Source organism: Manis javanica, chromosome 15 (assembly GCF_040802235.1).
Source record: "Manis javanica isolate MJ-LG chromosome 15, MJ_LKY, whole genome shotgun sequence".
Lineage (NCBI taxonomy): Eukaryota > Metazoa > Chordata > Mammalia > Pholidota > Manidae > Manis > Manis javanica.
In genome coordinates, this window is record NC_133170.1 from 53,999,461 (window position 1) to 54,071,549 (window position 72,089).

At 44.3% G+C, this 72,089-nt stretch overlaps 1 long non-coding RNA gene and 1 other non-coding gene across 2 annotated transcripts; one reads left to right on the plus strand and one right to left on the minus strand.

The window, feature by feature from the left end:
• Window positions 1-4,214: 4,214 nt before the first annotated feature.
• Window positions 4,215-45,487, minus strand: LOC140846607 (uncharacterized). The gene is made up of 3 exons (XR_012125899.1): window positions 45,386-45,487; window positions 7,538-7,658; window positions 4,215-4,541 (listed from the first exon to the last, which is right to left on the minus strand). It is a non-coding gene; the product is annotated as an uncharacterized lncRNA (long non-coding RNA).
• Window positions 21,971-22,073, plus strand: LOC118970590 (U6 spliceosomal RNA). The gene has a single exon (XR_005058646.1). It is a non-coding gene; the product is annotated as a U6 spliceosomal RNA (small nuclear RNA).
• Window positions 45,488-72,089: the final 26,602 nt, after the last annotated feature.

Here is a 72,089-nt window from a genome sequence, read left to right on the forward strand (position 1 = left end):
AACTTATCCCTCCCCGTGCCTTGAGAATATGTATTTCAAAGGGGTGCTCAAAGGGTTAAGTCAGACAGAGAAATATAAATACCATATGATTTCACTTAGATGTGGAATCTAAAAACAAAATAAAGTAACAAAAAAGAAACAGACTCATAAACACAGAGAACAGACTTGTGGTTGCCACAGGGGAGGGTGGTGAGGGAGTGGGTGAAATAAGCAAAGGGGACAAAGAGGAACAAACTTCCAATTATAAAATAAAGTCATGGGGAATAAAAGTACAGCATAGGGAATATAGTCAATAATATGGTAATATCTTTGTATAGTGACAGCTGGTAATTTAACATAGTGAGAATTTCATATAGTATAGAATTGTCAAATCACTATGGTGTACACTTGAAACCAGTATAGTAATATATGTCAGCTAGACTTTCATTTAAAAAATTAACTAGACAATAAGGCATCCTATGGTATGGGAGAATATATTTGTAAATGACATATCTGACAAGGGGTTAACATCCAAAATATATAAAGAACTCAGATGCCTTAACACACAAAAAGCAAATAACCCTATTAAAAAATGGGCAGAGGATATGAACAGACAGTTCTCCAAAGAAGAAATTCAGATGGCCAACAGACACATGAAAAGAAGCTCCACATCACTAATTATAATGGAAATGTAAATTAAAACCACAATGAGATATCACTTAACATCAGTTAGGATGGCCAACATAGAAAAGAATAGGAACAACAAATGTTGGCGAGGATGCGGAGAAAGGGGAACCCTCCTACACTGCTGGTGGGAATGTTAACTAGTTCAACCATTGTGGAAAGCAGTATGGAGGTTCTTCAAAAAACTCAAAATAGAAGTACCACTTGACCCAGGAATTCCACTCCCAGGAATTTACCCTAAGAATGTAGGATCCCAGTTTCAAAAAGACATATGCACTCCTATGTTTATCACAGCACTTTTTACAATAGTCAAGATAGAGAAGCAACCTAAGTGTCCATCAGTAGATGAATGGATAAAGAAGATGTGGTACATATGCACAATGGAATATTATTCAACCATAAGAAGAAAACAAATCCTACCATTTGCAACAACATGGATGAAGCTAGAGGGTATTATGCTCAGTGAAATAAGCCAGGTGGGAAAAGACAAGTACCAAATGATTTCACTCATCTGTAGAGTACAAGTAAGAACAAAGAAAAAACTGAAGGAACAAAACAGCAGCAGAATCACAGAACCCAAGAATGGACTAACAGTTACCAAAGGGAAAGGGACTGGGGAGGTTGGATGGGAAGTGAGGGATAAGGGGGGAAAAGAGGGCATTACGATTAGCACACATAATGTAGTGGTGGGGGAGAGACACGGGAAAGGCAGTATATACAGAGAAGACAAGTAATGATTCTATAGCATCTTACTATGCTAATGGACAGTGACTGTAATGGGTATGTGGGGGGGACTTGGTAATAGGGAGAGTCTAGTAACCATAATGTTGTTCAAGTAATTGTACATTAATTATATCAAAATAATAAATAAATGAATGAATGAATGAACAAACAAACGAATGAATGAATGACTAAAAAAAAAACTGGTCAGTCAAGAATCACCTGATCAGCACTGGTTAGGTAATCTGCTTGACAGACCCCAGCCACTATCTCCTAAAGGAAAGTGACCTTGAAATAACCAACCTGCTTTTTTGCCGAGTGTAACTTCTTTGTTCCTGCTTTGTGTATGTGGTGGGGACTTGATAATGCGGGGAATGTAGTAACCACAATGTTGCCTATGCGATTTTATATTAATAATATAAAATTTTTTTTAATTGTATAAAAAAAAATAACTAGAAACAAACAAATAAAAGTATACAGAGCAATGCCTGGCTCCGATTGACTACCTTGCAGGAAGTGCTGGCTGCACCAAGAATATGGGTGCTTTATGCAGAGATTCAACTGAACAAGCATGTGTTCAGTGTCCACCAAGGAGACAGAGACGGACCCGGGAAAATCCCTGCTCTTAGAGTCCACAGGCTGAGTAGGAGAGGCGGCAAGCTGCAAAATGAAAACAGGCAGAGGCACAGCAGAGTAGGCGCTGTGGGAACCCAGCAGAGAGGACTCCTGGCTGGGCGTGAAGGAGGGAAGAAAGCTTCTTGAATCCTCATAAAACACCTGCTGTATCATTCTAAGGCAGGCAAAGGCATCCCATTTCCTCCTGGCTGCTGCTGCTTCTGATTTCTTGCTTAAATTCCCCACAAAGCTCCGCATGCCTTGTAGAAGCTCAATAGCCAGGCTCCTCATTAGCATTTTTCCATTACAGAGCTATTCCATCTAGAAGCCACTCCCCTAGACACTGGCCTTCCACAACATCAGACCCTCTGGTAGGGGTCCACACAGTCCAGTACTCTGCCAGGACAAGCAGGGAGCCAGGCAGCATGCCAGTGCCATCCATTCTGCATGAGCCTGCTGCTGTCACCCAGCCTGCAGGGCGCAATGGGCACATTTCCTGCAGGACAGCCCAGCCACCAACACATGCATGCCCAGCATTAGGGGACTCCTAAACATTTTTGTCAGACCAAGACAAAATGTTTTGATGATGGCAGTATCTCCCATTTGCAGACTTGACTGTGCCAGGCACCACGCAGTGCCTCCCTCCTATACCAGTCTGTAACAAAACCGCCGTAACAAAACCACAGCTGGATGGCATGAGCCACAGGAATTTATTTTCTCACAGGTTCTCTCATGATGAATTTCTCATAAGGCCAGAAGTCCAAGATCAAGGTGTCGGCAGGGCTGCTGCCTTGGGAGGCCTCTCTCTGAGGCTTGGGGACAGCCGCCTTCTTGCCACACCCATGCATGGCCTTTCCTCTTTGTGCATTCTGTCCTAATTTATTCCTCCTTATAAGGACACCTGTCACACTGGATTAGCCCACCCCAATGACCTCACCTTAACTTAATCACTTCTTTAAAGATCTTTTCTCCAAATATGGTTCAGGCTGAGGCTCTCAGAGTTAGGATATATGAATTACAGGGCCACACAATTTAGCCCATAACACTGCCTATCCTACAGGGAGTTGCTGTGTATGAAAGACTGAGTAATTTGCCTATGGCCACACCACCAGGGGAGCAGATACTTGGAGCCAGGGCACTTGGAGTTCACAGCCGGCGCTTGGTCCACAGTACCAGCTCCTTCCTGGCGTGATCCCTGGACTCACCCCAGAATCAGATTCCTAGGCAAGGGAGCTTGAGATTCTGCATTTTTACAAACTCCCTGGATGCACCACAATATGAGAACCTCTTCATCACACCACACAGACTCCTACTACCCCTCCTTTCCTGTCCCTGTCCGTTTACCTACTGTCAAGGACTGCGGGAACCTGAAGTGCAGTGCCTATTCCTAGGGCCACATGTGATCCCCTAGAGGGGTACATCTGCAGAGGACATGACACTGATGTTTGCTGCCCAGGCAGGTTGTAGGGCCCCTGTCCCTCGACCTCCCCATGGTATCCCCTGCCTTCCTCCCAGCTGCAACCTCCCGCACTGCTCCAGAGGACCCTGATGGGCTTCACCAGCACATAAAAGCTTGAGTTGCTCCACCAGAGATCCAGGTCACGGACAGCAACTCAGATGGAAGCAGACTTAGAAGCAGAGCCCAGCTAACCTCCCTTCCCCTGCCCACTCCCCTCAGCCTTCAGGGCTCCCTCAAAACTCAGTCTGAAAACCACTGCTAGAGGCCATGCACATGGATTATCCTGGCCTAGTCTGTTTTGTTGTTTAACAACTTCACTGACGTATGAATGAATTACAACTACACATGAAGTGGACAACTTGATAAGCTTCGACTCATGCATGCACTCACAGAACTGCTGCCACCTCAAGGGACCAAGCACCTACATCACACCCTACATTTCTTCCTGGACACTTGTAACCCCTCTCTTATCCCTACCCATCCCCCTTGTCTCCCACCCCTTACCTCCATGCCAGGCAAAACCATTGTTTGCCTATTTCAATTTAAATTCATTATAATTAAATGCAATAAAAAATCAGGCCTGCGGTAGCACTTGCCATATTTCAAGTGTGCAATCGCCACATGCGGTGGCCACACTGGATACAGAGACAGAACATCTCTACTGTCACATGTCCTAAGGAACAGTGCCACCCTGGAGATTAGAGCCTCCTCCCTTTGATAGTGTTAGATAAAAGCAGCCCAAATTTCTTCCCAGGCGCCCATTTCTTTAAGTCACTTACTGCTATTGGGAGCTTTTCAGGGGCAAAACTTCTAAGCATTTAGTATTTATTTCACTAAATAAGCACAATGGCCCTGTGCAATAGGAACAATTTATGTCCTCTTTTAATAAATGAGAAAACGGAGGCCTAAGGGGGCCAAGTGGGTGAGAGAGCTGGTATGGCTTCCAAGCTGTGCCCTTAACTTTGCATTATTTCAGGGGCAGCAGGGCCAGGTGGTAGATGCTTTGACCCAGGTTACAGTCCCGGCTCCACGAGCTGTGTGAACTTTGGCAGGTCATCAGTTATCTATGCTTCTGTGTCCTTGTCTGTAAAGCAAGGATAATAATAACATGTACCCCATATGGCTGTTGTGAGGATTGAATAAGCTAAAATACACAACACATTTAGGATGGTGCCTGGCGCACCGGTAGGTCTATATTTTATAGACCCTATTTTCTTATTTTATACCCTTTCCCTCACTCCCATCCCAACCTCTTTTGTGCAACACACTGGTCTCTCGGAAATAGAAGCACATGTTCTGAGTAGTTAGATATTTACTCCTTCTACAGGCTCTGTCTCAACATCTCAAGAGTCCCTGCAAAGCACAAGGCTTTCTATGCTCTGCGCTGTTTCACACACAATGCCTGAGGACCCTGTGGTTTCTGACCTGATATTTCTGCTCAGACTTATCCCTAGTGATCTGTAAGTCACTTCTCTTCCTTTTTAAAAGACAGGATTCTTTGAGGAAACAGAAGCACAGAATCATTTTCCCACTCCACTGGCTTTTCAGAAGAGTTAAATGGTGCTGGATTCATAATTTGTTCCAATTCCTCCCTTCCCTTTTTTCGCTCACTGCCTTTGAATGCTTCATGTCCTAGTCAGAGCAAGGAAGCTGGTGCCTTCTCAAGGAAACTCGAATAGAATATCATCACTGTATGATATAATCTTATGACAGATTATCATTGCAAGAATCATTAAGTCTGAGTGTAAAAATCCACTAAGGAAAATTTAGTTTGGGAAGAACAGACTTACACAGAAATGCCGAGTTTGCCAGACTTCAGACTGCCCTTTCTAAGAGACAAGAGGGAAAGACACCTTTCTTGGGGCTCTTTTTGTCCCTGAGGGAACAATTTTTCCCTTCTCCCTTTTAATCTCTACTCCCAGGCCCCTGCTCATGCTCATTGGCTCACAAAGAAAGGCTTTTATTTATCTGATAAAGCTCTAGGAGGGAGGTCACCTCATGCCACTCTCTACCCACACATGTCCCCAGCACGAGCATCCACTAGCTGTAGAACTGGGCATGGAGGCTGGGTCCCAACCAGTATCACAATGGGTAAGACCACATTCCGAGGCCAGGAAAAGTTCTGCCAACACTCATATACATGCCCAAACACACATATGCACACACACTTCCACACGAACCCGTCTACTTAATTTCAAATTATGTCATTTCCATTCTAAAGTGACAGAATTTGTATCCAACCCAAAAGTGTTAAAAATGCCTTCCTGATTACCCAAGCCAAGACTTTGTAATGGTAGGATTAGTAAAACCATAGCCATTTGAAAAAGTTTTCCTTAGGTACATATTGATCCTTAGAAACAATGTTTTATTTTCTTGAACAATTAAAGAGAGATTATGCCACTGGGCCTAAGAAGGTGATATCACATCTTATCAGCTCGTGTTCAGCAGATTGCTATCTTAATTTAAAAGACCCTAAAGGTCAGTGCTTATTTAGTTCCTTGCAGTAATCTGTTTTGCCATAATTCCGTTTTTCTATTATTTAATTCCTTTATCTAGAGCAGCATTTTCCAATTTGTGTTTTGCAGAACAATAGTTCCATTAGGTGTTAATAAGTATCCCTGGGTGGTGAAGAATAAGTAGTTCTATAAGCAAGTAAGTTTGGGAAATTCTGGGCTGAAGAAAATTAAACAAGTTTCTTTAGTACAGGACTTCTCAGAGCCTTTAATGTGCTAATGGAAGCTACAAATCAGTGTGGTGAACAGGATTAAAGAGATAAGCTTGTGATGTGCATGGCACAGAGGCTGATACATAGTAAGAACCAATCAATGATAACTTTCATAATTCCTAGCGATCATCACCTGAGGCTTCCCCAAACTGACATGTTCAGAGTGCCTGCTTCCACAGAGCAGCTCCCTGGATTTAATGGTCCAGGGAACACGCTTTGGGAAAGGCTAACCTAGCTCACTCCCAGTTATCTTTAATAAGTGTTTTACTCATTTCTTTGAGCAAAGAAATAAGGTTAAATATAATGCCATGTGGATGTGCACAATATAAAAACAATCCACTCCTGATTTTGGAAGGATTTACAGTCTCAAAACAAAACTATCTCCCATTTGGACAGGATTTCATTTATTCTGCCTCCTTCACCAGAACTAATGGTCCTAATAGCTTTCAATGGCCCTAATTGATTTATAGCTGCCTGAAAGTGGGTACATCCATGAATAGGGACCATTTATTAAGGGAAGAACTTTCGGAATATAGAGAAAAATCCACAAGTTACATTCACTAGTCATTTACTCACCCATTCGCTCATTAAAATACGCACACACACACATACACACACATACACACTTGGAGAACCTGTTACATATCAAATATTGCTCTAAGCCCTGGGGATAAAACAAATGAATCAATTAGACTACATCCCCACCCTCACAGAGCTGTACATCCCAGTGGGGATGAGGGATAATACACAGATAGATGAGTAAATGTAGAGAGAGGATATCCGTATAGGTGCTCTGGAGAAAAATGAAGCCAGGTCAGGGAATTAAGGAGCGCTAGGGTGCTGTTGGTGGTGGGACAGTTTTTCAGTGAAGGATCAGGGAAGCCCTCCCAGAGGATGTACGTTTGGGCAGAGACCTGAGAGCAACAGAGGTTGTGCAGAGGGGAGGCCGCACCGGAGCACTTAGTCAGACCCAGAGGAGGGAGGAGGGCAGCTGCAGTGGGGCGGGCTGCAGGGAGAGCTGGAGAAGGTACAGTCGGAACAGTGGTGGGGGTCAGCGGGTGCGGGCAGATCATCTGAGTCTCAAAGGCATTGGTCAGGACGCTGGCTTCCACCCTGGGGAGCCACTGCAGGATCTCCAGCCGAGCAGTGACACCAATTTGTTTTAGAAGGCTCACACTCTGTGCTGCATGGAGATTAAACATGGTGACCAGGAAAGGCAAAGGGGGCAGGGGGAGTCACCAGGCTCTGAGGACCACAGTGGCCTGGACCTGAGACGTTGCAATGGAGGAGGCTCCAGGCAGGAAATTCATTCTGGAAGAAGTAATACCTGTCAGGATGCCCATCATTCCACACACCTGTTCAGCAGAGACCTCATGTGTGAAGGAGGGCTGTCTGTGTTCCTAGGATTGGCTTGTTCAGCATCCATGGTTGATCTTTGCTCAGTAAGCCCAACTTCAGCTTGTTAACATCTTCTTCCTACCCAGAGAGATTCATACAATCAAGATCTAAATCTAGATGCTTGGGGGATTACCATAGCTACAGGTGCCTGGCAACCAGGATTAAACTGATGGCCATTGATCTATGGGCTCCAGATCCTCCCCAGGGATGTAATGCCCTGTAAAGGGCATTCAAATTCCTGAAATAGTCCACAGCAGAGAGAAAAACAATCAGTCATCAGCTCATTCTGTCTGATTGGCCTTTACCTCCCACAGGCAATGGGTCAGGTCACAAGCCCAACAGCAGATTCAGACTTAAGAGACCACTTCTCCCATAGGGGCCCTCCCAAACTAACCATCAGCTGAAAGTTTTGGAGAATAGGGGCAAGTTTTAAAGGTAGAGATAAAGAAACTGGTTCTGAGGACAAAGGAAATGAAGGTAACCCAAAAGATATTTGACATGTCAATGCTGGAATAGAGAGAGAAAAGAGAGAGAAAGTAACAGCGAGAGGGTGTAATTCAGGGGCCAGCAGACTATGCTCTCTGGGCCAGATTGGCCCACTGCCTGTTTTTGTAATGTTTCACTGGAAAACAGCCATGCTCCATTCACTTTCATATTGTCTATGGCTGCTTTCCTGGTATAACGGCAGAGATGAGTGGTTATGACAGAGACCATGTGGCCAAGAAAAACTTGAATACTCATCACTTAGTCATTTGCAAAAGAAGTTTGTCCACTCCTGGCCCTGTTGTTCCCCAATGGGTGGGAGTACTTACGGTTGCTCTTTGTTGCTCACCAGAGTACTCAGCTTGGTTTATGACCCTGAGCCATGGCAGGCCATGAGGAATGCTAGGGAAATAACTAACACCTTTTAAGAAAACAAATCCTGCCATTTGTAACAACATGGATGGATCTAGAGGGTGGTATGCTCAGTGAAATAAGCCAGACAGAGAAAGACACATACCATATGATTTCACTTATTCGTGGAATATAAAAATGAAGCAAAACAGAATGAACAAAACAGCAGTAGACTCATAGACACAGAGAAGTGACTGGTGGTTACCATAGGGGACATGTTGGGGTGGGTGGGTGGGGAGGGTGAGGGGGATAAAGGGGCAAAAAAATTCTCAATTGCAATATAAGTTGGTCATGGAAATAGTAGTACAGCATAGAGAATACAGCCAATGATTCCGTAACATCTTTCTATGTTGACAGATAGTAACCACACTAGAGGGGATGAGGATTTAATAATATGGATAACTTGAACCACTGTGTTGTATACTTGAAACCAATAAAAGATTGTATATCAACAATCCTTCAATAAAAATAAATTTTTTAAAAAAAGAGACAATTTAATAAGGTGGGTTAAAAAGTCTTATAACAGTCTCAGTTCCCTGTCTTGGCTGACAGGGTATCAGACAGCATCAATGCCTTAGGACCTAACACCACACACAGAGGAGCAAAGACACAATGGGACATAAGGAAGGGACAGGAAGAAGAGGGGTGGACAAGCCCACCAGGACCTCAACTCTGTGTTAGTCAGCTCCAGTGCTGTGGACTGCATTGTGTTCCCACAAAATTCATACTGAATTCATGTTGAAGCCTTAACCCAAATGTAATGGCATTTAGAGGTGGGGCTTTTGGGAGGCAGTCAGGTTCAGATGAGATCTTGAGGGCAGGATCCTCACAACAAGGATCTGCACTCTTATAAGAGATTTGGGGAAGTTTCCCCTCTCTCCCCCTGTCCTCCTCCCTCCCTCTATTCTCCCTCTCGCTCTCTCCCTCCCTCTGTCACAGCCCTTCTCCTTCTCTCTCCCTTTCTTCCTCTCTCCTTCTCTCTCTCTCTCTCTCTCTCTCTCTCTCTCTCTCTCTCTCTCTCTCTCTCTCTCTCTCTTGGCCATGTGAGAACACAATGAGAAGAAAGCCATCTGCAAAACCAGGACTCTCACCAGAATCTGACCCTGCCAACACCCAGATCTTGGACGTCCAGCCTCCCGAACTATGAGAACATTAACTTTTGTTGTTCAGGCCAACCAGTCTATGATATTTGTTACAGCAGCCCAAGGTCACTAAGACATTGACCAAACTGTTTGACCCAATACAGTGTGACACTGGGTGCAACTGAGCAAACGTGATTGCTGAGAGAAGATCGCAGGAATCTATGAAATTTACTCTCCTTTCCCTATCTCCACGAAAGCCACATTTCCATTTTACCTCTTCCAAGCACTCAACCAGCAGCCAATCAGGAAAATGGAACTGGTACAAGATGCTGGTTCCAGTTTTCCAGGAAACTCTTCCTAGTTAATTGTCCATGGACATCATCCAGTGTCCCCAGGCTTTCCTGCAGTGCTTCCATTTGCTGCTAATTATCTTCTGGAAGTAGAACCCTTAGAAACCAGCTCCAAAAAGCTTCCAAAATAGCCAAGGTACACAGCTCCAAGCATTCTGGTTTCTTCCTTCCTTGCACCCTTAGCTTCTTAGAGAATTCTACGGACCACCTAAGCTGCCACGCATGCTGGGTTTGAAGAGCATTGAGAGATTTTGGATCTTCAATAACTCAAAAAGCTGTCCCTGGCTTTGGGAGGAGACAAAGAAAATACGAAGCATATTGTAGTTTCCCCCTGCCCCCACCCCACTACCTTGCATTTCCTATGCCAAGGGAAGACAGTGAGATACCTATCATCCCCACTACCTCCCATTACAGAAGCTTCAGGAATACCATAAAGGCAAGAAATAGTGAGAGGACGGAAGTTTTGTTCTCTAAACTCTGAGAGTCTTCTGAAAAGCTCGGTAGCCAAACACCTTTTTTATCCCTTTTTGTAAGGAGTTAAGCTTGATTGGATGACAAAATAATTGAAGTCCTTTCTCCAAAAAATGTTGGGCCAGTGCCTGAATATGCTGTTGACAGAGCTAGCATCATTCACTGATGCCTTGTGGTGATACAGATAATTTAGCCCTAAAAGGCTGGAGTAATTGTTTCTGCAGTCCTGACCTCTCTGCAGAATGACCATCTGCCCCCTTTCTGCTCCCAGGGCCACATTGCAATAAGATGAGCCCATCCCATAGGCAGCTAATTTTTCTTTTTTGAAGATATTTTCTTTTTGAAGATCTGTGGGTTAACAGTGGTATTTTTCTGTTCTGGCTTTTGCTTTTGGCTGGAGAGTTTTCTGTCCCTAGATTGTTTATTTCTCATACTTACTGTTGTTGTGTCAAACCTGCAAAGGGGTTAGTGGGAAAGGAACAAGCTTAGGTTCTGATTTCTCCATGGGGAAACTAACCACAAGGCTCACAAGGTTCTCCTTTCTCTGTGTCGTAAATCAGTGCTGTTTAGAATTGTGCCTCTTCCTTTGAAGACTGTGGGTGCAAGTTAAAACACACATTGAAATTTAACTAGTCTGAGAGAGGCTAATAGGAAAATTGGCAAACCATGAGGAGGTCAAGAGCCAAGGAAGAAATACAAATGGTCAATAAGCATGCTAATAAATGTTACATTTCACAGTAATCAAAATTGCAAATGCAAATTCACATAATGAGATTCCATTTTTGCCCTTCACATTAACAAATACTTTTTTTAAATGATAATACCTAAGGCTCATAAAGATAATATCCAGGGGCCATAAAGGTACAGAGAATTACAGAATCATGCACTCTCATACAGTACAGTAAAATTTAAAATTGTTTTCAAAAAACAACTTTAGAAGGTAATTTGGCAATATGCTTTAAAATCTTATAATGTTACATAAACTTTTCACTCTAGAAATGGATCCTATTGAATTTTGCTTCCATAGTGCAGTCTGAGGAAATAACATAGATATGCAGTTCTCATAGTGGGTGTGATGATTAATTTTATGCATCAACTTGGCTGAGCCATGGTGCCCAGATACTTAGTCAAACAATATTCTGAATGTTTCTGTGAGGGGGGTTTTACATGAGATTAACATTTAAGTTGGAATTTGAGTAAAGCAGATTTCATTCTGCAATGTGGGTGGGCTTCATCTCATCAGTCAAAGGGTTTGACTAGAGCAAAAGACTGACCTCCCCAGAGTAAGAGGAAATTCTGCCAGGTGATGACCTTCAGGCTTGAATTGCAACATCAGCTGTTCCCTGGGTCCCCAGAATGCAGACCCACTCTGGATATTTTTAACTTGCCAGACTATGTAATCATGTGATCTGATTTATTTTAAAATCTCCCTAGATAGATGGATGGATAGATGGATAGATACAGACAGACAGATAGATAGATGACAGATGATAGATTAGATAGATAGATAGATAGATAGATAGATAGATAGATAGATAGATAGATAGATAGATAGATAGATAGATGATAGATAGATAGAGAGAGATATAGAAAGATCCCACTGGTTCTGTTTCTCTAGAGAACTCCAACTAATAGTATGGGTTGTGAGAAAACAGCTTTATTCTTTCCCTCAATTCTGTCCATTCAAACCACTCTATGGGGCTGGTTCATCCTGTATACTTAGGTGAACTCTGTGATATTTGTGGTCATTTTTCACAAAATAAAAAGTCCTCCCATCACTTCTAGTCACAAAAGAAACTGAGTTCCATTTTGTGTTGACTCTCATATAATAATAATGAAAGCTCCAAAGGTCATCTAAAATTCAAACCCATCCCCTCCCCCATTGTGGGCCCACCGTGTGCCAGGCACAAGAGGCCGTGGCTGGCTTTTCCCTGTTTTCCTGGCCTCTCCTCTAGCCTCCTCTTCACTTACTGGGCTGTCTTCTGCTCCTCCGGAGTCAGTGCAGGAAGGAGAGGAAGGAGCTACTGCGAAACATGTCACCAGACAGGCTGACCTGATCACATCATTTGCACACAGAGGAAGCTGCTTAAGACTGCCTTCCCCATGGGGGCAGGTTTGCAGGCACCCACTGGGCGAGCTCATCACTGGCAGCTCTTGCCCACTTGACCTTCCCAGGGACAGTGCCTTCCACCCCAGCTCCCCAGCTCCCTGGCTCTCAGCAGGCTGCCCTACTATCTTCCCACTGCTGCTCCCCAAGTGGCCGTTAGGCTGCTTCCTTCTCCCATGGGGCCTGAAGAGTCCACAGGAGGCAGATCTCCTCTGTTCCCTTGAAGCAGCTATGTCTAGCTTCTGGTCATAGCTTCTGACCTTCAGGCTTTTGCAGGCGAGGTCCTGAGGGAAGCGCACACACACTTCTCAGCATCCTCTCTTGGGTAGGTCTGCATGCCTCCCTGCAAATCCTGCTTAGGGGCCTGGCCAGCACCTTACTCCGGAATGCTGGAGTAGAGGGCACCCACCTCAGCTGAAAGACAAGCAAGACTCATTTTCCACACTTATATTCAACTTCCAGATGCAAAAAGGTAATCTCTATTTTACAAATGCTAAATGATGCATCTCAAAGAAATTCATTAAGCGTTCTAAGATCACACAACCAGTCTGTGGCAGGACATGGATTCAAACCAATGACTGTTCAACTCCTGCTCAAGCTCTTAGCGCCATACCACTGCTGTCTATTAAAAAAGCACTTTCCAGGAAGGAGGCCTTAAAATGAACCCCCATGCCCTCCCAGGCATTCCCTTAGTTAGCTCAGTGATCCAAAAATGTGGGGAGTGGGGTGTATTCCCTTCCTCAATACACAGCCCAGCCCTACCTGGGCTGCCTGCGCTGGGAGGAAGGAGCCATGCTCTCCAAGTCAGATCTCCCTGCCCCACACCCCAAAACCTGCACCTTAGCAGCCCCCAGTCATCAGAATGGGGAATGGCATATTCCACACACCTCGCTCTCCTGATGGACGTGGCGAAAGCAGGATGTAAGCACCAAACATCAGTATGTCTCTATAAAAGTCATTATAAACATCACTGGGAATGAGAGAAGAACAGAGCATCTCTATTTCCAGTGTGGGATAGAGAAAATACCCTTCCAAACATATGCTTAGTCACACTTCTATACTGGGAGGGGGAAATTACCTGTAAATCTTTCCTCCGTGGCTGATGCAAAGCTGATGGATCTTCCCTTGGGAGATGCCTGTTTACACCTCCCTAAGGGCTCCAGGAGAGAGCCAGGCCAGGCATTCCTCTGCCAGTCCGCTGGGAAGCACATCAAAGCGGCCTTGTTTAAACTAGAACATGCCCGCCCAGCCGACCCCACCCTGAGCCCTTCTGGATCCTCTTTCTTTGTGGAATCTGTATAAACTCTGCAGCTGACCCCAGAGGTCACCCACAAGCACTTTCCTGTTGGAAACTTGTTCTGCCCGCTGCATTTCCACCAGCTCTGAGTCATTATCCCAGAGCCCTGACATCTACACTTCCCTTAGATGAAAGGGCTCTACTCTCTCCACCATCCTGAGCACAAAGGCAGCAGGGTTTTGTTGTTGTTTAGATTTGCTTTCATTTTTTAAAAAATAAAAAACTACGTTGCATTCTTTTCTTATTGCAAAAGCAACACATGTTTGTCATGAAAAGATTCAAACAGTGCAGATAAGCAGAATGGAGAAATAAAAAGCACCCATGATTGCATCAAACGAAGAGTAAGCACCGTGAGCCTGTTGGAATACATCTTTCCAGATTGTTTTCTCGTCAGAGACCCATCCACTTAGTGTTGCAAGAGGAGATCACACCAAACATCCCGGTACTGAACTTGCTTTTTCATTTGACACTATGCTGAGAACATTTTTCCATGTCATTAAATATTCTGTATGATTTTTTAAATATCTGCAGAATATGAACAAAGTTTGGTAGCTTTTGCCTAAATACACAAGCAATTCACACTTAAAAGTTCATATCCTTTGCTCTGGCCATTGCTCTCCTGGGGGCAGTGTGGAAATACTAGGGGTCAATCAGAGAAATGCACGCTTGATTTTTTCCCATTTGAAAGACAGACATTGCAAATATTCTCTTAAACACTTCCTAAAATTTATGACTGCAACTGGCTTGGAGAGCTTCACAGCACTCAAGTACAAATACATTCCCACCTCCCTGTTGTCTTCAAGTCAAATTAAAAGAGTCCCAAGCCCCAGCCACCCTTCCGATCCCTGTCCCCACTACCATATTAGAAGGAATGCTAATTATCATCCCCCCTGGGAACCTATCTCCCGGTAAACTGTTACACAAAACACAAACCTTGAAGTCACAAACTTTAGAAGGGCTGCCAGATTTCCCCACCAACCAGGAGAGTGCAGGGGTCAGCCTGCCACCGGCTGCTCCTGCTCTCAGCCTCTCCCCACAGCCTTCTTGTCAAGAGGCCTATTGGTGGTGATGCGGCCCACAGGCATGGGCCAGCTACCAGCACCGCAACCACTGGGCTGCGAGGGAGGATGCCTCTGCTCTCTCTTTGCAGGTCCAGTTGTAGATGCCTCTCACTTAGTGTCTAGGTCCTCTGCCCTGACACCCCTGTAAAGGGCCATTCCTCCCAGGCTCCAGCCAGGGGAACCAAGTCAGAAATGGATTCAGGAGCCCACAGCTTGCTAATCAGAACTATTGTTAATTCCATTTTCCTCCCACAAGAGACACAGTCCTGCACTTGAAATCTATCCATCACCCCTATTTTCAACACTGGGAGGATGAAAGATTGACTCCACTCCCCTTCTGTTCAACAGGACACCAAGGTAGTAAGTGAAGGATTCAGACCCTCAAAATAAAGAACCCCACAGGCAGCTTCACCTCTTTGACCCTGGAAGATGAGCATTGCTGGCTTTCTGCTTTCAAGACAATAGGGAATGCTAACCATAAGGAGAGGCCAGACCTCCTTCAGGAGTCGAGGAGACTGAAAAGGTTCTTTATGCATGATGGAAGAAGGAATAAGTTCTCTGTCTCATCTTTTATTCTCCGGCTCAGCCACAAGCAAGGGAACTGTTTAGTGCTTTATGTTAAAGCAGTGAAAAACAGAGCCCTAGTGAAGTTTTAAGCTGGTCACCCTGCTGCAAAGCAAAATTAATCTTCAAGTGGATCACTCCCTCTCTCTTTAAATGAACAATTACTGATTGCTTTTAGAGGAACACCTGATGCTTTGAAAAATCTCCAGGGAGGGAGTCAGAAAACCCAAGCACTTATTTCCCTGCTACTTAACCACCGGTATAACTTTGAGCCAAGTATTAAACCCTCTACAACTCAATTTCTCTCTCTGCCTAAGATTGGACTTGAGAGTGAACCTTTATATCCAAAGTCCATTAGCCGGGAGACTGCTTCCCAAGGCAGTGCTTCACAGTTCCCTACCAGCATTTACCAAGGCTACTTATTTTTCTGTGCACTTTCATTTTATAATTCCCAGGAAAAACTGAAAATCAAAATACTTGCTCAATAATGTGAAAGTCACAAAATACCCTAGCTGAGTAATGCAGTTGACTTACTATAATTTACTAACCATATGACTCTGAGCAAGCTGTTAGCCTCTCTGGCAGTTTCTTCAACTATAATAAGGCAAATTCTATAGGCCAGGCAGCAGTCTAAATGTTTAAGTATATTAACTCATTAAAACTTTGCAACTGCAACTCTATAAGGTAGGTATTATTATTATTTAGGTAAGGAAACAAAAGCATGAGAGGTTAAATGACTTTCCCAAGGTCACCCAGCTAAGAAGTGGCAGAGCCAGGATTCAAACCCAGGCATTCTAGCTCTAGAGTCCATATTTTTAAATGTGTGTCACATCACCTCCTGCTTTGAAACCATGGAATGGTGAGTTAGGTCCACCTCCAAGGACTGTTGGAAGGATTCAATGTATACAAGACACTGTACCTGACACACACTAAGTCTCCAATATATGAGTCATTTTTACTATATTATTATTTTCTAGATGGATTTGATAAATATTATGCCTCTAGATAAAAATTATGAAAACTGTATGGCAACATAAAGAAACCCAACTATTATGTAATACATAGTGAATTAAAGTAAAATATAAAACAGTATTATATTCTTTCTGGCTGTGCCTATGTACAAACTATGTTCACATTTTATAAGTATATCCGTCTGTTAGTGCTGCATAACAAATACTAAGCACTTACTTCTCATATGTCCATTTAGATTGAGCTTACCCAGGCAGCTTTGTGTCATGCTGCAGTCCAGCTGGGCTATGTCCTTGATGAAGACTAGACACAGGTCAGATCTATGCATACCCATTCCTGGCCCAGGCTGAATACACAGCCGCCAGCTGAGCTGCCAGCTGAGCTCTTCTCAGGGCAGTGACAGTGGTACACGAAGGCAAGTCCAACTTGCCCGAGTGCACTTCAAGCCTCGCTGCGCATTGTGGCATCCCATTAGCCAAAGTGTATTATGTAGCTAAGCCCAAGTAAAAGGATGAGAAAGTACACTGCCCACTCTATAGAGCCAAACCAAGGCACACAGCCAAGGTCAACATCAACTGAACAGAGAAGCCTGCTTTCTCATGGAAGTGCAGGCAAGGAAGTAAATGTCTTTGAACAATAATTTGCTATAAAAAGGACAGATCGAAATAGAGAAAACTCAGAAGGATGATTAATTTGGTGAGATCATGGGTGTTTTATCTTCCTTTCTTTCCAAAATTATACTTACTATTCTACTGACTTTAAAGAGAAACCTCAAGAATTAGTCCTGAAAGGAAAGACCACACTTAGTAAGATTCGGGTCCCCCGTGCTCTAGGTAAGTCATGGTCCCTAATCTCAAGCAACTCATAAGGTAGTGAGTGACAGTAACAATGATGACAATGATAATTATAATAGGCAACATTTACTAAGTGTGCTATAACCCAGATACTCTGATATGCCACTTGTATAGAGTAACCTCTTGTAAGCCTATTACAAAAAACCTATAAAGAAGCTGTTATAATCCCTTTTTAGAGATAAGAAATTGAGGCACAGAGAGGTCAATGATTTAAGCAGGGTCACCCAGCTAGCATGTGGCAGGACTGCAAATCCCACCAGGCAGTCCAGCTTCAGACCCCAAACTCAGAGGCACTTCCCTCCCCAGCCCAGTGGCCTCATCCCCTCCTAGCAAGCCCTCTCCCTATCCCTTAATTTAAGGAGGACTAACACAAAATGCCCATCCTCTGGGAGGGTTGGCAAACAGAGCCTCCTCTTCCAAACGTGTACTTAACAGTCAGATCTCACAGGTAGGCATGGGCAAAGGGCGCCAGCCTTCAGGACAGAAACTGACTTTGGTAAGCCTGGAAGAAAGGAGAAAGAAGGGGGACTCAACACTGTTCATTCCCTAAGTTGACGGAGGCTGAGTGAATCCACGACGGGGGTGGTGACTCACTTTCTCCACCTGAAATGGGAGTAAAACAGTAAAACTAAGGGCCTTTTCCATAGCATCAGGGAACAAGGTGAGGCAAAAGGGAACATTTCCAGATGACAAGGACTTTGCATGGAAAGTCTACCAAGGGGAGGCTGAGGGACCTTCAGCGAGGCAGGGTGGTGAAGCAGGTCAAGCAGTGGGGCAAGGCACAGATGGATGAGATGCCTCTCAAGATGCCCTAGAATTTGATGACCATTACTATGTTACTCAGGTTGTTTTTCCATGTCCCTTGTCTTAAGGCAACTTTCAGAATAGGCCAAACAACAGAGGTTGAATACAACACCAAAGCCCATTCAGACCACCAAATTATTTATTCCACCTTGACTGCCCAGCCCTACCCAGACCACCCCTGGGACCTGCTCTCGTGCAGATTTGACCCTCCATGGCAGTTAAAAAGTCCCCCAAATGCCACAACAAAACACCATAGCACAGGAGCCACATCAATCCTGGCATCAAACTCAGCTATTCCAAATACAAGTACAGTATTTCATTACTCAGTAGCTTCAACTGAGAATGCAAATAAAAACCAACAGGCAACAAAGGTGCGGCATGAAGAATCAAGAATGAAAGAGAATACTGGTTTGTTAAGTGTCTGATTCAACGCATCACAATGACCCAACTAGCTGCTGATGTAAGGAATAGCCAAACGTGCGCTGCAGACGGCCCTTCCAGACAAATCCCTCTGGAGGCTGCTAGCAGTTCCCTTTTCTTAGAAATAATGGCGAGTCATATTAAGCATGATAACAGGAAAATCAGAGCCCAACTCCTGCATGAAAAGTGGGTCACTCTTAACCTGAGCAGGCTGTGTCACAGTTATCACCCGGTCAGAGCACCTGATTAACAACCTGTAAAGACCTGCAAAAATTCCATTTCACTTCAACCAATGGGTTTCCAGATACACCAGCTGTCACATGATCGGCGGGAAGAAAATTAAGAGATTAAAGAGGTAATATTTTTAATAGTGGCTTGTGATGCTCCCCCTTGACCCAGGCTCAGCACAGCATGCAGCTGGCGTCTGCTGCTGCCCCAGCCTTTGCGCTGCTCCCAGGAAGGGCCCCAGACTGTGCATCGATATTTGTGGAGGCTCTGCCACCCACTGCTCTGGTTCTTTTGTCCCATCATGAGCAAACCCTGGACAATTCCGCACGGGTGGGAAAGGAATGGTGGGGGGAAGAAGCGACATCGGAGGGGCCCTGTGGTGTGTGGCATGTGGTGACATGAGGAGCAGGTCCCTGGAAAAGGCTGCAGGGGATAAAGACCTCCAAGGATGCCATTTCCATTTAACAGGAGGCAGCCTTTGGAATGCCTGCCTCTCGTCTGCTGGTCCCTTTGTTTTACTGCTTCCACTCTCCTTTCTGGGTAATCTTACCATAACTCCCATCAGGATGAGACCTTAAAATCAACTGTTGCGAAGGTACCACTTCTAAAGAATGGGAAGTGGGCCCCCTGCTCAAGCTAAGCTCCTGGTGGAAGACGGAGGCTACATTGTGCAACTAGTGTAAGGATTTGGTTTACCTGAGAAGCAGGGCCCCTGAACAAGGGAGGGCAGTGGGGAGGAGGATAAAACACAGGCCTGCATAGACGGGCACAATGCAGAAGAGGTGGGGGGTGGCGGGACCAGTCATGGCATGGAAGACCCCGGGGCACTGTGTGCTAAGTGCTGTGAGCCAGTCACAGAAGGGCAAACGCTGTCTGAGTCCACTGCTGTGAGGAACCTGCAGGAGGCAGACCCACAAAGGCAGCAAGTGGAGCAGCCAGTGCCAGGGACAGGGGGCTGGGAAACGGAGAGCTTGGAAACGGAGAGCTCGTGGTTACTGGATATGTGTTCCTCTTAGTAAATGTAATGGTTCTGGAGATGGGCTGTGGTGAGGGCAGTGATGGTTGCAAAACAGTGTGGATGTACTTAATGCCACAGCACTGCACAATTAAAAATGGTTAAAATGGTCAATTTCAGGTATATGCAACTTACCACAATCTTTTTTGTTTTTGTTTTTAAGGGTTGTTTGGGGGCTGTGGTTGAGTAGTTGTGCGGAAGACCTTGAGACCTTGTCTGGCAAGAAGCAGATACAGTGTCACTCTGCAATTCAGGGCAGAGGGCAAGGAGGGGTGGGGCACCCCGGGCCACCAGGCCTCTCTGGGAAATGCCCTTCTCAGTGGAATCTGGACTTGGGAGCCTGGAATCTTCCCACCTGCTTGAGGGTGGGTGAGTCCCTCATTGGGAACCTTCATGAGCAAACACTCCTGATGCCTACTCACCCAGGAGGTGCCCAGGGATGCAGTGACAAATGGAGCTGCCCATCCCTCAGGGAACTGCCCCAAGGCCTTTCCAGGAAAGCTGAGAATAAAAATGGAAAGTGTTAAGAGTGAAATGTGCATGACTTAGTTTTTCAGACACTGAGCAGATTTGATCCCATCAGGTCACCAAAGCTGCACACGAACCCAGAACAGACTATGGGACCCAGGACTGCAGCTGCAGATGAACTGGGAGATGGGGCTGGGCAGTGTGCCTGGCCAGTCGATGGGGCCTAGCCCAATTTGGGCATCGTTCAAGAGGGGAACCTTCCCAGGCCAACTTGAGAACCACTGCGGAGGGAGGCGCAGCCAGACGAGGAGTTGGGGCCGGTGGCTCCCTGGGGCATCCTGTTGGGTGCGGGCGAGCATCTTTTCTGCGGGTTATTTTCGTCCCTGGCCTTGTCTTGTTTTTCCCAGAGCCGCTCCTTGGCTCACAACATTTCTTCCCTGGTTTATTAAAAACCAAGATAAATCACCTAATAAATCTTTTTACGTTTTTTCCTTCTTCGACAATTGCCAAAGTCACTAAGTCGCCTTTTTCCCACAGCAGGAGCTAACAGAATAGCTGGTGTGTAAATGCATGGATCAAGACAACAAAGGGAAAAGTCTTTAATTATTCACAAGCCTCCCACTTCTGGCACTAAATTTCCTTGCCTCAGTTTGATTTAGAGGCAGAAGGATACCTGAGCAGCTAGCAACCCACACCTGCCCCCATCAGTGTGGCAATGGGGATGAAGAAAGGTTGAGAAATGGTCTTGCCTTGTTGGCTGGATTGGTACCGGGAGTGCTCCTAGCATTTCATTTTTAAAGCGGCCCTGCTCCCCACACAGATACACAAACTGCTGCTCCAGCTCTTCTATTTCTTAAAATCAGTGGATCACAGAAATCTGGCATTTAAAAGGAGCTCCAGCATCCTGTGATATAGCAGCTGATTTTCATGCACACACAGGATTCTAAGGATATCTTAAAGGACATCTAGTCTGACACCAACCTTCCCCATCAGATGTCTTATAATTCGCAGGCAAATCCACTTAGCACCCAATAGTACTGTATACATACCTCCATTACTACTTTGTGCATTTAAGATAATCATTTCTTCTTAAACTTTTTAACTTTAATTTATTGCTTGAAAAGACAGTATGGTCACATGATTGGTAACTTGAAAAGGAAAAAGGACATATGGTCCTAGGCTATTGACACCTAGCTTCCCTCCCCAGAGGTAACTACTATTATATCTGTAAGTATATTTCCTGAGATATTCCATGTATATACACTTCAGTATATTCTTTTCTTTCCTCTTTTGTACACAAAAGCTTTTATGCTGGTCTGCATCTGCACCTTAATATGTGTTGGAGATCTTTCTGTATCAAGCTTCATCCTTTTAGACATTTCACTCTTTTAGCTCTGTGGTGCTCCATTATGTGGATGTACCATCTGGGGATATTTTGGTCGCTTCCTATCTTTTTTTATTGCAAATAATGCTGCAATGAATAATCTTGTGCTTATGTTAATTTGCATCCTTATTTCCTTAGGATATAAGGAATTGCTGCCTCCACAGGTATGTGCATTTGCAATTTTGATAAATATTGCCAAATACCCCCAACAATTTTTTTCACCACAAACAATATACGATAGCGCCTATTTCCCTACAGCTTCACCAACAATATGTTATTAAATTCTTTGACTTTTGCTGTATTTATTCATTGACCAATTTCTCTCCCGGGCCCCATCCACTAATCAGAATGTGAGCCCATCAAGGTTCCTCAGAACCAAACATGATATTAGTACATAATAGATTCTTAATAAAAATTTGACTGTGCTCACTTAAGCAGCACATATACTAAAACTGGAAGATACAGAGATTAGCACCACCCTTATGTGAGGATAACATGCAAACTCGTGAAGCATTCCATATTTTTTTAGAGAAGAGATCTTAAATATTCTCACCACACACACAAAAAATAGTAATTATGTGAGGCGGTGGAGGTGTTAACTAATCTTATTGTGGTAATCATTTCTCAGTATATACGTGTATCAAATCATCATGCTGTACATCTTAAATTTACAAAATGTTGTATGTCAGTTATAGCTCAATAAAGCTGGGGTAGGGGAAGGCAAATCCTTCCCATAAATAAATATTTAAGAACTACATGAATGAATGAATGAATGAATGAATGAATTATAGGATTCTTAAATCAAAATTAGAACCCAGGACCCTCATTTTTTCCATTTTGAGAGCTTGGGTGTTCTGCGTTTCATTTTATTTCAAGGTAGTGCAGTCCACTTGTGCACATACTCTGCAAGCTTCACAAATTCTTAGACACAGAAAATCCATTTCACCCCTCTCCCTCAACTGCCCTTGTTATTAGAGGGTTAGAACACTGAAATACTCTCTTTCAGGAGTATTTTGTCCCAAACATCTGGTGAGGACTGCTTTGCTAGAGCAGAAAGTAAAATCAAAAACAGAGAGCCTCGACCACCTCCTTGGAGAGCTCTAAAGCCAGAGGGCCCCTCAGAGCTGTCCCTGATAGGGAGGAGGGAGCCAGGCTTTTAGACCCCCCTGCTTTAGACGTGGTCTGCCCGTAGGGAGGGAGAGAATGCCCTCGGGCACTGTGACCCTCTTGGGCAGAGGCCATTCCAGCTGGAGGCCATCTGCCCACACATTCCCAGCAACTGGAGGAAAAATCCTGCATTTCTGGTCATCCAAGAGTTTTGCCTGAAATTCCAGGCAGGCTTTCTCCCCAGACTCTGCCATATATACAACCCCTTACCTTTCCTCCTTTGCATTCAGGCCAGGATGATATTTAAAAGGTTAACCCTAAAGTAACTAGGGCTGCACACCCTCTTCCCCCACATCCTCTGAATGCCCGGTAAAGTGCTCTCCCTGCTTCCTCTGCACAATATGAATCGGCATCGAAAGCACTGGAGAAGCTGTAGGAAATCAACTCTGGAGATGAAGTGCCAATCTGCGGCTGCTAGTTTAAGGGGGAACCATGCCAAAAGCAGAATAGGGCCGTGTGGGGAAATGGAAGATGCTCACTCTCCCCAGCATCTGGTTCAGAGTGCAGAGAAGGTGTCCCACTGTCCTCTGAATGCTGGTCCTTCCCAAAAGGAACGCTTCCATAAAATCAAGCTACCTGGCCTTGATTCTGAGCCAGATATAATGCCCAAGCCCAGAAGGACTCCACAATAGGGGACGTGTAGGGGTTAAAATGTCTGGGAGAGTGCAGCCCCTATCAGCTTGGACTTGAAAGTCGTAAGTCTTGACCACAAGACAACTCTCACAATTATATTTTGGTTTCACTTTGGTTTCATTGCTGTTCCTGTTGCTGTGACCTAGTTATGATCTGGAGCTTTAAGATCTGGATAAGGTGTGCTTAAATCCTGTGCACACCCCCAGGAAGCCAGAGCCCTGCCTAGGGTTCTGCAAAGAGGACCTAAGTGCTCAAAGTCATCCCACCTTCCTTCCTGGGTTATCTCACCGCTCTAGACCGTACTGACCCATGCATGAAACTGAGCTCCTCCCGCATACCCAGCAATTAAAACCTCACACAAGGCACTGTGGCTCCTTATAGGCATGACTGAAAGTCTAGAAGGGCAGGGACAGAGGGATTGTATTACAGGGACCCAAATAATTTGATTGAACCCTGTACTCATTTGCTAGGGCTGCCATGACAAACAAAACACACATAACTACAGAAACGGATTTTCTCATAATATTGAAGATTTGAAATCCAAGACCAAGGTGTGAACAGGCCTGGTTCCTCCTGAGGCCTCTCTCCGTGGCTTGCAGGGGCTGCCTTCTTGCTCTTCACGTGGTCTTTCCTCTGACTGTGTCCTGCCTATGCCCCCATCTCCTCTTCTTGTAAGGACACCAGTATATTGGATTAGGACCTGCACTAATTGCATTTTAACTTAATTACTTCTTTAAAGGATCTATCCCCAGATACAGTCACATTCTGAGGTACCAGGGGTTCTGGCTTCAACACATGAATTGGTGGGGAGAACACAATTTGGCCTATAACAATCCCTAAGCTTGTCCATTCTTAAATTGCCAACCCTTGTCTGTACAGACAATAAATATTTTAAGTCTGCAGGCTATGTGGTCTCTGTCCCAACTACTCAGCTGTGCAGCATAAAAGCAGACATACATATGTAAACAGATGGGTGCAGCTGTGTTCTAATAAAACTTTACTGATGGACACTGAAATTTGAATTTCATATAATTTTCACAAGGCACAAAATATTATTTTGATTTTTTTTAACATTTAAAAAACGTTTAGCCATTCTTAGCTCAAGGGCTCTAGAAAAACAGACAATGGGCCAAATATTTTTGGCCAGAGGGCTGTGGCTACTGGACAATGGCTCCCTGCTTCTCTTCTGCCTCATCTCCCTTTCCTTTTACACCTCTCAGGACTCACACTGCTCCCCACCAGGCTCAGCAAGGTCATTTCCAACACAAAGACAGTTTCCTTCCTACTAGGAATTCTGTCGCCAGCTGCTACATAATAAATTATTTAGGTCTGATACCTCATCTTGATTAAAGGAATGTATTTTTCTCACTGTTGTAGAACCAGCAAGACCATGACTCATGTTTTACAACTAAATAACTCATCACGTGCACTTTTATAAAGACCACAAGTGTTTTCTGGGTGCCAAACACTGTGCTCAGGACTCGGCAGAACCATTGAATTTATACAGGAAGCCCATGAGATAAATATTATTATCTCCATTTTTCAGACAAGAAAACTTGGGGTCAATAAAATTGAGTAAATACCTTGAGATCACACAGCTATCGAGTGACAGAAGCAAATCTGAAGCCCGAAGCCCAACGGTCTCCTAATTCAGAAGCTTAGCCAATAACGCTACACTGTTTCTAAATGTTCTCTTCCCCATGAGCACTGTGCATTGTAGATATTGGGGTGTCAGAGAATAAGAATCATGCGGCAGAGACAGCAAATTCTCCACCCAATATCCACCTCCTCCTTCCTTACTAATGCACCCTCAATTCTATTCATGGAGAACAATATGCCCAGCCAGAAAGGCACATTTACCAGCCACCCTCAACCAAAGAGATGTAAGCAGTAGTCATTAGATGGGGTCTCCGGGGAAGTCCTTTAAAAGAGAATGACTTCCCTGGTAAGCACCCTCTCCCATTCTTCTGCCTGAGATACAGACTTGAGAGCTGGTGTCTTGGCAACTATCTTGAGCTCCTGTGAACATAAGGATCATGCCATAAGAATGCACAGAGTGGACTTCTGGAAACCTGAGTCTCCATTCACGGAGCTGCCACATCAGCCCTCAATTCCCCACCTCAGGACTTCTCTTTAAGTGAGAAAAATAAAATATTTAAGAATTGTTTTAAGCCACTACCTTTCTGGTCTCTATTACTCATTGCCAAAACAATTCCTCGCTGATAGAAGCCCTCTCTGACCCTCACTCCCATACTATCCTTGGAGGACTTGCTCTTTAACATCACACTCTACTAGTCTTCTTACTTAAAGAGAGTTAGAGAGCCATGCTGGCTGGCACTACCCTGCCTTATGCCCTAATATGTGCCATTGTACAGACTCCTCATCCCTGTCAGCTGAGTACGGTCACATGTGGCCACTGGCTCCTGACCAGGTCAGAGAATTTATTACTGAGTACCTACCTGGACACTGACTCCAGACTCCTGGCCTCCCTAAAGGACTGAACCTAGGGTCAAGAGGACCCAGTGGTTAGCATCTGTCAGTACTCCTTTCTCTTATGTAGTTCTTTACAGTTTACAAGCATGTTCTTGAGCAATATTTCTTTTCTTCTCACAACAACTTTGACCAATGAACGGGGACAGTGCTGGTTTGTGTCCTCATTTAAGAGCTCAGGAAACTAGAGCATAGAGAGGTTAAGTAATTTACCCAACACACAAAACCAGGAAGCAGACTCAGCCCTCTGTCTCCAAGGTCCCCATTCTTTCCAATAGGCCGGTCACTCCCAAGAGACTTCATAAATTCTAATGAGAGAAGCCTGAGATACAACTCAGTTCAGGCAGCCTCTCCTGAAGCAAATTGGACTGACCACCAACGCCCGTCTCTACCCAACACCTGAATTACTCATCATCAAAAGGTTGATCTACTCACCTGAATCAAGTGAATGACTACATGGTGTCAAAAAATCAGTTAACACCATCTGTGTCCACTACACATCTACTCTCTGTAATAGGCAATGTTTATGTAAACAAACACTGATATGTCTGTAAGCATCCAACAGATGAATCGCATATGTGAGAACAATGGCAGTTGTTTCACTGTTGCTCTGAATATGGTAGAAGACAGTGACAAGTGAGGCTGAGAAGACATGAGGAGAAATTAGCACTTCCAAATTAGGCAGGAGAGGCTTCTTGGGGGAGACAGTGTCAGATGCTGTTTAATTCAGCAGTGAAACAAGTTTAGGATCATAAGTGCCAGTTCAAACTGAGGCAGAAGTGGAAAAACAATACTAAGAGCTAGCATTATAGTTGCACAGTGCTAGACAGAGTTTTTACATGTATGTAAAAGAAATTGGCTCTGGCCCATGTAAACACAAAGGGAATTTGCTGAAAAGATACTGGGTAATGTGCATAATTGCCAAGAATTTTGGAGGACCAGGATCTGAAAATAGACAGGAATAAAGAGGTGCTAGGCAGCCAGGAATTCTCAGAATCCCACCACATGACTAGTCTAGCATTGGACACAGTATATCAGTTAGCATGTCTACAATGATGCTGTCTAACAAACAATCACAAATACACAGTGACATATGGTAACAACTATTTGCTGCTCATGTATACCTGGGGCCCTTCAGAGGCTGACTGGCAGTGCCATAATATTGATGGGGCCCATCATGAGGCTCCAGATTGGTCAACTATTGGCTTTTCTAGTCTGTCCTCATCTGGGGTGATTAGGATGACTCAGCTCTGCTTCACATGTCTCTCATCCTCCAGCATGTCTATGCAAGGCATATTTTCATGGTAATGGAGGAGCAAAGAATTGCAAAGATGCAAAATGCTTCTTAAAATCTAAGCTCAGAACTGTCAACATCATCACCTTATTGCCCACAGCAAGTCACAAAACCAGCTTTGCTTTAAGGAATGGGGAAATAGACTCTGCCTCTTTAATGAGGGAACTTAAAAAACCCACAGCAAAAGGTCAAGTACAGGGGGCTACAGATTGGGACCACTGATGCAATCATTCTACCACTCATAGGAAACCACCACTAGTACCTTCTGCCAGTTCTTCTGAAACTTGGCCTGGTCTCCACCACCACCTGTGTGGATTCTTCCTTGCTTCTTTGCATCCAGCTCCACATTCAGGCTTCCAGGCAAGTATGTCAGATAACTGGGACTAAATCAGGGAGTTGAACACCAAAGGCACAGAAATACTGAGAAAGTGAGTATCTCAGGTTGTTTCTTTTCCTTAGGAAGAGACGTGTTCTGTCTCTCACTGAGACATGAAGTGCAGAAAACCTGAAACCTGAAAGTTCAAATATAGCCAAATATCTGGTTTCCTTTCAAACCAGCTGATGTTTGTTGGGATATATTACAGAATGTCCATAGTTCTTCACCCCTCCTGGTACCCATGCCCCTTGCCACACAACTTGCTGTGGCTTCCCTCTGTGGGTAGGGTAACCCGTCTCACTCTTTGACACTCAATCATTCCTCTGCTCATGCCAGCCCATGCTATGTTAGCAGATGTATCATAGGCAGAGGCTTGCAATGGGCTTGCACATCAGAACTTGTTCTCTTATATCTCTGCCATGGGAACTACCATGGGAACATGCCCAGGCTAGGCTCACAGAACAAGAGACACATAAACCAGGGATGTTCCCCAGTTGTTTCAGCCTAGGCCAACCAGCTGACAGCTAGACAAGCCACAGATATATGCACAAGCCCAGCCTAGGTCAACAAATCCAACTAGCAGACCCCAATCCATGAGCAATAAACACTTACTGCGATTTGCCCCTGAGGTTTTGTGGTCATAGTTACAAAGCATTATTGTGACAATGGATAACAGATACCGTCTATCACCAGTTTGCATGTAAACAAGTCCGTTTCATTCTCAACCTACAAGTCGAATATTAGAAACTTCATTTGCATGGAGAGTTCAGGTCAACTGTCCAAGGCCACCCAGGCTGGTTTGATAGTGGTTTTCCTACAACAGAAGCCACTCTCTGCTTAACTTGAACCTGGAAAATAGTTAGAAAGAAGTTAGTTCGTGACCCTGACCTGAACTTCTGGGACAGCTTCTCCTCACTTTGTCTGAGCCAAAGGGGCCTCCAAAATGAGTCAGGAAGACTTGAACAATAACCAGGGAACTACTCCAAGGCTAATCCCACACAAGTGAATCCCACACAAGTGAACCGTGGGAACAATGCAAGGTCATCCCCCGTCCTAGAAAGCTCTTGAAACAAGAGAACCACCAACAAGGACCTAGAAATACCTAAATCATTTGGGTTTTCTCCTTGTAACTGGCTCAGCTATAATAGGATTTGGTCTGCCCCTATTTTTAGGGCTAAGAGTGCTCAATTAACACAGAGAACTCCATAGAACTAAGCTAGAACCACTGATAAAAGTGTGTTGTGACAACTGTCAGAATGCCCCGCACACAGTAGGTGCTCATTAGAAAGTGGGCCTCTCCCTGGCCTTCCCATCTCATACTTATTATGGTATCATATTTAAGGAATCATGTCACCAGGTCTTTTTACTTCTTCAAATCACAGCTCTTGGGGCCTGACAGATGCAAAGTCACATGTTGGCTCAACATACATACAACAAGTCTACTACATATTACATGCCAAGAATACAGGGACCTGGAGCTGATCTCGAGAAACTAAGAATCTAGAGGGTAACAAAAGTTCTCAGAACTAGATTTAATTACTGACCAACGATTACATAACCAGAGGGCCAGGTGAGCTACCACAAGTACCACATTTGAAGAAAAACAATGAAAATGTCAAATATATGTTATGTTAAAATGTGATTTAATTCATTTAATTGCTATTAAAGGCTATAATGGCTTTCAACTTTTGTAAAGAAAAAGATACTATTTTAATTTCTTGCATTGATGACTATATTATAAATTTTCCATTTTTCATACATAAAAGCTGAAATCTATTAGCTTGGATCCACATCTACTTTTGCCTAAGTCTATAAAACTAAAAATCCCACATAATAGCTGAAAATACAAACTTCATAATAACATAAAAACTGAATTTATTCATTCACTTAAACTCTACTGAAGACATCACAAATTATTATTTAAGTGTCTTAGGAGATAAATAGCCTGAAAAGGTGAAGGCTCTTTTTCTAGGCAACTCCTGCCTGCAATGCCACATTTTGAAGAAAAACTGGCAGGAAGTTCAAGGAACATCAGAAGGCCAAATCTAATGAAAGAGTTGCAGTCATAACAAAGTTGAATGGCCAAGAACACCTTAGCCTGATGGCATGCGAACACCAAGCCACACTGGACAGTAAGACCCTGGTGTAGGATCCCTGTCACCTCATCCCAGGGGTTGTTCTCAAACCAGTGGGAGAGCCAACAGCTCCATCCTTGCTTTCAAAGTCTTTTATTTGAAGAGGGAGTTGTGTCTATCTAGGCCTGTGCTCCCAAAGCAACCCCTATCTCAGACATCATAGATTAGCATCCACAGGACTGATTCAAAATGGCCAGCTGCTGAGCAACAGGAAGGAAGCAGGGTTCTGAGGGTATGAGACAGAAGAAGCTTGAACTAAGAAGTTCTGAGGACAAGGGAGAGGGAGCCTGGGATAGCTGAGTGGGTCAGGCAGGCGTGAATGTGATTCCATCATCTGGGGATGTGCCCTCAGGTAGCAGGAAGGTCCTGTGTGTCTACGAGGTGGCAGCTGGGGTAGGATGGAGACCGTCTCCAGCACAATCACAAGGGCTCTACAAATGACTGTGCAAAGAATTGTACGTGTTACTGCGTTGGACTAGCTGCGTAGGCTGCAGTTATTCTGTCCATAAGGTGAAACCCACAGTCAAAATTACCCTTGAAAATCTATCCAATTGCTCATGAAGTATAAGGATTTTTCTCCCTGCTGTCCTGATAGATAGATTTGTTGCAGCCAAGGTTACTTGCTCCATATTGGAAACCAATGTGCTGGTTGGTACCCCTCCCAGGAAAACATCACAGGCAGGTTTTCCTCTAGAGATGGAACCTGTGACTATTTCTTCAAATAAGTGCCAGGTGAGCAGCTGGCTTGTGTTAGACATCATGTTGTAACAGATACTACCTACCTTTAAAGACTAATAACACAAGAGGTACATATTATGAGAGGAGTGGAGGGACTCAGGCCAAGGAGGAGAGAGCAGATTTATCTCTGTGACAGTACACCCAGTCCTGGATAGAAACTCACAAAGCAGAATGTAGACTGAATAGACCACACTAATTAAAGACATTTTCCCTTTTCTAGATGGGTGGAGGGTGGTGAGGTTCATATACTTGAATTTACACAAGTTAAATTAGCATATGATGCAACTGAGCCATGCTTTTTAATTTGCCCGGAATCACACCATCCAGTATAGCAGCCTCTAGAACTGGGATATGCTATAGGTATAAAATACACACTGGATTCTAAAACATGCCAAATACCTCATTAATAAGATTTTTTACTGATGATATTTTGAATTTATAATACTTGGTTATATTGGTTACTGTATTTAATCTCACTAAAATTAATTTTACCTATTTCTTACTTTGTTTAAAAATAGCTACTGGAAAATTTTAAATGGCTTATGGATCCTATTATCTTTCCACTGGGTAGCGTCAGCCTTGACAAAAGGCCTAGATTTTGTTTGGAATTACCCTAGAATGACACTGCATTGCTAATACATGTGATACTTGATAAAATTATTTCAAAACTGTCCCTTTTCTTTAACAATCCAACTAGATTTAAGAAAGCATTGGCTCAAACTACCACTACATCTAAGCTGTGAATCCCGGACTCCCCAATCAATTCTATCTTAGCAGGACTAATCAAGTCCCCGACACTCTCTGTAAACACACAGCATTTATATATTACAGAATCTTCTGTAGACCTTCAAGTCTGAACTCTGAATTCAGTGAAACTACATTAATTTCTAAAGTTTTAATTTCTTTTTTTTTTGCTAAATATGACATATTGTATTCACATATATAGAAATTACTTTTTGTTCCAACATTTTATTATATGCCATAAGAAGAGGAAATTCCTCAACATGGACTCCAGCAGATTGATTGTACCATTTGAAATGAATAGAATGGAATCCAAGCCATAGGTGTGCCCCTCATTACATTGTGCCATTGTCTAAATGCAAAATGTGCAGAGCGTTCTTCGTGGCAAGGAGGAGAAGCCAGAGGAGAGGTTGGGAGGTAGCCAAATGCTGATTCCTCCACCTGAAAGAAAGCACCTTGCACCTTCATTATTCTACTTTCCAACAAGCAAAGAAAGGGCTCCTAGATGACACGATAATGTGAACCAAATTTACCTGCTGCAAAAAAAATGATGAATTGAAAAAATATTAAATAGATGAAACAAGTAGCTCAAATGACAACCTTAGCTGTGTGTGGCTGAACCACCTCTATAATCATTCTGCTCTTCACACTTTTCACTAAGGTTTTTAAAGGAACTCAATAATAGATTTTTTTTTACCTGACAGTTCCCTTGTAGGGATTAAGATGGCTTTCAACTTCCTTAAAAGTTTTTAACCTCTTGAATACTAAGTAGAAAAGATTATTTCGAGAGGGAGGACACAGTTAGTTGAAGGCCATTGGTAGGAAAAATACAAGTTCTATGCCAAAAAAGATTTACAGGTGGCAGTTGGGTCAGCTATACCAGCTGGATACAATGTGTCAAAGACCTGTTGTCCCTAGCATGGCCTTTTCTGAAAGATATCTTTTCATTCCAAACTTCCTCATTTATAGCAGATAATTTCAGTGTCCCCTGCAAGTACCTTCAGATCTGATAAACTTTTACCAGTGTCTGCTCCTGCCTTCAGCATCATCCCGCTACCACCAGCAGGCAGCCCCTGAAGAACTTTGGAAGAAGGTCCTCCTCAGACGGCCAGAGCCCACTCTGCCCACGTGCACAGAGTTGAACATGCCTGGGTATTTATGTGCCCCTATTTTTAATTTTTAACCAGTGACTCCTGGGTATGGGAGCCTTGGCTAGGGACAGCTCTGAGGCAGAACTTCCTCCCTCAAAGCTGCCTGTGGAATGAGCCCGGGCACTGCTCTGCAGGCCTCCGCCTGTGATCACCCAATTGCTTGGCCTCCCCTCCTTCCCTGTCCTTCGTATCCAACCCCTTGCTGGGTCCTCCTTAGAGCATTTCCTTCATGTATTACTTGGCACCAAGATCCATAGCTCAGAACCTAAGATACTTGTGAACCACAGCCACCCTTAAAATCCTAAACTTATTTGCCACTACTTCTAGTTTTTATCCTCAAGTCCAGCTACACATTGAATTACTTACACCATTCCCCAAATGGAATCCACTTTATCCCACCTTCTTGCCTTCATATCTATTGTCTTTGCTACGTGGAAGTCTCTGGGTCCCCCTACTTTCCAAAGGGACCTTCCTTGGCTCTTCCAGGCTGTGACCGAGTCCACTGTTCTCTCCCGGTCCTGTGCACACATTGCTACGAGGGCACAGACATGGCTCTGAAGCTATACTGCCTAGGTTCAAACCTTGGTTCTGCTACTTCCAACTGGGGACCTCAAACAAGTTAGTCTCTCTTTCACTCAGTTTCCACATCTGGAAAATGAATATCAAGGTCACATTTACTTTCGATCATTCTAATGAAAATGAATGAGATAATTTACATGCAAAGCACTTACAGATGACTAGTTCATGGTAAATGTCAGCTAGTGTTTTTGTATTGTGATTATTTGTTTATGAGTCTATGAATCTGTTTTCATTATATGCTCCTCAAGGGCAGAAGTCATATCATTTCATCTTGATAAATGTGCATTAAATAAATAAACATACTCCACTAAAAAGCAGTTCTCTTGAGAAGGGTAAGACTTTAAATTGGTAGTGTCAAATCCTTTAGGACTCCATCATTTGAATACCACCTTCACAATTTTTCCCTTACAGCCTATACTATTATTTACTCAGTATGTTTCTTTAAGTTGACTTTATAGTAATCATTTTTTTAACTTGGCTTCTTGCTAAGAAATAGAATATATGAAATCACAGGTTTAACATGTTAGTTGTGTTTTTTCCAATATTCATTAAAATAAATATGCAACCCTTAAAATAAAATTTGTTCATCTATATGCCCCTATTGGTATCCCCATCTCCCTCTGGAAAACTGCCTCAGAAAATTGGCAGCCAGTCAACAGATGCCCAAAAATGTACGTGAAATTTGGATAAATACCAGAACAGCAATCACTCTCTATTCTGAGCTGATATTCACTCACTCAGGGACTTTTGACCCTCAGCTGCATTTAGCTTAGTTCTCAGGCACGGAAGACATGTTACACATTCTGCCTCATCAGGCCAAGGAGGGCCTCTGAACACCAAAACACCAGGCCCCCAAACTGTTAAAAGTAAGGTAGCAGGGCTTCAGGATAAGCACATTAGGACATGAGTCCATGCCACTTCCTGCCTTGTCTGTACGTGTTTCCTGTAGGAGGTGAGCTTGAAACTGAAAAAATTAACAAATGGAGAATGGAAAATCTGCCATCCCATTAGGAACAAGGCCTGGTAGAGGCTAAATGCATTTTAGGAAGGCTTATCACAGGCACACCATGGTTTAGTCTTTCCATCCACTTAGAGAACCCACACTCTAGAATTTTCCCAGAGTATCTGCCTCAGGAAAAATCCCAGGAGGGTTTCCCTGGAGTGTTTTTACCACCACCACCCCACAATCTGAGCTTTAAAGTGTGAGGTTTAATTAACACGTTTAAAATTGGCTAATTTTAAATCCTACTTGGAGCTAGAGAGGAATAAGGCTAAGATAAACAAGAGAAGATCTAAGCACGAAAAGATGGAGTTCTTTTCAGAAGGGCAGGGTAGCGAGTGATTTATGTTCCAGACAGCTTGGAGCCAAAGCAGGTGTCCAGGAGTTGGGAGAGAAGGAAGCCCTGGAGGGGTCGGCCTGAGGGCGGTAGTTTGTACCCTTAATTCTCACACGCAGTCCTGGGACCACCAGTGCTGGCGTCCTCAGGGAGCTTCTGAGAATGCCAGAGTCTCGGGCCCCACCCACACCTAAAGAATCAGAATCTCATTTGTATACCTTAAAGTGTGCTGTGTTACCATCAAACTTGGCTAGGACAGCTCTGGGCCTGCCCCCTAGGCTCCCCGCAGGATGGGCCTGAACACTGCTCTGCAGGTCTCTGTCTGAGATCACACGGTCTCTGCCAGCCCCTCTGCCATTTGGTGCAGTTGCAAGCACGTGATCAATGGTCTTTGGCTTCCTACCTTCCAGGCTTCCCCAGCACGTGTCAGCTACCATTTGCAAACGGCTGATCTAACTTACTCTGTACTCCCTTCCTCTCAAGTCAGCCTCTCTCACTGCCCCCACTGTCAACATTATTCTCATTGGTGACACCTTTCCTGCTTCATGGCCTTTGCATGTGCTCTTTTTTCTGCCTGGAACATTCTTCAGCTGGCCTACACTACATCTTCCATCAAGTGTCAGCTGAAATGTCACTTCTTGGGAGATGGTCTTTACTCTCATGTAGATCCCCTGCCATTCTCTGTGGCTACCGTTCTTTTCTTGCACAGGAGGCCTGCAGTTTGTCATTATGAATGAGCTGTCTTCCCTATTAGGTTGCTCAGGGGAGGACCATATGATTGCTCACTGTGTACACCTGCACAAAGCCTGCATCAGAATAGGTGCTCAATAAATACTGCTTGCATGAATAAACAATGATAACAGGTTTCTTCACTGCAGCACTTTTAGGTGCTAACGAGCATCATCTATCTCTAAGGGAATGATAAAGTATGAGTGTTCCCAAACTAATTTGCCTCTCTGCAGAAGAGACCTATTAATGTTCCAAGGAACAAGGTTCTGTAGAACACAGTTTGGAAAATCCTGGGTAAGGAAAAGTGAAAGAAGAGAGGGTTCCTAGAAGTCAGAGCTTCACAGAAATCTAGGTCAAATAAAAAATAACAGGACTCACTTTCAGGGGTCCTTAGAAAAGAAACACCATGAAAGATTATCCTGCTTCTCATCATAATTGTGTGAATCTCCCAAATCTTGTTGTAAAGATTCATCCATCACTGAAAATGACCAGAAGAACTTCATAGACTCCAGAACCATTGATGCAAAAATAAAAGAAGACGTGAATCCTCAGCTACCATCACTGTGAAAAAGCAGCACTTTGGAGGGTCTACATCACTATCATCAAAAAAAAGTATCATTAAAAAAAACTGAGGCATTTTCCTGAAATCACTGCACAGTACAATAGAATAGAATTATTCACCATATCAGTTACAAAAAAAAGGGCAGAAATAAATGGTCTGTCAGGAGGCTACTAGTACCCAGTAGCATTCTGGTTACTAATGCTGGGTAACAAACCATCCCCCAAAATACTGGCTTAAAACAGCAACAGCTCTTTGTTTGGCCACAGTCTGCAATTTGTGCAGAACTCAGTGAAGAAAGTTCATCTCTGTTTCATGCGGCTTCAGCCTGAGCAGTCTGACTGTGGCCAGAAAGACATATTCAAGTAAGCTCACTTCCATGAATGGTAAGTTGGAGGGGTGTTGGGAGCACTGCCAGGGCTGTGGGTCTGGGGCCCCAGCTGCTGTCTGCGTGAGACTCTCCATGGGATTGTGGGATGCTTGGGCTCCTCCACAGCCTGGTGTCTGGGTTCCATGAGTGAGTGTTCCATGCACAGAAGTGCATGGCCTTCCCTAATCTAGCCTCAGAAGTCACAAAGCATCATTTCTGCTACTTTCTATTCATGGAAGCAATTACAAGCCCACCCCAATTCAGAGGGAAGGGAAGTAGACTCCATGCTTGATGGGTGAATGGCAAGATGCTTGAAGAGCATATAAGGTGAGAGAGATGGTTGATGCCATCTTTGGAAAAAATGCCACCATAAAAGGATGTAGAGAAGGAATCGTTTTTTTTTTTTAAAGGAAAAACTTTTTAAAAACACAACTCCTCTCTGAGTCTTCTCTCATTAAGGTAGGGAGGAAAGACAGATGTCAGTATGTATCAAGACAGAGTAGGAAATTTGTTGCTAAAACTATGGAGACTTGAACCAGGAAAACCTACAGAAGGCGGCCAGGAGCAATGAGACCCCTCCTTGGCCGAATGACCTGCAGACCTAATGAAAGTAAAAAACAGTCGTTGTTCAGGGAACATCAAACTGCCTAAAGTGCAGGTAAAACCAAACAAAAACAAAAATAAAACCAGTCCTTCCACCTGCAGAAAATCCCCAAGGCTGGCTAGCATTGCTGGTTTGAAGGCACAGGCTTTCAGATTAGTCCCTGATTTCCTGGAAGAATCCCAATTTCAAATATTTTGTCACCATGACAATCCTGATCTGAGCCTTGAAATTTAAGTAGGATTTAAATATTCGCCAAGCAAGACAAGCAAACAACTGACAACAAGGAGAGGGGAAGGGAGCAGACAAACAAAAGCAATCGCTTTTCTCTTTTCTCCTCTTCTGCTCGAAGGGTCTGAAGACACACGCTTTGTGAAAGCATCCAGCACAAAGTAGGCCCTGAATAAATTATTTATAAACACTAAAGATTTCTCCACGGGCCTTAAAATTTCCACATTATATAGTCTTTCCTTTGGCTAAATCAATGTGGCAGACCCAGAGATGCACCACTCAGATATCTCTCATTAAGAAAGAACTCTCAGCCCAGTTTCATAGAGTATGGCAATGTCCTTAGAGTCTGCCTCCACTTCCGTGCCGAGGCTGTGCTCTTCTTAGGGTGGCCCCCAGGTAATGACTGAGCAAGACGGTAGTACAGGGTCTGGCCATTTCCACCCAGCACAGGGCTCCTGCAATGGGCAATCTTTGCTCTGGGGTTCTCCATGGGGCTGGCAGAGGCTTTGTCTGCATCATGGCCCAGCCGCTCCCACTGTGCAGCCCTGCTTCGTACTCTTTGCTTTCACAGGTATAACCCTCCAATAAACTTTTGCACTCCCAACTTCATCTCAGAGTCTGCTTCCCCAGGAACCCACCCTGGATAGGCAGTATCCTCAAGGCCAATAACCCAGCGTAAGAAATCCAACAAGCCACTCCTAGCCTCAAGCATCTTGGGTGAACATGTGAGACTGGAACCCAACGCAGGTACATTTTGATGGCGAAAGAGTAGAGGCAAGAGAAGTTTGGACTGTTTTCATAGCATTAGAAGCCAAGAAAGGAGTAGATCGTAGATAAAGCTTATAAGATGCTGTAATCTTCAGGGCAATCTTTTTGGGCTGGTCCTGAGCAACTCTCACCCCTGCCAAGCAAATCTCACTGTGGAATAAGACTGTCTTTGGTCCCCAAACTTTTCCCCAAAGTAGCTGAAATCTATAGACCTTAAATATAAAGCTGAATAATGCATCTTGACAATAATATACCATTCACTTTCAGGGACAAATTTTTTATTTAAAGTATAGGAATATGACTGGGTTTGAGCTAACATGTTTAAAGGATCAGTGGCTTACTTGGGCCTAGGAGGTTTGGGTCCTGAATGTTCAGCCATCCTTGGTAAGGATGAGACCTACACCGCCCTGGCCCTAAAAATAGCAAGGACTGGACAGCAGTCCCTCAGTGCAGCCTGAGGTAAGATGCACAGCAGGGCGATGGTGCCCGTGCTGCATCTGCTGAGACCCTCTGGGGCAGCCTTTTCTCTCTGGTTAGCAGAGGCAGGACCCCAGGATTTGAAAGAACTACATCCTGGGGATCAGCGAGCCTCACACCAAGGCACAGAGCAGGAGTGTAGCCAGCTGACAGCCTCCAGCTGAGAATGTCCTTCAGTCCCAAACCACTTTGCACTCCCATTTGGGGCAAATGTTCTTCCTCTTTCTTCCCTGTCTGTCTCACAAACTCAGAAGGCAGCATTACTACTTGCTTTTGTCTTATCCATTTCCTAAGAATCTACATGAAAACCAGCTCATTTAAGGTGGGGAATATACATCCAGGTTCTTTCCTACCCTTGGAACTAGAGACTTAATCTCTAGTCAAAGCAATGCAAGAGTCACAAAGAAATTCTATGTACTGCAAATTCTGGCTGTTGCCTTGCAAGGCAGAGGAGGCAGGAGAAAATAAGGGCAATGCCACCGCCGGTTACAGAGTCCAGTACCTAATCAGCCAACGACCTAACCAGCAACTCAGTATACACGTTCCTCTACCTCATGTCTTTTTCTTCCTCTCTACCAGGAGGTCATGAGCAGAACTATCTTTCTTGGAAGAGCTATGAGCAGGGCAGGTTCTTTGATCAACCACTTCAGTGCAGAATCTGAATATCTGTGCCTAAATCTAAACATATCCTGATGTTCTTATGACATGGTCCCCCTTGTAGGATAGACATATTGTTCAAGACACCCCCATTTACAATGGATTCAAACAACTCCAGAGACTCAGAAGCCACTCAATGGTGCTTCTTCTTCCAGTACAGTGTTCTGTGATGGACTCTTCCAAGAAAGGATTGTGTACAAGGACTAGATTAGGCAAAATGTCTGCATAAAAGGAAATAGGGAGTGATCTAGAGAAGGCTGGGAGAATCATCAGCTCATGGTGCAGATGTGACTCCAGGGGAGAGGAAAGAAGGACAGAGGCATCCCAGATTACTGTGCAGTCAAAGGAAGGTTTGGCACTGTTCTTTAGGAGTCCTTGAGCCAAGCTGGCTAGCAAAGGAGCCCCCTGCTTCCCAGGAATGGGTCCACCTTAGTATCCCACCACACACAGTCACTGTGAGGAGCAGCCCATGGCAGTGGCCTCAGCACAAACACAGGCCAGTTCTCAGAGTGCAGCAGTGGAAGTCTCAGTAAATTATACATCCTGTTCACACTTATGGCCACTCATGACTATAGAATTGTCACCCTTATTTGGGACCTCCTTGCTGGATGACATATATCCTATTATCTCTGGCATGACCAAATAGTTTGCTTTGGCCATTGAAATATAAGCAGAATTGAAAGGTATTGTCTCCATATAGAACCTTTAAGAGTCAGTGGGGAGTCACCATGTTCTTCTTCTTCAACAACCAGCAATGTCCCTGGCAGAAGCTACTTCATTAGCCTGAGTCCTGAGATAAGGATGACACGGCACAGAGACACAGCTGAACCATGGTCACATAGTACAAACAAGAAAGAAACCTCAGTTGTTCCAAGCCATTGAGATGGTGAGTCCTTTGTTTCCCAGCACAACCTACCCCATACTGGCCAAAACACAAGTCCTGCCATCTCTCCTAGTCCTCTGCTCCCCCATATAAAAAAAAAAAAAGACAGATTATCCTGACAAAGGAGTTCAGAAAATTATTCTTTTCTCCACCTGCCTTTCTCTATACTCCCACTGCCACAGGCAATAAGTTGGGCTTCTTTATTGTTTGTTCATTTTCTCATCAGCTAGCACTATTAAGAAAAATGCTTGTTTTTATGTCCTGAATAGAATATATTTAAAAGAGAAAAACATAGGCATCTCAGTGATGCTTGGAATTTCTGTGATAGAGAATACACTTTAGAGCACTGCCATGATAGATTCCTCTTTGGAAACTTTTCTTAAAATACATATCCTGCATCGTTCTGTGTTTTCATCAATCGCTTTCCATTTTATAGCATAATTCTTTTTTTTCTCTTTCACAAATCCTTTGCAAAAGTGGATTCAAGGAAATAAAAGTACATATAAGAACTTAATGTTCTGGATGAATTTATACAACCTCAGATGAACAGGAAAAGAATCCTGACAGGTGACAAAGGATTCATAAATACAAATCCATTTGGGCATCTGTTTTCTCTATTATAAAATAAGAAGGAAGAAAGGAAGCACCCATAGATGCTGATTTAGAGCAGCTCAACTGGCCACCCACTTCCCCGCTAAACAGCGCCAGCAGTCTGGTGCTGAGGGACTGCCTGGATTTGATGTATGACCTTCTCTGCTTGCCAGAGATGCAAGGGGTTTGGAAACAGTGTAAGGGATTCCTTTTGATTTAATCATGGATGAAATAGACTTTGCAAAGTTTTGGCAAGAAAGCAGGCAGAAATCTGTGTGAAAGATATTTGTGAGGATGCTGGTCTCTGGCTAAAAATAGAAAGAAGGCAGAATGCTGGCTAATTAACATACCTAATTATAGGGATTTCTTACAGACAAATGCTCATGTCAACTTGTCTCTCGTCATAATGGTCATTGCTGGTTTCCAGTCAGAAGAAATAAGAAAATTACACACAGGAAGCCTGAAAATGACTGTCACAAAGGGAAGTCGGTGAACACACCGGCAGGTCTCTTGTGCTGGGATAACGTGCCAGACAATTTCAGGTTGAAGTCCACCCATCCCATCCCCTGACTCTCCTCAAATCTGCAGACAGATTCCTCGGTCACTCTGGGTACCAAATACATTTGGTTTCTCATAGAATCAGTTGAGTGAGCTCCCTTTCAGGCTTCCAGCTATAGTAAGATATTCCAACTGGTGGAAATCAATCCAACTGAAGTACCCTTGAGCACAAATCAAATGAGACTAGACTGCAATTGAGGAAAATTATAGTCATAACTTTGCTTTAGAAGCTAAGTCGGCTTTCTCTCTGCATGATCTCTGAAAATGGTATGGATGATGTCAGCTATCAGCAGCGAAGCAGGTGCCAGAACATATTTTTGCTAAAGAGAGTTACTAAATGTCTTTATCTGTGGTGTGTCTTCATCATTAAAAACAAAAAACAGAGAGGAAAACAGTAAAGTCGGGTCATATTCAAGAAGTTCTAGGCCTGACATGTGCTAGCAATACTATTAATGCCAACATTTAGAGGGGTCCTGAAGTATTCTGTCAATCAATACAAACACGCCATGATGCAGAATAGCTAAAAAGGTTACTTTCCATAAGCAGCTCTCCTTCTGGGTTTCCACAGTCCATTTCTGTATTTTACTGTCCTGTAACTGAGCATATCAAGCAAGGTTTCTGACACGTCCATACTTACATCATCATAGAAAGTGGTTCAAGAGGGCAGCATGGACACCACCTCATAAATATCCATCCACTCACCCACCTCCCACTCCAACATGCTCAGCCCATCATTTCACAGATGAGGAAAACTGAGGCCCATGAAGGTCAAATGAGTCATCCAAGGTCACACAGTGAGTTAGAGACAACCAGAATTAAAATCTAGGACCAGGACTATTTCTTGTCTTGTTGTTCATTGGAGGCTTAAGGGGTTTTTTTGTTTGTTTTTTCAGAAGTGAGTAGCTTATGAATTATAAATAAATCAAAAGTACTCACACCAAATTTCCCAAAGGTAACTCAGTACATGATGCCTCTGCTTTTAAAATGCAATTAAAAGGCAGTACATTCCTGGAAACACATGTAGTAAAGCTGATCATCCTTCGGCAGCCCAGACAAGGCTCAGCCAAACATGGGAAACATGGGCAGAAACCATCACACAGACCAAGGACTGTGGAAGGAAGGGACCTAGGGATGCGTTAGAAAATATCAAATTAAGAGAGAAGAAAAATCAGCAGGTTGAAAAGTAGGCTCTGCCTCTGCCTGTAAACAGAGCCCCTTAATCTTTGAGAAGGCAGATGGGAAATCCTTGGTCCTCCAAATTCTGTTTCCTTTTATTTGAATCAGCTTACCAAACATTCACTGAAAATGTCCGCTACATGGCAGCTTGAGACTAGGCAGGGGAAGACGGATGGTGGAGCAAACAGCCATGGCCCTGCCCTCAAGGAGCAAGTGGGCTTCAAGGACAGACCATCCAGCAAGAGGGGATTCCAGTAAATGTGTTCAGCACTGCTCTCTGGGAGGTCTGGAAGCACCAAGGAGTCCCTGTGGACGCCTCTTCCACGTCATTTCATGCTGCTCTACTGAGCTAACAGCCCAGCGCCTTGGGGGAATGACCCCACCCCAGTTTCAGGGAGGAGCCCCACAGGCCTAAGTCAATCCTGTGTGACATTTCTGCAGCCCCAGTGCATGGTTCCAGGTGAGCACGTAACCTAAGTTTGCCCAATTAGAGAGGCCACCTCTCTTCAGTGGTTGGGGGAAGAGAGCTCCCAATTCTGTATAATGTGGAGGGTAAACTTGGGGCCAGCACACCCATTTTGTGGCCGTAACTGGGTGCTGAGCAGCAAAGACCCTGTGGCCCAGAGTTGAGGACAAGGATTAAAGCTTTAGAGAAACATAATAAGAACTCCATCCCTGGCAAGACTCTGAAGAAAGCAAGAAGCTCCTCGGGGCTCAGGGAAAGGCCACTTAGCTGCTTTTCCTCATACCCAAAGTCTCCTGAGGACCCCTCATAGAGATTGGGAGTGCCCTCAAGTGGGGCAGGAGGCCTTATCTAACTCCACAGCTGGAGAGCCACTGTGCTGCAGAAACGCACACAGCTTAGAGCCCCTGCTAGGCCAGGGTATGGGGAGGGATGGAACTCCTGGGTGACGTTGGCAGTCTCTGCAGGAAATGAACACAGTGACTGGGGTCTTGTTGCCTGGAGAGTTCTCAGGAGGGGACGCCAGCATGCAAAGTAGGGAATTGGTGTGGCATACCCGGAAACAAGGTGGGAGCTATGCCCACCCCACCCCAGTTCTTCCAGGCTGTTGGAGGGCATGGAAGAGGCTGCAGCCCCGAGCAGTCTCCCTCCTTTGGGATGCGGCACACAGGGCCATCATGGCTGAATTACTGGTCTATCACTTCACCTAGTCACCACTAATGACTGTCCTCTCTCCACAGGTACATATGCATTATATTAATAACTGAAATTGAGAAACAGTAACACTATATTCACTTAGCAGGAATCACACAAATGTGATGACAAGCTAATATTTGTGGAGCATTTATTATGTGTCACTACATCAAGGGCTAAATTATCATTTCATCCAATACTCATAATGCCCCTAAGCACCTAGAACTGTTTCATCTTTATTTTTACTAATGAGGAAACTAAGACACAGAGAGGCCAAGGTATTTATCCATGACTGAATCGTTAGTAATTGGCAGATCTGGGATTTCAACTGAAGAAGCTTAATTTTTTTTGCTACACTCTTAGGCAATATGCCATATTTTTCTGAATGGCCAATAGTTCATTCTACTTTAATCAAAATCTAAGAATTATTTTTGGGCAGATGGGTTTTCCCTGAAACACAGTCCCAAGATTCAGACCAGAGACGTAGATGGGCAAAAGTCAGAAAATGGAACAAATTACTCATTTTTAGGCTAAATCTCTATATAGAAATGGTCTTGACCCCCACTCACATCTCTTTATAGGATTTAATGAAATATTTTCTGAAGTGGTCCCAGATCCTTGGTCTTGTTTATGTTTTCACCAAATACAAAGCCCTACAGAGGATCTCAGCCCTTCTGTCCTTGGGTTTCTATTAATTCTCTCCTGCATTAAGTACAGATTCCTTCTTGCTCCCCACCCTGTCTCTCCTGCAGATTCTCACTGTCTCTTTTTTGCAAACAGAAAGCAAAGTTAAAATCAAGTGAAAATGCCCAGTCAAAGAAAGGAAAACACCACTACTATCTGCTACCAGAAGGATGTTAAATACACATCCTATAAAATTGAAGGCTGAGACAGCATCTTCCTGCCAGGATCCCTGAGGCACTTACAGCTTCATCACCAGGGTTTTTAGGAGAGAGACCCATCAGGCAAGCCCATCAGTCACTGGTATTTATTGAACATTCAACAGGGATGGGTGCCGATGGTGCAGAAGGCTGCACGTCCTGACCTTATTTCTAGTTCCTCCAGCACCTGAGGCTGTTGTGCTTTTATTCATATAGAACCTCTACCTGGAACATTCCCCCCACACCTCCCCCTTTTTAGAACCTGCATGTATTCATTTTCTTTGAGCTGAGCAGCTTACAACTACAACTATAATCTATGGAAAGGTTATCTAACAATGATGATCTCATACTTGAGTTTTCGAATGGGAACTCTGGCTGCTAAGGGGAGAATATGGCAAATCTGTCCATTCCTTGCTGTCTCCACTGCTAACCCCCAATTCTAAGCCATAAACAAGTCTTGCCTGAACTAGTACAAGAGCCTCCCAACCAGCCTCCCCACCTGTGCTCTCCTCATGATGAAGTCATCTTCTCAAAACTTAACTAGATTATACCACACCCAGGCATCTCGATACTTTTACATTATTAATATAATGCATATGTAGCTGTGGAGAGAGGAAAGAGTCATTAGTGGTGACCAGCTAAAGTGGTAGACCAGTAATTCAGCCATGATGGCCCCAAGTGCCACATCCCAAAGGAAGGAGACTGCTCGGGGGCTGCAGGGGCCGGGAGAAGTGGCATCCAGTCAGACTGAGAGTATCAGGAAAATTTCACCAACAGGGGTCCTTGAGCTGAACTTAAAGGGCAAGTAGTGTGGGTGCCAGCCTCCAAGATGACCCTTCTTCCTCGGATTTACACCCTTGTGTTGGCACCTACTACATTGTACCCCCAAGTCCTCCTGTGGGCAAACAGCACATGGCGCCCAGCTTGGACTCTCCCCCAGCTGTTCTCCCTCATTCCCTTGGATCATTCACTCTGAGGAAGCCAGATGCATGTCACAGGGGCACTTAGGCAGCCCTGTGCAGAGGCCCAGGTGGTAAGGAACTCAGGCCTCAAGTTAATAACCAGCAAGGAATTGAGCCCATGCAGCAACCAAGAGAGTGAGGGTGGAAGCAATTCGCCAGCTCTCATCAGACCTTGAAATGACCACAGCCTCAGTCCACAGCTAGGCTGCACCTGCAGAGAGACCCAGAGTCAGAAACAGCCAGCTCAGCTGCTTCCAGATTGCCCGACCCTCACGCACCAGAGATAATAAAAGCTTGTTATTTGAAGCCCCTATGTTGTAGGGTAAGTTGTTACACAGCAATAGATAACTGATACAAATAGGAATAAGCTTGATGAAGAAATGGGGGAGCATTTCCTGCAGGCAGAAGGAATAGGCTACGCAGAGGTAGCAAGTCATGAAATGATCTGGGTCCCAGTTCAAGCATTCTCGTGGGTGAGAGCAGGAGACAGGAAGAAGGTGGCCTCAAGGAGGAGGCCAGGTCCAAAGGCCTGGAAAGCCAGGCTAAGGCGTGTGAACCTGACCCTCAGAGTCCAGGAGAGTTTCCAAAGGGTTTTACCCTGGGAAGTGTTCTCTTTGAGTCTGTGGTTCTTTCTCGCAGAGAACACTGTGGCAGCACTGGAAGGGTACACGGGCCTGTGTTCTTTCTCCCTCTCTATTGGATTCTTCCCCATGGCATTCAAACCTGTTCTAGAATCTCCTGTTTCGAAAAATTCTACATTAACTCTGGATCTACTCCCAGTTCTACATCGTTATCAGAACAGACTAAATAAACTCCACCCATCTAGTCTTCAAACCATCTCATCTGGCCTCTGCCAGAACTCGTCTAAGGCCACCAGTGATCTTTGTGTCACTAACTCAATGCTCAGTCTTCAGACCTCCTCTTACTACAACTTTCAGCAACAGTCCACACACCTGAAGACACCGTTTCCCCCTTCCTGAAACGCTTGACTTCTCTTGGCTGCCAACACGTAACACTTGAGATTTTCCTTCTGTGTTTGATGCTCCCTCTCAGAATCCTTTCCTGGCTTGTCCACCTCCCATTCCAATTTATAAAGTTGAAATAGATATAGATCCTCTCTCTAAATGTTCATTCTAGGTTGACCTCATCCATGCCTATGGCTCTCAATAACACCCATGTGCCAGTGACTCCCTAAATCATGTCACCACCCCAGAGCCACTGTCAGACCTCTGGATCTGTATGTGGAACTGACTACTAAAAATATCTCCTTGAATGTCTAAAAAGCATCTCTGACTTACATATAACAAACATCTGAACATCTCCAAAGTTGCTACTTTACCTAGAAAGCCAATTATGTGTCCTCTGTTCAGTAAATAACACCTTCATGGGCCAATTGCCAAATGGACTAGTTAGCCTCAGCACTGCTCTGCCCTCCAATCACTCCAACCCAATGATAAATCCTATTGATTTTATTCCAGAATACATCTCCAGTCCATCCATTTTTATCCTCCTCCTCCTCCTCTGCCCCATCACTCTTTTTACACCAAGGCAATAAACTCCTAACCAGGCTTACTAATTCCACTCTTGTTCCCTTCAAGCCATTCCCTCCCTGACCTGATCTGTGCCTCCCTCTCCAGTTTGTCTTAAGCTTCCCTTCAGGTTGTCCACTCCCTGGGGTCCTTCAGGATTCAGATCTTTCCATAGGCCTAGGACGCTTTTTCACCTATTTTTTTGTCCTTCTAACTATGTTAGGTCTCCACTTAATTTACATTCTCAATCAGTGTCCTTTCTGCCCATTCCATCTGTTCTGACTGCTTATTACTGTGTAACAAACTATCCCAAAGCTTAGTGGTTTGAAACAGCAAATCATTTATTACATCATGCAATTTTGTGGCCTGGGATTGGGCAGAGACTCAGCTGGTGATTTTTCAGCTCCTTGTAGCATCAACTAAGGTCTCTCGGTGGCACTCAGCTGGGTAGAAGAGCTGGTCTAGAGGGCCTGAGACAGCTTCATCCCCGTATTTGGGGCCTTGTGAGAATGACTGGAAACCTGGGCTTAATGGAATCAGAGTGACTATCCATGGGGAGGTCAGAGTGGACAGCCATCTAACCTGAGAGCTCAGAGCTCCCAGGGAGAATGGTCTAAGATGTCTGGGTAGAAGCTGCATGCCTCGTAAAAACTGACCTGGTAAGTTCCAGAGCATCACTTCCACACACACCTTAGTCAAGCAAGTAATGAAGGCTATCCACGTTAAGGGGAAGAGGATTCATTTCCAGCTCTCAATGGGAGGAGGAGCAAAGAATTTCCAATCACCTTTCATCTACCTGACCACCCAGAGCAGGCCTCCTCTCATAAGTTTTTATAGTACCATGTACTTTTTTTTGCATCATAATTTGCAATTATACATTTATGTGTGTGCTCATTTATTCAATGCATTTCTCTCTCACTGGCTCCAGGCTCTATAAAATCAGAGCCACCCCTGTTTGTTTGCTACCATGTACACACTTCTAGCACTTATAGAAAGTGCTCGATAAATGTTAGTTTAATAAATGAATGCATGTTATCCCTTCTTGAAAAGTAAACCCCATAAAGGCAGGAACATGTCTCTTTTATTTACCATGATACTGTAGGACCTAACACATAAATAGGTGCTCAATAAGTCATTCTTCATTAAATTTTGAAAAAGGCCAAACTGGATGCCAAAAGGACAATTTAGGAGGCTCTTGAAGTAGTACAGGTTCTGATCGAAGATCATGAGAGTGGGTGATAGATACAAGGATGGACTGAGAAAGCATGAGAGAGTGTTACCAGTCAGGTTTGCTGGGCGTGGGAGTGAACAAGTAGGAGGACTCTGGGATTGAAGGAGCTGCCCTTCATTGAATAAAAGGATACAGGAGAGGAGTTGAGGGTTTAGATAGGACTTTTCCAGAGGGACAAAGCCAGAAGCAGGTCACTGGATCCCAGGAAGGGTCAGCCAAGTTGCACCTCTCAGCATCTATAAGACATGGAACTGACTCAGAACAGTCACTGCTGGTGGGACCAAAAGCCTGTAAGATATTTGTTGAATTGTTTTATATTTTATATATTTTAAGTATTTTTTTTCTTTACCTAAGTTACTTAGTGAAAATTGTTTCAAAGTTGGAGGAAATTCTAGAGAACAGGTTTGCCACATGTTTGGGCCAGAGTTGAAGGGGAGAACAGTTCACTCTCAAAATCATCATGGAGGCGTGTTTAGAACAAAGCAGAAGGGATCCTCAAAGGTAAATCAAAATTAGGGACACTGATCAACCCTCTTATCTCCACAGAGTTCCTCTTCCCTGTTAAAACTTGCTGGTTAAGTTCGTTAAGGGAAGCCGCTTTATTCCCTAACATGCATGTTTTGCAAGCATATTAGTAAACCTTTGTAAGTTGACTCAGTATAATGCAACTTCTAAGAAAGATAAGAGACCACATATTCAGGCAAAAAATGGGCAAGTTTCAAAAGGAAAACTGTAGGAACATCAAGCATGTTGCACTGACTTTGAAATGCCATGATGGATATTTTTAGCTGAAGCGGCTCATAATTTGGGTACCGCAAATCAAAGAAAGGACTTTTAAACCCACCATGAAAATAATCACAACTTTCTAAGCATAATACCAAAAACAAAAACATTAAACATGCTCACACACACACACACACAGGAAAGATTAATTGCTTAATTTGATTGCACAAACATTGAAATCTTCTATACATTAAAAATTAAAAGACAAAGTGAGAAAAAAATTTCTGCCATGAGTTTAAGGTATAATACATAAAGGCAACATAGCACCATGATTAGGGTTTCCAGTTTTGGTTTCACCAGGCTTGTGTTCAGATCCTGGCTCACTCACTCACAGGCATATGAGCTTAGAAAAGTTCTGAACCTCATTTTGAAAATGCCTGAGCTGCATTTTCTTCATCTACAACATGGACAAAATAATTTTCAGGACAAAGAGTTGTGAAAATCAAGAACATGGTGGACAGTTGTATAGGTTGTTCACTGCACAGGAGTGTAGCTGGGGAACAAGTAGGAGCTAAAATCCAGCTCACTTTCCATTCATCAAGTCACAGACCCTGAACATGACTGTAGTGTCCTATCTGAGGTAATGGGTACATGTTCTCATTTGTATTAGGAAGCCATACGGACTAGTATGACCAGATCATAATTACGCAGGCATTACAAGTGGAACTTACTAAGGGCAAATAGAAGAAAAGTGGTCCTTCAGAATAATGAGTAATGACATGGACAGTTGACAAGAAAAGTAATTAAAATATCTAATAACCATAAGAAAAACATCCAACCTCATAAAGAAGCAAAGAAAACTAAATTAAAACTAGAAACCATCTAAAACATCTAAAGTGGCAAACATCTTAAAACTAATGCTCAATGATAGGATTTTGAAATGGACCATCTTCACATCTGTGGTTAGCATAGCAAGTTGTTATCCCCTTAGTGGAGAACTTTAACAATATGTACCAAGAGTTTGAAAACTACCTATACCCTTCATGCTTCCGTAATTTCCCTTGTTCAAATTTAGCCAAAAAAAGAAAAAAGTCAGAGTTGAGGTGCACTTGAAGATCAATATGTGAGAGCACTTATTGCAGCATTATTTGTAAAGGCCAAGGATCGAAAACAACCAAAATGTCCAACAGTGAGGGATTGGTTGCTCACAATGACTGATAAATTGAATTGAAACTAGAGGGAAAAAATGAGGACGCACTGCCTGGATCCTTCATCATTTGTTATCCCCTTCGGATTAATCTGCCCCCTCCACCCCACCCCCAGCCCTAACTTCTGCATTACTGGTTCTCTTCCTCTTGTGGAAAGTACATGAGTGGTGTCAGAACCTGTGGTTGGTGGTCAGGGTGCTCCCAGGAGGAAAGAAGACAAGAAAGCAGTCCGAGGCTGGGGAAGAAGTTGAACAAGGACGCCACCTCGACTAGAGCCTGCTTCAGCCTGAGCCCAGGTGCATAAGGTGCTCCCCAGATGCTCTGGAGCATAAGGTGCTCCCCAGATGCTCGGCCTCCATGTCCGTCAGTCCTGGGATGCAGGGTGGGTGGGTGGAGCCCTAACTGTCCAGGGGAAGTCACTTCTCTTCCACCAAGAGCAGTTCTTGGGAGGAGGTCCTGCTTGAGCCACGTGACCAACACTAACATCTAGCCTAGTAAAGGGGACCTGGGCGGGGCAGCAGCAGTGGCCATGTCATGGGGGACAGGCTGGACATTCTGCCTCAGACCACTGCCTGTGAGAAATGGTGAGAATATTTACCAAATTACCTCAGTTACTTGGGGAACACTGCCTGCCACAGCTCTGTGTTGTCACCAAGTAATTAGATACCTCGCTCATTAACCTGTAATCTCATGGGAAAGAGTTCTGGCAAGTTGCTTCAGTGAAATGCAAGTTTTTGGACATTGTCCACTGTCCAAAACCTAATATTTTAAAAAGACATTTTACATATGTTGCAAACCCTCTGTATAGTAAAGAAAAGGTCTATTGAAAAGCAAACAATAGCAAATGCAAGTGATGTCATTTAAGCTTTGGGAATGTGACAACTTTCAAACAATTTGGCCAGCTTGCAAAGACCAAAAAAAAAAAAAAAATAGGGAAAGGGGCAAGACTGAGCTTTCTGCATTCATCTCTGGATTCTAAGCAAAGAGCTCTATCTCCCCAGGAAGCCCAGAAGCCCCCAGGAAGGTGCTCTGAGAACAACCCAAGTCACAGCATAACAATCCTCCCGCCTCCCACCACTACCTACAGGGAAAGCCGCGGGGTGGTCTGGAGGAAAGGTGCCCCAGCTGTCCTTGGTTTGGCTGGGGGGCAGCAGAGGGGCTACCAGAGCTGAGGGGCAGCTCATTGGAAGCTGCCATGACCCCCTCGGGCCAGCCCACTTCATCACATTAGTGCTAGCAAGGGCGGTACCCTGGGCCACAGTTGTGCACATGCACGGTCCAGGATAATTTCCTTCCCACACAGTGAGGAAGAATAAACAATTTGACTGAGTCCCACTCAGCCTTAACCAGGCTCTTCCCTGCCAATTCCAGAGCCAGTCCACTGGCAAGCATCCAGTTTACACTCCTGTCTGAGGTGCCTCCCTAATAGTCAGTAATCCTCACGCTTAGGAGTCCAGTGCTCACCCACTGTCTCTGACACCTCACCTCTCCAGCGACTTTTCCTAGCTGCCTGCCTCAGTATTAACCCAACCGTCCCTAAAAGAGATGTTTCTCCAGGATTCTCTCACTCACCGAGGCCAGGAATCCATGAGCAGTGAGGGATGAAAGATACATAAAAACTTGCAAGTGTGTATTAACCACCTACTATGTTCCAGGTGCTGAGCTGGGCCCAAGGGTCCACAGATGAGCTGGATGTGGACCCTCAGGGCCTCCCCATCTAGTGAAGACAAAGATTAAAAAAACAGCTAGCATAGCCTTTTAACTCTCTCGTGTGTGAACATTATACATTTTTCTTCTGTAACTCAAGGCTGTTCTATTTCTAGCCCTCGTTCTTTTCCAGCAGCAGAAATGTGATTAACCTGGGTTTCGTTCCCCTTGCTCACCCTCAAGTGTGTTTCATCTCCAGGTTAGCTACAGCCAATGAAGGGAGACAGAGGGCCACTGGTCACCCTCTAACCATAGTGGCTGGCACCACATCCCTCTGCCTGGGTCTTTGGTCCATGGGGAGGAGGGGTGGGCATGGGAGAGAGGCCATGCTGTGACATAACATGAGGGTGGCGCTGGGCAGCAGGCAAAGACCGTCAGCAGGAAGACGAGCTGAAGGGTTGTTCTAAGTGACCAGGGAGGCGATGATGCCTTTATTCTGGACTGGGAGGTGATGGGGGATGTGGAGAGGAGGGGAGATAAAGGAGAGGAGTTTGGTTGGCAGAGTCTACAGGATGTGTGGCTGATGCGATGTGGGGTGAAGGCGAGGGTGGCACAGAGGGTGACCTGAGTGGACAGGGGCTGCCATGGAGTAAGTTCCCACCTGGCCGCGTGCAGAGTGATGGGGAGCTAGCTCCCTCCAGGCACGCTGACTGTGATATGCCAGAGAGGGGAGGCGGCTGGTGCAGGCGGCCGATGGAGGTCTGAGCAGGAGTCACAGACATGGGCATCTGCAGAACCCAGGTGATTTGTTCTTGCCATGTACATGGATGGGCCCACACAGGCACAAAGAGAGCAGAGGACAGAGACCTCCAGGGCAACAGCATGAAAACGGCGAGGAGACAGGACAGGGTGAGCAAAGAGGTTGTTAGCCCACCAAAGGACTTGCAGAAGGACCACTTGCTGCAAGGGGGCCTCATGAAGGGACAACAGAGGAGCCTTGAGAGTCAACACTAACCCCCTGCTGTGTTAGAGTGCCACCATCACACGTTGTCAAGTGACAAATAGCTGATACAAATTTCTATTTTCATTACACTTACTATTTGAAAGGTACTAATCACAGAAGGGGAACAGGAGAACTTCTAAAAACAGTCTCTTTAGGTCAAAATGGGGTCATCTCCCTCAGAAGCTAGCTGCCTCTTACATAGGGGAGACTTGCATCTGCACATGGGATTCATTACAATTCCCCCATTTCTATTCCTCAGAAAGCAAGGGAATGCCAGGAACAGCCAGGAGAAGGCTCCCTGATAGCATGTGGGTTACATGAACTGTGACCAAAAGTCACATATTCTTAAGAACTATGAACATTCCTTGGTCTGAGGACAAAGAAGGCCACCCCAAGCAGGATGACCCTGTTGGAAAATATCCATTCAGCTTGATCTCAAGAGGAACTGACTGCCCCAACCCTGAAAAAGCTCTCTGCCATGGAATTTTAAATTCCCAGCCTTGGCCAAGCCTTTAAAATGTTACTGAAGACCCTGGTGTGTAACAGGGACAGATAGCCAGGACTACTAACTTAAAAAAAATAAAATCCCAGCTTCCCACGTGGCTTCCAAGTCCCTGGCTTTCTAGCCTCCCCTCTCCACCCACCTCTGCCACACTCTCCAAGAGCCAGTCACACCGCCCTTCCTGTAGTTTCCCAAAAACTCAGGCTTTCTCTCACCTCTAGCCCTTTGCACACATGTTTGCCCCGCCTAAAATGTTCCCCCAGGATTCAGCCCACATGCTGCTTCCCCAGAGGCTGAGGAGTGGAGAAGAAATGTAAGGAAAGGAATGGAACAAGTCGCTTTGGAGCAAAGATTTGTGAGTCAAGAGAGTACCCACATTGAAAGATTCCTTCTGACCAGGCTTAGCAGAGACCCCTGAGTGGAGTTAGATGGGATGCCTGGGGGGTTGAGTGCGGAACAGACGACTTTTCAAATTCCTCTGTCTGACAATCTAGAATTACAACATGCTGAAGACTGCTGGTAGTAGAATGGCAAATAAAGGAGCTGCTGACCCCTTTTTCTCTTGGAAATCACCCAGAACAACAAGGAGAATAAGAGACGGAAGGCAAACTCCATTTCTGACAGAAGTAAGGAGCATCTGCAAAGCTGAACCACAATATATGAGGAAGAGTTGCCAAATGGAGAGAAAATTAAACAGAGTTCTGGAAGATGCTGAAATCATGAAGTAAGGGCTAACCCCTAAGGGACAAAATAAACAATCCTTTCTTTGGATCAGGGGTGGAGTATGTGAGCCTCCTGGGAGACTTCCCTGTATCCCGCAGAATGACAAAAATAATGGGGCCAAATACCCTAAAGTGGAAGTTATACGGATAACACTCTCTGCTTCCAATTCAATTAAACTAGAAATAAGCAATTAAGCCTTTGCAAACACTACATATGTATCAGAATCTATGGGTTATGGTTAAGGAGTTCTGGAAAAATTTATCATCTTAAGCACCTACGTTATAAATAAAAAAGGATGAAAAGAAATGAACTAAACATATATTGTCAAGGGCTTATAAAAAAACAAAAAAATAAGCCTAAGTAAAGCAGAAACAATAAATAAAATAAATCAGTAGAATATATAATAGGGAAATAGAAAAACTACATAGAGATATACAGGTAGGGGAAAGAGAAAGGACAGACAAACATAAACAAGCATTTGTTTAGGGGGAAGGGGAAAAAACCTCTAGTAAAATAGAAAGCCACAAGTTAAATGAAGGGATAAAGAACAAAGCATAAAAAATGAAAATGGAAAAATATACAGATATACTGAGTATATTCAAAGAACCCTAAGAGACTATTTTGATCAATTCTATTCAAATATTTTAAAAATCTAAATATGAAATAATTTGAAAACCCAGAGGATTGTCCAATGAAACATAAATTCCTTTAACTGAACCCCAATGAGACACTTTAAAAGGACCAATTACTGTTGAGAGAAATAAAAAACCTAGAGAAAAAAATCGACAAATACTACCCATCACAAAACCACCATATCCAGATGGTTTTGCAGTGAAAACCTACCAAAATTTTAAGGAATAACAAGCCAATGTTATTTCAATGGTTGTAGAATATAGAAAAAGAATAAGGATTGCACATTCCTTTTATGAAATCACCACAACATCAATACCCAAGTCCAACAAAGATAACACAAAAAAAGAAACTTATAGACTCAGCTCACTTAGGACTGTTGACAAAAATACCTACTATAAAACATTAGCAAAGAGAACCTAGCAATCAGTTAGAGAACCCACACAATGTGGTTAATAGGAGTTCATGCCAAGAGGAAAAAGAAAGCTCTGTATTATAAAACATACAAATACAATGAGTCATATTAATCAATCAAATTGAAAAATCATAAGATATCCACACAGATGCTGAAAAATGATACGATTCACATCCATTCTCGATTTTAGTTTAAGTGACCAATTATTCTGATTCGTCTGGGAAGGAGGAGTTTCCCAGGATGCTGTGCTTTTGGCTAAACCTGGGAAAGTCCCTGTCAAAAGGGACAAGCTGGCTCTGTTAATTTCCCTGGAAACGGATGTATATTTCCTTAACAATAGAGGTGGATATAAACATGGCTCTGGATGGACATTACACCTCAATTCAAAAGGTAGCATCAGATAACAGATAGTATTAGTAACGTCGATAATATCATATCATTAAAAAATTTTCAGTGAAGTCGAGAACAGGTCAATGATATCCATCTATTCCCACATTATTTAATAATATGTGTTAAAAATTATTAAGCATTATATGTTAGAGAGGTCACCAGTCAATGCAATTATCCAAGAGAAAATTAAAAGTATAAAAAATTAGAAAGGAGGAAATAAAACTGCCATTATCTGCAGATGATATTATTGTACACCTGGAAAGCCTAAGAGAATCAACTAAATAATGATTTCACAGAGAAGGTGGCTGGGTGTATACTAATACTAATGCAAAAATAGATAGTATTCCTATTTAATAACAGCTTTTAGAAAATGTCACAAAAAAGATATCCTTTACAAGAGCAACAGAAATATAAAATATCTAGAAATAAACTGGGACAGAACTGATTCAAATCAATAAGGATTATGCAAGCTGTATGGGAAAACTTAGAGGAAAATACGGGGAAAGAGTTGAAGAAATGAATATGCATTCCCTGTCCTTACATGGGAAGACTGTCAATTCTCCCAAAAGTAATCTATATATGTAATGTAATGTGATAAGAATAAAATTACCGACAGGATATGTTCTTTAGAACTAGACAAACTGAATTTCGAAATGTCTCGAGAAGCTGGAGATAGGGCTTTATACAGCGTAACACAACAGAACTTCCAAAAAATAATTGTCGTTTCTCTCTCCCCAAAGCTACCCATGGCAGCACCTATTTCCCCTGCTGGTCCTTTTTCTGTCTCTCTCTCTCTCTCTCTCTTCCTACTCCCCCAACTCCTGCTGGTTTCCTCATCTTTTCAGGCGACACTCCCAGCCTCATAATTTTCCACTAAAAGGGATTCGACCTGCTTTCAAATCTGTTCCTGTTTGCCAGCACTCCCCCTGATCACAACAGAAGGCACATACCCAGCAATGCTCCACAGGCTCCCATAGAAGGAGCAGGGAGGAAATGAGGGGGAAGGGAAGAGGAAGAAGGAAGAGAGGAAAGCAGAAGCAGACTCCAAATTCTCCCCCACGCCCTTAACTGCAGCAAAAGGCACTTTGCTGTGACCATTTACCAAATAATGTGTATTAACTAGCTTTGCAAATAGCAATCACCATACAGATGGTAATAGCAGCCATAGCTTACTAGATGGTTGGGGGTAAATTTGTAACATTTCCAGAATATCTTGCCTGGCTTTAGTGCATTTGCAGATCCTCAGGAGTGGAGAAAAGTTCATCTCCATGTCAATAGGTAATTACCTGGGCAACGAGGGTGTGTCTGAACCTTAGAGGTTAAGGGGAGGGGTTTGCTGACTGGCTGGCTTCTTCCCAGGGCAGGGGGAGAGAGACAGCACTGGACTGCAGTTTGTAAGCAATAAATGGGTTTTAAGTTTTATTTCTCCCTTTGACTGATTTCGGTTTTTAGAGGTATTTTGCCCCAGGATTTCCTCTCCCAGGACTTACATCTGGCAGAAGTCAGCAGGATTCTTCTGAACTCAAAATCTGTCATAATGGGTGTGACCTTTGGGAGGGCTGCTCCTGTGGATGGTGGGGAGGCCCCAGCAGATGCAGTGGCAGAGGGTGCCGCTTCACTTGTTATTATCCCACCAGCTGTGGGGCTTCCAATTTGGGAACCCCTAGTGGGGAATTGGTCTAGAAAGTACCTCCTAGAAGGGTGGGGCCTTCCCCACAACTGGGGAACGGTGGAAACACCGGAAGCTGCAGAATTATCCCTCCATGAGTTGGAAGACTGCTTGGAGACCTTAGGGGGTCGTGTAGCAGCTGGGATTGCAGGGTCTCTTTTCATCAAGATAGTGGAAAATATACAGGAGAAAGAGAGGATTATCGAGAGGGTTAGCGAGGAGAGAGAGGGACTTACGCGGGAGAGAGACACATTTCAGCAACACTTGGAGGAGCTGGGCGATAATCTATAGAAGCTATTAAAGAAGAGAGACAGTTACTAAAAAGACAGGTCACGCTCCTAGAAGACTCCTTAGAGGCAAGGGGGGAGACCACAGGAAAAGCCATATTGCAGGAGGCTGTGGGGGAGGGAGAGGAAGGAGTAGTGCCTTCAGCCCCAGAAATGGTGGAGGAGGAGCCCTTGGTGGAGGAGCCTGAGGGAGAAGAGGAGGAGGCGGGGCCACTGGCGGATCTGTTACCCAGGCCACTGCTGGAGGTACCATCTTCTCCTTTTTTAAAGGCCCACCCAGCTGTAATTAAGAAAATAAAAACGAAACAACCACGGGCTCCTCAGGGGGAGGAGTAGCCCCCTCCCCAGGTTGTGGAGCTCCATGCTCCGCCCCTACACCCAGCATGAGCTGGTGGACATGAGCATCTGGTACAGGCAGAGGCCATCGGAATCCTTGCCTACATGGCTTTTCTGTCTCTGGGATATGGGAATGGAAAACATTGCTGTATCCGGTACCCTGATGACTCACCCTTTCCTCTGGCAGCGGTTGCAAAATTCCCATCACACCTCAAGGAATTGGGCACTCCTGGAGTGGCTGACAACTGCCATCAGGGTAGTTTGGCCTAATCAGGGTGATTTACCATATTTTCCCAGTAGTTGGAAAACGTATGCAGAGCTCCAACAGGTACTGCGGGAATTGGGTATGAAAAATATCATCTATAATATGGACCCTCAGGGCCCTGAGGAGGAGGTGTTAACTATAGGAATGAGAAATCTGGTGCTGCATACAGCTCCTATATCTCTCTTTGGGTCCCTAGTGTATACTGTTGCCCCCCACCTAGGGCAACCCATAAGTGAGGCTACTCCTACTTTAGCAGATCTGGGAGAGGTCGAAACAATAAGGGCACAGAGGGAAGTACGGGCCATGCCTGAAAGGAGAGGTGCAAAAGGCCCCGTGAAGGTCTCGAGAACCCAGATGTGGGTTGATTTGATAAAGGCTGGGGTAATGAAAGAAAATGAAAGAAAAACTTGATGGGCAGCCCAATGGAATATTGTTAGAACTGTGGCACCAATTAAAGCCAGAGCAGCAGTTCCAGCCACTGAGGTCCAGGACACGGAAACCAGAGGCAAGGCCTCATTCCCGGCCTGTGTCCCTGCAAAACTTCCTGGGGGACAGTACTCAGGATTTGCCTGAGCCCTCACCTCCATAGGAAGATGATTGGGCATCACGATTTGAGTGAGGGTGGGGTCAAAGTCCCCACCTAGGGGAACATGGTGGGGACAAAAGGCCACATGTAGAATTAGCTATTCATTGGTCCCCTGTAAATGTAAAACGTGTCCTGGCACTGGTGGACACAGGAGCTGAGTGGTCTCTGATTTATGGCAGCCCTGAGCATTTTCCTGGGACCCCTGCTGTGATAGATAGCTATGGGGGTAAGGCAGTTAGAGTGAAGAAAGCCCAAATCCCATTGGGGATAGGGTGTTTAGCCCCAAAGAAGTATACTGTGTATATTTCTCCCATCCCTGAATATATCTGGTGGGTAGATATCCTGCAGGGCCTGTGGTTACAGACCACTGCAGGTGAGTTCAGACTGAGGGTATGTGTGGTAAAGACAGTTTTGAGGGGACATGCTAAGCACCCACCTGTAGCTCTGCCTATACCTTGGTGGGTGACAAATACTAAGCAGTATAAATTGCCTAGGGGGCCACAAGAAAATTGGAGAAACTCTACAGGAATTGGAGAGGGTGGGCATCATAAAGCCCACTCATAGTCCTTTTAATTCCCCAGTGTGGCCAATGAGAAAGCCAAATGGCTCCTGGCATATGACTGTGGACTAAAGGGAACTGAATAAAGTGACACCCCCTTTGCATGCCACTGTCCCCTCTATAGCAGACATTCTGGACACCCTCAGCCATGACTTGGGAACATATCATTATGTAGCAGACCTTGCTAATGCTTTCTTCTCTATTGACATAGCACAGGAAAGCCAGGAACAGTTTGCCTTCACGTGGGAAGGGCAGTGGACATTTACTGTCCTTCCACAGGGATACCCCCACAGTCCCACCATCTGTCATGGGCTTGTAGCCCAGGATTTGGCCACATGGAAGAAACCGCAAACCGTGTGGTTGTATCACTACATTGATGATATTATGCTCACATCTGATTCTCTTACAGATTTAGAAGGGGCAGTTCATAGTCTGCTGCAACATCTACAGGAAAAAGGATGGGCTGCGAATAGCACCAAGGTTCAGGGACCTGGTTTGTCTGTGAAATTCTTTGAGGTTGTCTAGTCGGGTAAGACTAAAGTTGTTCCTGAAGCAGTCATAGACAAGATCCAGGCTTTCCCCACCCCTACCAGGCTGTAGCAGTATTACAAGAGTTTCTGGGTCTTTTGGGCTACTGGAGAATGTTTATCCCTCACTTGGCTCAAATTCTGAAGCCCTTATACCAGTTAGTATGAAAGGGCATCAGGAGGGACTGGGATGAGACATGTGCAGCTGCTTTTACTGCTGCCAGTGGGCAGTTAAGGCCATACAGGCCTTGAATGTAATGGATTCATCAAGACCCTGTGAACTAGATGTTCACGTAACCAAAGATGGTTATGGATAGGGTCTTTGGCAGCAGCTTGAATGGACACGCCAAACTACTGGATTCTAGTCACAACTATGGAAAGGAGCAGAGGTCCAGTACACCCTGATAGAGAAGCAACTGGCTGCTGTGTACCACACCTTGCTGGCTATGGAGCCCATTGCTGGAACAGCTCTGACCAAGGTAATAACCACCTATCCCATCATGGGGTGGGTGTGAGACTGGACCTAAAGGCCATGGAGCAGCATGGCACAGACACCTACACTGGCCAAATGGGGTGTATATTTACAGCAGCACAGTGCCCTCTCTACTGGCCCCTGAAGTGGAGAACTCTAACGCTTATTGGGACCAGTGACATACACCAGTGGAAAGCAGGAAGGACTTGCTTTTCAGCCCTTGGTAGCCGAGACTCCTTATCAGGAGAGAAAAGCCCCTGTACCTGAAGATGCTTGGTACACAGATGACTCAAGTCATGGGCAGCCCTCAAGGTGGAGGGCTGTGGCTTTCCATCCTAAGACTGAGCAATATAGATGGAGGATGGAGAGGGGAAGAGCAGTCAATGGTCTAAGTTGTGGGCAGTATGGCTTATGATCATCCAGGAGGTTTCCCACATAGTTGTCTGCACTGACAGCTGGGCCATCTATTGGGGCTTGACCCTGTGGCTACTGACATGGTATCATGCTAACTGGATGGTTGGTCACCAGCCCTTTAGGGGCAAGAGTTGTAGCAAGACCTATGGGCCTCTAGTCAAACTAAGACTGTTACTGTATATCATGTGACTGGCCATTTGCCTTTGGCATCTCCAGGGAATGATGAAGCAGACACACTGGCCTAGATGCACTGGCTAGAAAGAAAGCCTGCCTCTGATGTGGCCCAATAGCTACACTAGCATTTGTTGCACGCAGAGCAAAAGACAATGTGGGCTGTAGCCTAGGTGGGACTTGACATTAACCTTTGGAGAAGTCAGCTGATCCTGAAAGGAGTGCCTTGTGTGTTCTAAGAGGGACTTACACTGAGCTCCACAGCAACACGGGACAATAGTAAGGGGGCCAATACCCCTCGTCAGGTGGCAAATAGACTATATTGGGCCTCTGCTCATATCAGAAGGATGTCGGTATGCCACGATTTGTGTGGACACGGCTACTGGACTATTGGTTGCTTTTTGTGCACGTCATGAAGATCAGCAAACCACCAAGAGGGGCCTGGAGCATCTATTTGCAGCCTATGGCCGGATGCAGGTGAGTAAAAGAGATCAAGGCACCCACTTTACTGGACATGTGTTACAAGAATGGGTGCAGCAATTAGGAATAAAGTGGAAATTTCATGTGCCATATAATCCTACCAGGGCAGGCATGATAGAGGAGTACAATAGTTTGTTGAAATCTGGCCTGAAGTCAGACACCAATAGTCTACGGGGTTGGTCAGTTCGCCTATGGACAGTGCTTCAGTGTTTGAATGAGAAGCCATGTAAAGGAGCTTTAAGTCCTGTGGATATGCTCATACACCTTGCTGCCTGTCCTATACAACTGTATGTGCAAACTAAAGAAGAGTTATTAAAGCCAGGATACGGCCAGCAGAGCAATATCCTGCTGCCAGCCCATACTGCATTAAGCCCTGGAGACACTGTTGAATGACCTAGCCCTGGACATTTTGACAAAGGGACCAGTGATGGCTGGCCTTTCTGGCACGTTGCAGTAAAGGCCTGGAAACTGGCCTCCTGTGTATTCCTGGAATAACAGCTGAATGGCCCCCAAAGGTCATGGTAGTGTACCCAAAACAACCAGGAGGTCAGAGCATCTTGCAGGGAACTTTTGTTTATCTTTATGGCCAGTGCATGTACCTCCTGTAGCCCTGTATATCGACCCATCTGTAACTCCCACAGGGATTGGGGGCGAAAGTCTGGTATACTAGACCAGGATGAGATCCCATTCCTGCCACTGTTTTATCACAGAACCACTCTTTGCATGTATCCTACCTGATAGACAAGATTTGCCTATGCTTGTGTCATTAAAACATGTATCTTATCACCCTTAAGTTTATCTTCTCCTACAGTCCTTGTGGCCTGAATGGGCCCCCTGGCTGCAGCTGCCACATGATGACTGCTCTGAACCCTCAGCTACTACCTGCCTTTGGAATGAACGAGCTATGGACTTAATCTGCGTAAGACTTTGAACCTAGCTGAATCCTCCAGTTTTAGGATTATCATGAGTTTATTGCTGTTGCTATTGTTATGTCATTAGTCTGGTCAAAATGCTCCAGTTTTTTCACCCAGGGACCACTATGGAAGAGGGGGAATGAGTAGATTGTAAGGCAAGATTTCTGGAGGGGTGGCCTGTGGGCAAAATTGTAACATTTCCAGAATATCTCACCTGGCTTTGGTGTATTTGCATATCCTCAGGGGTGGAGAGAAGTTTATCTCCATGTCAATGGGTAATTACCTGGGCAACGAGGGTGTGTCTGAACCTTAGAGGTTAAGGGGAGGGACCTGCTTGCTTGCTGGGTTCTTCCAGGGCAGGGGGACAGAGATAGCACTGGACTGCAGTTTGTAAGGAATAAATGGGTTTTAAACTTTATTTCTCCCTTTGACTGATTTCAGTTTTTTGCCCCGGGATTTCCCTCTTCCTGGACTTACAATGGTCAGCAGAAAATAACAATCACACATGTAGAAATTTACCATTTATAAAACACTACAACAAAACTACAATGTGGTGAGACAGGTAATGTAATGTTATTCCCATTTGGCACATAAGGAACTGGAGCCATAGAGGCTAAATTACTTTCTGGTAGACAGAGCATAGAGTGCGGAGATGTCTAAAGCTTATAGAAGGTGCTCTGAAAACAAGGCTCAGATTTTTTCAATTATTGGCCCCAGATATTTATGACTGAATCAAACTTTTGTATATGAATTGGCATTGGGAGAGATGAACCTAATATTTGTATATGTGTGTACATATATTCAACCTGCCCCATGGGAGATGAAAAGGCTAGAAATGAAAGAGGAATCCTCTAAGAGAAATTGATGGAATAAATGCCAAGATCTTTTCTTTGCATGTTGGGTGGCTGTGGACACAGATAGCTCAGAGCATCTGCCTGAATCTAATTAGAAACTTTTCACCTACAGCTACAATAGGTGCAAATTTCAAAACCCAAGGACCAAATGTACACAAACCATAACTTAATTTTTTCTGTGACTGAATTATGTTGCCATTCTATCAGTCTTTCTGTGTTTTCTTGGGGCTAACATTTTTTCACATCCTTTCTTTCATCTTTCCTTTCAAAATTGCACACTGAATGTTGTTGAACTTGCCTAAAAAAAGTGGCCATCTTTAGGGTATCTAACTCTGTAAATTAGTGATTTCCATGCATGACAATAGCCACATGCCATAACCCCACACTCTGCTTGTCAATGGATCAGTCAGATTTGCTGGTTATGCTGGAGTTTAACAAATAATGTCAAAATATCTGTGGCTTTAAACAAGTTTCTTTCTCACACATGGTAAATGTGGGCTGGCCATAGCTTTCTTCATTGTAATCCCTCAAGAACTCAGCGTTTTGGAGGCCCCATCTCAATCTCGATTTCCATGATATTACAGGCAAGGGAACATAAACATGACAGCTCACACCCTGGCTCTTAAAGCTTTCTGCCCACAAGTGATGCATGTCACTCCACTCACATTCTACTGGCCAAAGCAAGTCACGCGGGCATCTGAGCACAACAGCCTGGGAGGTGCCCTGAGGGAGGAGCATCGGATGTTTTCAAACTTAAATACAGTCTACCACAATCCTCTTTGTTCTTGAGGCCAGGGTCACATGGAAACTCAGACCAAGCTCTGTGTTCAGTGGTCCACCAAACACTGAATGAACCCAGTGCCCTGACCTCATTTGCTATTGGACATCTAATTAGGTGAAGCAAGTAGGATATTTGTTCTAGTTGGAAATTTCTGATCTCTTGGGAAGTAGGAGACAGGGAGGCAAATATATGAGAAAAGTTCAATATTTCGGGAGAGAGAAAGAAGAAAATGAATATATTATGTCTAAATTTCTCAGACTTCTAGATTGAAATGAGTGGGCCAAGTCTAAATATCTCAAAAATGTCTTGCCTACAGATGCAGAAATATCCATACTCTGATTATTCACTTAATCAAATCCAATTATAAAAATGACTATGGTCCTACAAACTTAACTTTTTATTTTAAAACTCTAGTCTACTGACCCTGATCCATTCCCACTTTCAAGATGCTGTTCAAAATTACTCTCTGAGAAACCATCTCCAACCAACCTTCCATTCTGAAACTTTATGTACTGTGCCCTCTGGGCTCATGTACATTTTATTCTGTATCTTTATATTGCATTTTTAACTTCTCAAATTCTTTGTTACAAGTTTGCATATAAAATAATTTGCTAATCTCCTCATTGAGTTCATTAAATTTCATGTGTATATTAAACGCACAGATTTAGAAACTTGAAGGAGTTAGAGGGCAATGGGGAGAGATAGGTAACAGCAAGTTAAATGTTTATATCCTTTTAGAAGCAAATAGAAACCCTGACTCGAATTGAATTAAATAATGAGGAAATTTGCTGTAACCATATACTTTTTATAACTATATAACTTTATTAACCTTTAATATAACCATAGAGTCTAGAGGTAGGATGAGCTTCAGATTTAGTTGAATCAGAGGTCCAATGGGTTCATCAGGAATTCCAAGTGCTTTCTATCACTCCACTCTGCCATCCTTTGGGTTGGCATCCTTCTAAGGCTAATGAGAGGATGGCTACCTCTCCTGGTATTTCTTTAAGGGCCAGTGAAATTGCTCCTGGAAGCCCCGAAGCACACTTAATCTCACATTGGCCATAATCACCCATTCCTGAATCAATGGTTGGTGAAGGGGAGGGAATTACCAATGTCGACCTAGAATTCATGGTGAGCACCCAATTTCAATGCCCACCACAATGTGCAACCCACAATAAGGTTCTACTTCAAGTGATTTCCCTTCTCCACACCTCAGTTTCCTCATCTGTAGAACTGGGTGATCTCTGAATTGCATTCTGACTCAAACATTCAATGACTCAAGTGGCTTCGGGAAAAGTGACATGCAATGAAAATAATGTAATCTGTCCGACTTTTGAAAGGGCAAGCTCCCAGATTCTATTTTAGCCAATTGGGACCCGGATCCTATTTCACCCAATCGGAGCTTGGTCTCTCTCCCCTCCAGTCAGCAAGAAGTACACCCACCACCCCTAGACCCTGCCAATTGACCAAAGCCACGACTCATCACCCCCCCAACTACCCACAGGCACAGCCAATCAGTCAGAGCCATGGCCATCACCCCCCCCAAACCGCCCTGGAAACCCATAAAACCTTTGTTCTGGGGAAAACGCGCTCTCTTTCTCTGGCACATGGCCACTGTGTTGGCATGGGTGTGAGATTGAGCTCGGGCTAGCTGGAACAAAGGCTCTTTTGCTTTGCATCGGTGTTGGCTCCTTGGTGGTCTCCTTGGGATTCGCGACTTTGGGCACAACACTTTCACATTAACCATCTAAGATCAGGTAATAATACCTGCCTCAGAATTGTTGACAGGATCAACTGCAGCAGTGCCATCAAAGGGCCGAGCCCTGTGCCCATCACCTTGTAGTTACTCAGCAAATGACATAAGGATGATGATGATGATTTTATTTTGCAGAGAAAATGCTGATACTCCTAAAAAACTTAAGAACGAATAGGCGACAAGGAGCTGCTTTCTCAAAGGAAAGAAATTAATTCTCTCTGTTTTGTTTTGCTTTGTTTTGTTTTGTTTTGTTTGAGGTGGCCCTTTAACTTCATTCTTTTAAAGTCATCCTTTGAATTGAAAATAGTTTCATCATTTCAATACCTGTTTCCAGAAGGGAAATTACACTAGGATTGCTCTGTTCTTGTCACCATTAACTGCTATTTGCATCCAAAGAGAAAAACATACCATTTAAATTCCAGAGGTTGACTGTCTGATTAATCTTTCTAGGGGCACAGGCATGTTTTCTTATTGTTCAGTTCTGCTCTGCCTGGGTTTCACAAATCACCAGTGCATAAAATTATTAACATTTAAACAAATGATTTTCAGCTCTGGCTTCATGCCATCGTTGGGCTAGGATGCAATGGCCAATGGTTCGAGAAAGCAAAATTATCCACTATACCCACTGTGCTTTCTAGGAAAGAGGTCTTTGTCCCTCTACATGTGGAGAGCACAGAGTGTGCTTTACCCAAGAGTAATGAGCAATCACATTTATTAACTCCTGTAAGGACTTAAAACCCATTTATATAGTCATGCAGGGCCAACCCCTTTTGAAAACTACCACAAATGCAAAGGTCAAGTTATTTCTTATTGAGAAACAAAATAATGGACTACTTCATCCACTGAAAGATACTCGACTCAGTTAGGCTGTGAAAATTTTTTGAAAAACAGGAAACTAAGTCCTTCCTGCTGGAGGGTTCTATTTTCACCTTAGCTGGACCCCAGTGGATTTAAATAGTCAGATCAGACTTTCATGATCAGTACATGTGAATGGTGCAGATCCTAACTGTTAGGCAGGTTAGAGAAAAGATACTTGCTAGTGGCTGGAGGTATAGTTTCCAAAAGGCTTGGCGGGTTGTCTGTCTACCCTCAGAACTGAAATCAACAAGCTTGCCTGGCCTTGTGCTAAATAATTCTGGAACTGAACATTCTTTTTTCTTATCAACTTCAGTGAGGAAGATTAATGCACAAACATCTTTTTTCCCCTCAGTGCTAAACTGCACTGAGACCAAACAAAATATATTAGCAGCTTGATCCAAGAAATACTTGCATGTAGGAGACAGGGCTGTAAAACTACAAAACAGTTTATTTTTTAAAACTAATGACTTACACATCAACATACACACCTCAAGACCCTCACTGCTATGTTACATAAAATATCAAGTCATAACTCTGCCCAGTACCAACTAGTTCTCTGCCTAGTAAGACTCTCCTTAAAATCATGCAACCCAGCTCCTAAGCCCAATAAATAACATCCCTGGCTTCTCCTTCTGAGATACTACTAAGACCCTGTCTAGGCAGTGTCCTCCCTAACCACAGGAAGTCTAATACACTTAGCTTTCCTTGACCAGCAGGCTTTTCTAGTGGTCTTTCTGGGGTGTTTATGGCTGACAATTCTACCACAGAGATGGAAAAAGCATTTCTGACCCACCCTCCCAATAAATCCCCAGTTCCTGGTCAGCCATAATTCATAAACAGTTATTGTTTCCCACATAATGTGCTCTATATCAAAGTGTCAAATATAGCACATGTTACATGGACCTATGGATAGAGGACTGAGAAGCTATCAAGTATCAGCAGTCAGTATTTTTTTGATACAGGATGACTGGTACAGACCTTATTAGTGCCAGAGGACTCAGAGGAGGGAGATCCCTGCGGCCTGGAGATGGACAAGCTGCTGGAACCAACTGCTTACACTTTCTCTTTCCCTGAGAACCTCCCAAGATGCTTTTCCTCCACTCCATTCCAGACCCTCTACTGAAGTCAAAACATGGCTGTTCATAATTCATGAATATACTTGATGAGTTTGCTTCTCATTCAAACTGCAGGTGACAATAAAAGATGTCTGAAGGAAAACCCAATTAAGTATTCAAGGGATTACAAGGGCCAAGAGAGACCCGAATAACTAGCTATTCCTCAGTCCTTCCCTGTTGCCATTTAAATTCTGCCCAATCACATGCGATAGCTATTTATTCACGTGGATGCTTGTTTCCTCAAATGCCGAAGCATCATCAAAGACTTTCCATGTGGCATGCAGAAACCCCTTTGAATATAACTTTGGTATTTATTCTCCAAATGCAACTAATGATTAAAAATCTCCACAATTTCATGTGCATGAGATACAAAATATCAAAAGCAGATCCAAAGACACTTTCAGACTCTCTTCTCTTCTAAGCTTGTAACTGAAAAGACAAAGCAATTAAATAACTGAACACAGCAGCAGAGTGTAAAAACCCATCCCATGCTGTGCTGCTCCTTCAGATTCCACCCATCGTCACCACCAAGTCCTAGGTACCTTTCTCCCATGGCTTCACCCCTGCTGATTTGTACTATTCAGTAGTTATGTTTGGAGACCACTCCTTGGATTTGAATCCTTAATTGAGCTGTGCCACTTATCAATGTTGTGAATTTCGACAAGTTACATGACCCCTCTGTGCCTCAATTTCTTCATTCATAATAATGAAGCTACAAATTGTGACTACCTCATAGACTGTAGGCAGTATTAAATTATGATAATAATTTAATAATATATGTAGAGTGTTTATGTGCATTAAGAGGTGATCAGTTATACTTTAGTAACAAACAGTCCCAAAATCTTAACCCAGCAAAAGTTTATTTCTTATTCATGCTGCTCTGATCATTAGCTTCTCAATACATGCTTATACAATGAAAAGAGAAAGTCAGATGACTTTTAAAAATTTTACCCAGAAGTGACTCATCAGTTTCACTAATATTTCATTGGTCATAGTAAGTCACATAGCTATGCCTACTTTCATAGGGGGTGGAGAAAAAGGAAAATGAGTATATTTTTGAACAGTCCTAATGGCTACCAAGGCCTGAGAACATAAGTGCTAACTATCATTATCATTATTGTCATCACCATCATCAAAAACAACATCATTAGGAAATGTCAGAGCTAGGAATGACTGGAGTCCCACTGCATCCTAGTCTTTTTTTAATGCAATATTTATACTCATAATTATTCAATATTTATTGAAGGTTATTGTATAATAAAGAATTTGTCTAGTCTTTATCTTGGGTTACTGAGAGGGAGCTCCGAAACACTTGGAATTTCCTAAATGATAAGTGTCTTTATTTGCGGTTGGCCCCTGAGAAACACCTGAGTTTGCATCATGAGGCAATACCCAGAGGGCCCGTGATTGTTTCAGGATATGCTTGAAAGACCAATCATGTGATTAGAGGGTTGAACTTTGAGCCACATGCTATCAGCCCAACCTCTGGAGAGGGGAAATGGTCTGCAGCTTGAGTTCAACCTCATGACCAATGTTCAGTTAAACATACCTATGTGATGAAATGCCGATGAAATTCTGGACACCAAAGCTTGAGTGAAATTTCCTGGCTGGCAATCACATATGATATGCTGTCAGGTTGACATGTTCTAATTCTACACACAAGCTCTATGTTGAGGACTGTCCCAGATATTGCCTCCTGGGTCTCTTCTTTCAGCTGATCCTGATTTGTGTCCTATATAATAGAGCTGTAAGCATAAGTGTTGTACTGACATCTAGCAAACATAGGCCAAAGACGCTGTTAAGCACCCTATAATGCACTCATGGGCCCCCAAAGCAAAGAATTATCTGGCCAAAATGTACATAATGATGTTGAGAAACTTTGCCCTGGAGAAGTAGGATCCACTGTAAAGGAACTTTACACAATCCTCCTGAAGTTCAAATTTATCTGCAGGAAATTTAATCACTTGCTAGAACAACATTGTGGATAAAATGAGAGTTCCTGTGGCCAGAATTCTCACCTGGCCCTGGTTGACTAGCTCACTGCAAACCTGTGGGCAATACATGGCTGTTGACTCTATATAAAGAGCTCCGCCCAGTGCTCTGGGCACAACACGGTGGCAGGGCTGCAAGGCTTCAGGAGAGCAGAGAAGACGCTAGAGTGGTAGCAGCTCCGAGGACAGAGGCCCAGAGGATGGCTGTGCAGGACGACTGTGCAGAAAGGTCCAGAGGATGGCTGTATGGGATGGCTGTACAGAGAGGCCCAGAGGACAGCTGTGCAGACAGGTGCCCAGAGGCAGAGACCAGCTTGTTGCCTGCAGACTCGCTCTGAGTGAATGGGATTTTAGTGACTGACCTGCCACCTGGAAATAAACCTGGGTATAACCTTTTCACCCGAGAACATTTTGCTGTCATTTTCTTTGGTCACATCGAATCCATAGCGAACTTGCCTGGGGCTGAAACCCATTGGCAAGACAAGCATCCAACATTCTTTAAAGAATATAAAAAATCCAGTAGTCAACAAAGTAAAATTCACAATGTTTTTCATTTAATCAGAAAATTATTAGACATATGAAGAAATAGAAAAATGTCACCTGTCTTGCCAAAGGGATTCAGCCCTGGGCAAGGTCAGTATGGTTTTGGTGAGACCGAGAAATGACAATGGAACATACTTGGAGTAAAAGGGTTTGTACCTGGCTTTATTCTCCCAGTGGTAGGTCAAGCATTAGAATCATGTCTGCATCCAGCAGTCTGCAGGTCTGTAATCCTCCTCCATCTCTGCCTCCCTCCAGAGCACTGGGCGGAGCTCCTTATATAGTAACTCACGCAATAGTAGCTCATTGCCAACAGGTTTGGAAGCACTAGCCTAGCAGAAGACCAATTACATCAAGTAGTTTTACAGTCAGGTGAAGATCTGCCATAGGAACTTCAATTTTCCCCACATACCTATAACCAGGAGAAAAATATGTTAAAAGAAATAGACCAAGAAATGAAAGATATGGTGGTACCTTGATGTGGGGCAGTTGGGGTTCCTATGGCCAGGATCCTCACTGAACTTGAACCACCTGATGATGTAACTTGCCTGTTGCTAGGCTACCACTTCCACACCTTTAGGCAATAAGCTATTATTGCGCTATATAGAGAGCCTGGCCCAGTGCTCTAGGTGGAGGCAGAGACACTAGTGCTCAACCTACCACCAGGAGAACAAGCTGGGTAATAAACCCTTTCACCCCAAAGAACGTTTTGAATCCATACTGAACTTGCCTGGGGCTGAAACCCATTGGCAAGACAATTGGTGAAGGTTGGCAGGGTTCATTGTTGACCAAGGAAAAAGACAGGCTGCCCTTATGGGAGGGGTGCTTCAGCAGGCTGCCCCTGTGAATGGGGAGACAGTGGATTGTCCCCCAGTGGGTATGTGGTCTGAGGTGGCTTACCTCCTAGAGGATGGGAAGCAAGTGGAGGTGACACCTGAGGCTGTAGGGATGGCCCTTGATATAGTAAGTCGGTATTTTGAGAGACAGAGTGCCTGTGAGGCAGCGGGGACTATGGGTTGGCTGCTTCTCACGGTACTAAAAACGTCTACAGAAGAGAAGGACATGCTCCTGAAAGAGACCCAAGAAATGGCAGCATGAGAACACGAGCTGCAAACTTCGGTGGATTCCCTGAAGAAGGAAATGGCATTGATGCGAGAGGAGGCAGCACAAGAATGCCAGTAGCAATGTGCCATTGAAGAGGTAAAAACTTCCTTAGAAAACAAGATGGCAGTGCTGCCAGATGCTCTGAAGGAGGAAGAGGCCATCAAGGAAAAAGACAAACTCCTGAGGGAAGCACAGGTGGACATGGCATGAGAACGCCAGCTGCGAAGCATTGAGGTGAAGGTAAGAGAGCTTTTGAAGACTGAGTTGGCATCGCTGCGAGGCCCTGTAGAAGAGGAGGCACTCGGGGGAGGGGAGAGAAAGGTGCCATCAGCCCCAGAAATGGAGGAGCTGGAGAAGGATGAAGGGGTGGTGCTGGCGGCACTGGCCCCTTCTGTACCGAAAGCATGCCCAGTGGTTGTAAAGAAAATAAAGACCCAGCAGCTGAAAATTCCCCAAGGAGAGGAGCAGCCCCCTCCCCAGGTCGTGGAGCACTCTATGGTCCGCCCCTATACTCAGGCTGAGCCAGTGGCCGTGGGACTTAGGGGTGGATGGAATTGTTCTGTTGGGATCAGAGATGAGAAAGCTGGCTTCCCTGGCAGTGCAGCCGCCTTGAGGCAGAGATTACAAAATGCACATCAGACCCCAGGGAGTCACTCCCTCCTTGATTGATCAAGGTATCTGCCCTGAAGGACCAGGGGGGACCGGAGGCCACATGTTGAAATAGTTATCCATTGGTCCCCAGTGAACATACAACGTGTCCTGGCTCTGGTGCACTCAGGGGCTGAATGTTCACTGATTCGTGGTAACCCTGAGCAGTTCCCCGGGACCCCCACTATCATAGACGGATACTGGGGGAATGCTATCAGAGTGAAAAAAGCCCAAATCCCTTTGGGAATAGAGCGTCTACCCCCCAAAAGAGTATACTGTGTATATATCTCCTATTCCTGAGTATATTTTGGGGATTGATATTCTGCAGGGTCTATGGTTGCAGACCACTGCAGGTGAGTTCAGACTTGAGAGTACGTGTGGTGAAGGCAGTTCCAAGGGGACATGCTAGGCACCCGCCCATAGCTTTGCCTGTGCCTTGGCGGGTGACTAATACCAAACAATACAAACTGCCTGGAGGGCATAAAGAGTTTGGAGAAACTCTTCAGGAGCTGGAAAAGGTGGGTGTTATAAAGCCCACCCATAGTCCTTTCAATTCCCCAGTGTGGCCTGTAAAAATGCCGGATGGCTCCTGGCATATGACTGGATTACAGAGAACTGAATACAGTCATACCCCCTATGCATACTGCTGTCCCCTATATTGCAGGCTTAAAGGACACACTCACCCATGAACTAGGAACATACCATTATGTGGCAGAATAGGCCATCAATGGTACTGAAGCTACGAGTACACAGACTATGAAGACCTAAGCTTGACTCATATATGTGGATCTTGCTAATGCCTTCTTTTCCATTGACATTGAGCAGGAAAGTCAGGAACAGTTTGCCTTCACATGGGAAGGACAGCCATGGACTTGTAGCCCAGGACTTGACTACGTGGGAGAAACCACCAACAGCGCGGCTGTACCATTATATTGATGATGTCATGCTCACATCCCATTCTCTTTCAGATCTA